Source organism: Notolepis coatsorum (assembly GCF_963971535.1).
Source record: "Notolepis coatsorum genome assembly, chromosome: 13".
Taxonomy (NCBI): Eukaryota; Metazoa; Chordata; class Actinopteri; order Aulopiformes; family Paralepididae; genus Notolepis; species Notolepis coatsorum.
The window spans coordinates 22,854,693-22,926,781 of NC_140177.1; the positions used below are offsets into that span (position 1 = coordinate 22,854,693).

At 42.8% G+C, this 72,089-nt stretch overlaps 2 protein-coding genes across 2 annotated transcripts in view; one reads left to right on the forward strand and one right to left on the reverse strand.

Annotated features, from left to right (window-relative positions):
- Window positions 1-3,671, forward strand: part of LOC311238691 (chromodomain Y-like protein) — a 4,057-nt gene extending 386 nt beyond the window's left edge. Inside the window, exons 2-4 of the mRNA XM_084326849.1 lie at window positions 1,380-1,636; window positions 3,171-3,279; window positions 3,553-3,671. Of these exons, the coding sequence (XP_084182975.1) occupies window positions 1,380-1,636; window positions 3,171-3,279; window positions 3,553-3,647 (461 nt within the window). The 3' untranslated portion in view covers window positions 3,648-3,671. The remainder of the gene's footprint in view (window positions 1-1,379; window positions 1,637-3,170; window positions 3,280-3,552) is intronic.
- An 11,303-nt stretch (window positions 3,672-14,974) lies between these two features.
- LOC311239294 (uncharacterized protein) lies at window positions 14,975-51,271 on the reverse strand (the record flags this gene model as incomplete). Its single annotated transcript, XM_084327601.1, has 16 exons — window positions 14,975-15,129; window positions 17,987-18,012; window positions 18,165-18,253; window positions 18,601-18,810; window positions 19,950-20,173; window positions 20,285-20,335; window positions 22,497-22,572; window positions 22,658-22,718; window positions 23,491-23,570; window positions 26,107-26,186; window positions 30,201-30,347; window positions 30,534-31,971; window positions 32,199-32,271; window positions 34,282-34,814; window positions 38,676-38,908; window positions 51,253-51,271. The coding sequence occupies 16 exons, from the start codon at window positions 51,269-51,271 to the stop codon at window positions 15,101-15,103; spliced, it is 3,369 nt and encodes a 1,122-aa protein (XP_084183727.1). The 3' UTR covers window positions 14,975-15,100.
- Window positions 51,272-72,089: the final 20,818 nt, after the last annotated feature.

Here is a 72,089-nt window from a genome sequence, read left to right on the forward strand (position 1 = left end):
GGTTGTTAGCAAGGATTTAAGCTTCCTCTCCTTGGCTGAAACCTCTGCCTGGTTTTCAACCATGAGTCTTGCCTGCATGAAGAGTAGCCGGGCTGCTGGTCAAATCAAAAGCACACTCTTGATTTGGAGGAAGGGCAGTATATCTCAGGAGTGAGTTTAAAAGACTTCTCCAACTCAGTTACTTTCTTCCCCTTAAACTCACTCCACACATTACAACAGCGACCGCACTTTGAGGGCAGGGCTCACTATGCGATCTGGGTCACGGCACCAATCTTACAGGTGTCATTCATGCTAGTAAGAAATTATGTTTGCTCCCTCTTCTTGGTTGAAACCTGTACTTGGTTTCAAACCACACGTCCCGTGCTTGCCAGCATGAAGGAAGCAGCGCTATCGATTTGAGCAAGAGCGAGGAGTGAGTTTCACAGACGTCTCGAACTCCGTTACACTCGGTCATGTTTCATTATCTAAATTAACTGGCTTCCGCCATGTTTTCAACTGGATTGATGAAGGAGTAATTGGTACCTTGCAAGCTAACCTACCTACATGTGCCAAAGAGGATGTTGTCTGTAGTGCATTTGAAGCATGATGATGACATGTACATTATGGGGACTTGCATATCAATTGCAATGTAGTTTATTTTAATTAAATTGAATTAGGTTCTAATATTTCTGCTGTATGGTAGTGTAGGACGAGCCTATTGCATGTATGGAATAGTAAGGTTCTCTGTTATAGCCCCCCACCCCCTTGAATACCATTTTCAACATAATTTGTGGCATTAATCTGAAAATATATTTTGCAACCTTGCTGTGGTCTGGTTCGAAATCTAGCTACAGGGGCGGCTAAGTGGCGCAGTGGGCAAGGCGCTCGCCACTAGTGCAGCAGATGCTGGGTTCGAGCCCAGCTCTCGGCATTGCTACCAGCTTGGCTGGTCGTTCATACTAACACAATTGGCAGTGTTAGGGGTGGGAAAGCTGGTGGGTGGGTCCTGGTTGTTGTAAACAGCGACTCCTACAGTTCGGTCGGGGCACCTGCTCAGCGAGGAAAAGGATCTAAGGGGGGTAGTGTGATCCTTCCACACGTTACACCCTCTCAGTGAGAGTCCGCGCTGCCAGGTGAAAATAAGCGGTTGATTGGCTACACATGTGTCGGAGGAAGCATGTGATAGCCTCCACTCTCCCAGACCGACCGTAGGGGGTAGGTGTGCAGCGACCAGGAAGGGGATTGGGAATTGGCATAACGACTAACATTGGGATGGGAGAAAAACTGAGGAAAAAGGAGGAGGGAAAAGATTAAAAAAAAAAAAATCTAGCTACAATTAATTTCATTTATGCATCACCGTAATCGGTTCTATTGGTTTGTCTGTCATCTTTCTCACTCAGGTACCTCGAAGCTGATGGAGGCTCTTGCTGCCAACAGGATGGTCAGACTGCATGGTGCCGTGAGGTCAGAGGTCATTGCCTCACGGGGAGCTGGCAAAAGGCATCTGGAGGAGCGTTCTGCCTGCAACCAGCAACTCTGCTTCAGCGTCCGGCAGACGGAGAGCGCCTATCGCTCCCGGGACGCCGTCGTGAAGAAGCAGGGCTTTACACACATTCTGCTCTCTCCTAAGATCACACAGAACAACCTCAATTCTGATGTGAGTATGTAGGGGCCAACAGTGATAAGTGAGTCATGATGTGAGTATGTAGGGGCCAACAGTGATAAGTGAGTCATGATGTTAGTATGAAGGGGCCAACAGTGATAAGTGAGTCATGATGTTAGTATGAAGGGGCCAACAGTGATAAGTGAGTCATGATGTCAGTATGTAGGGGCCAACAGTGATAAGTGAGTCATGATGTTAGTATGAAGGAGCTAACGGTGATATGTGAGTCATGATGTCAGTATGTAGGGGCCAACAGTGATAAGTGAGTCATGATGTTAGTATGAAGGAGCTAACGGTGATAAGTGAGTCATGATGTTAGTATGAAGGGGCCAACAGTGATAAGTGAGTCATGATGTTAGTATGAAAGAGCTAACGGTGATAAGTGAGTCATGATGTTAGTATGAAGGAGCTAACGGTGATATGCGAGTCATGATGTTAGTATGTAGGGGCCAACAGTGATAAGTGAGTCATGATGTTAGTATGAAAGAGCTAACGGTGATAAGTGAGTCATGATGTTAGTATGAAGGAGCTAACGGTGATATGCGAGTCATGATGTTAGTATGTAGGGGCCAACAGTCATAAGTGAGTCATGATGTTAGTATGAAGGAGCTAACGGTGATAAGTGAGTCATGATGTTAGTATGAAGGAGCTAACAGTGATATGTGAGTCATGATGTTAGTATGAAGGAGCTAACAGTGATAAGTGAGTCATGATGTCAGTATGAAGGAGCTAACAGTGATATGTGAGTCATGATGTTAGTATGAAGGAGCTAACAGTGATAAGTGAGTCATGATGTTAGTATGAAGGGGCCAACACTGATAAGTGAGTCATGATGTCAGTATGAAGGAGCTAACAGTGATATGTGAGTCATGATGTTATTATGAAGGAGCTAACAGTGATATATGAGTCATGATGTTAGTATGAAGGGGCCAACAGTGACATGTGAGTCATGATGTCAGTATGTAGGGGCCAACAGTGATATGTGAGTCATGATGTCAGTATGAAGGGGCCAACAGTGATATGTGAGTCATGATGTCAGTATGTAGGGCGCAACAGTGATAAGTGAGTCATGATGTCAGTATGTAGGGCGCAACAGTGATAAGTGAGTCATGTCAGTATGTAGGGCGCAATAGTGATAAGTGAGTCATGATGTTAGTATATGAAGTAGCTAACAGTGAGTCGACTACCCCCCGAATGCAAACAAAAAGAAATATATATTTTTTTGTATCATTCCATGTGGGCTGTGGGGGGTGCTTAATGTCTGAAGGAGTCGACTGAAGGCTTCTTGTCCTCTGCAAAAGCATGCAATTGGTCCACTGATGGATACATCTTGATATTTGTCTAGTCTAGTGTGTTCATTAGATGGGTGAAATCCTCTTTCAGTGCCTCTGTGCCCGTTTTCTTAGGCAGTTAGCCTCGCTGGTATGCCCGCTATTAGCGTTAGCCACGCTTCTAGGCCTCTTTGCTTTTGGAAAGAATGATAAAAAAAAATTATACCAACCAGCAGGCCACACTTCCTGATTCTCAGGGGATACAGACCAATGGAGATGCAGCACCTGAGGACAGCCTGATGGATGCTGAGCAGTCAGATTCTACAGACTCAGAAATGGACAATGATGATGTTCCTATAGCAGATGGTGAGGTGTGTGTGTGTGTGTGTGTGTGTGTGTGTGTGTGTGTGTGTGTGTGTGTGTGTGTGTGTGTGTGTGTGTGTGTGTGTGTGTGTGTGTGTGTGTGTGTGTGTGTGTGTGTGTGTGTGTGTGTGTGTGTGTGTGTGTGTGTGTGTGTGTGTGTGTGTGTGTGTGTGTGTGTGTGTGTGTGTGTGTGTGTGTGTGTGTGTGTGTGTGTGTGTGTGTGTGTCGAATGTCTGTGTTTGTGCGTGTATAACAGCTGGGCCTCTAATGTTGCAGACATGCTGGAGTGTGAGTTCTGTGGGGAGATGGGTTACGCTCACACCTTCCTCGGCTCCAAACGCTTCTGCTCTATGACCTCCGTCAGAAGGTAAGAAGCTCACCAGCTACATCCCAGTATACAGCACACGTGGCTATCGATGATGGTAGTCTACACTTGTGTGAAGGACCAGGGTAAGAATACAACTGGGAGAGCAGGTGAAGGTGGAAAAGTGTTTTATTCACCCAAGTATTTACACAATTTAAGATGGGTAATAAAATCTAGCAAAAGTGGGGGGGAAAGTATAACTGCATATAAATTCTGCAGAACTGCACTAGCGTCTAAATATAGATAAACTAAACAGAACAAAACATGGTTAAAGTAACCGTGAGCTCCTCTGACCAAGAGACACTTCCTCTATCTCTTCTATGCTGGCCAATCCATAGTAAATGGCAGGGGAGAGAAGACATTCCTCCCCTTTTTAAAAAGGTGTGGCGTAGATGAAGCAGCTCCTGAGAACACCCCTCTGGCTGTAGCAGAATGGCACAGTCCGATCACCCGGCCCCATCTACTTAGGCTGGTGTGATGCAGCAGCTCAAGTCTTTGCCAGTTTGCCAGGAGGATGTTTGGCTACAAGACACTGACAGGGAAGTTGTTTATATAGCACTTCATATTAACATCTGACTGAATCTAACTCGATTGTTTTTCACCCAATCCAGAAAAATAAAGTGGGCCTAGAAAAGTGTTTGTCGTCTTGTATCCTGGTGTTAACCAAGGACACTATAAAAGAAGGATGGGTCATCACGTCAGAACACGCTCTATGCTCTGCTTGGTGTCGGACTTTGGTGCCAGTTCTATTGAAGCCTGTTGTAAAAATAGCAAATGGCGTAAAAACTGAAAGTTTCCACACTTGAAACCAATGTGTGTTCACGCTCTACACGGTGACATGATGACCCTTCCTTCTTTTATAGTTTCCTTGGTGTTAACAAAGGAAGTGGGAAAATATCACCTTCTTGATGCCTGGTTGGCTGGTAGTTGCAACCGCCACACACTCTCCTCCTCCTTCTGGTATCACACCGTGAGAGTGTGATTAAAAAGTCGTCTGTGGCGTTGCCTCTTCCTGGAATGTGCTGGACGGTGAGGTGATACGGCTGCACCGCCGGGTACCTACCAGCAGGTGATGCGGCCGTCAGCATCTTTCATCCCTTCCGTCGGTTTCCAGGATGAACTCTCTTCCTAGAAGGGAATACCAGAGGGTGTCCAGGGCCCATTCCGCTGCCAGGCATTCTCCCTCCACAGTGGAATAACGAGTCTCCCCTGGGAACAACTTCCTGCTGATGTAAGCCACTGGTGTGACGATCATTGGACTCTCCCTGCAAAAGCACAGCTCTCAAACCTCGCTCTGAGGCACCAGTTTGCAACATCATCATCGATTTACGTCCCTATTTTCCCACTACAGTGAGGTTGGACGGCAACAGGAAGTCTTTAGTCTTAGGATAGTCAAGTCAGGACTACACAGAACAGAGTTCTTACTCGGCGCATCCTAGAGGTCCTTGAAAGCATGCTGCCCCCTCACTCCACTACAACTGAGTAGGGAAAAACTTTTGGTTCCTCCATCACATTCTGCTGAGCCAGTGCAGCCATTTTCTCCAGTTTCTCCCCCACATGGAGAACATAGGCAATGACACTCTGTGGCTCAGCCGTTTGATGATGGTTTGGTTTAACCTCTGAAAGCATCAGTCTGAGGATGATATGGGGTAGTGTTGACAGTGACACTACAACAACTTTTACACATATCTCGAACTTCACACTTGGTGGTTGTATTGCTGAGGACCCAGGGGAGTGCAGTGTTCTTGAACGCTACGAGCAGCCATACCACAGGTCAAGCAGCCATTCCACGGGTCAAGCAGCCATACCACAGGTCAAGCAGCCATACCACGGGTCAAGCAGCCATACCACAGGTCAAGCAGCCATACCACGGGTCAAGCAGCCATACCACGGGTCAAGCAGCCATACCACGGGTCAAGCAGCCATACCACGGGTCAAGCAGCCATACCACGGGTCAAGCAGTCATACCACGGGTCTCCACAACGCTGCAAGCAGTCATACCACGGGTCTCCACAACGCTGCAAGCAGTCATACCACGGGTCTCCACAACGCTGCAAGCAGTCATACCACGGGTCTCCACAACGCTGCAAGCAGTCATACCACGGGTCTCCACAACGCTGCAAGCAGTCATACCACGGGTCTCCACAATGCTGCAAGCAGTCATACCACGGGTCTCCACAACGCTGCAAGCAGTCATACCACGGGTCTCCACAACGCTGCAAGCAGTCAGACCACGGGTCTCCACAACGCTGCAAGCAGTCATACCACGGGTCTCCACAACGCTGCAAGCAGTCATACCACGGGTCTCCACAATGCTGCAAGCAGTATACCACGGGTCTCCACAATGCTGCAAGCAGTCATACCACGGGTCTCCACAACGCTGCAAGAAGCACTTCCGAGGGCCAATCAATCCATTCCAAATGGCCACACACTCCAAACGGGCATGCCCGACAACGCTGCAAGCGGCAATACTGGTAGCCAAGCAATCAGCCCTTTATGAACAGGCACACATTCCAAACAGGCACTGCAATAATTTACACCAATGAGTAAAACCTTTACTTTGACCTGTGCAGTCAATCTTTGAGAAAAAAGAAAAGAAAAAATTTTCATTGACTGTCCAAGTTTGACCCCTGACCCTTCCCTTGAATTACATGCAATGCTTTATAGTTCCATTGCTTGTTACAAAACACACACTTATGTTTATTTTATGTATTTATTTATCTTCATGCACAATAAGTGTTTTTCCTGGAAAACAACATCTGGATCCCATAAAGTATCACTTGTGTCGCTAAGAGAACCTTTACATGTCTAATCACTCCCAGGTGCCCTTCCTCTGCCCACGATGCCATCAAAGGCATGGGGGCTTTGGAGCTCCAGATGTTGTCTATCAGTGGACTGCTCCACTGGCAAATACTCTGCCAACTGTCCTCATTCAGGACTGGATGATTGGTATCACATTTCTAGATTACACTCGCATAATTTATTGGTCAATGTCATGATAAACAATCACGATAGGACATAAGACAACGGTCAAGAAGCATTTCAGTCATGAGTAAAGTAAAGCACATTCTGGATAGAAAATCACTCTACATTCTCTACTGTTCACTAGTTTTACCATATTTAAATTACTGTGCTGAAGTCTGGGGAAACACTTATAATTCTACACTACAACCACTTTTTATACTCCAAAAAAGGGCCATAAGGATAGTTCACATTGCAGGTTATCACACAAACATATTCATATGTCCAAACATGAGACAATTCAAACTGATGTATAAGGAAATGATGTTCACGAGGTACAGGGATGAGGAAGGGACTTGATATTCACGGGTGTTTACATTTTTCTTTTTTTTCTTTCATGTTTTACATATATAGTTTGTTTTTTTGTTTTGCATAGATTTTTTTAATGTTTTAAAATAGTACACTCATTTGAGTAGTGGAAAAGGGGTAGGATTAAATAAGTATACTTCTTCCTACTCCTTTTCAAACATGTAAATTGAGTTATGTTTTGATTTTGTTTATTTATTTTGTTTAATTTACATGTTCCAAATAAAGATTTCAAATCAAATCAAAGGTTTTTATTGTGGTTTGATGAAGGTTTTTATTTGTAGTGCTTTTATAATCCCCTTGGGGGGCAAGGACACACTATTTCACCTGATGGGTCAGAAGCACAGAGTCTGCCATTTTACGGCACCCCTGGAGCAGGAAGGGAGCATTTCTCAAGGACACTTCCAGTCGGGATCATGGGTACATTGGGTGTCACGGGGGGATCGAACGTGTCACCTTCCCGGTCAGTCTCTCCAACCACCAAGCTACCCTGCCGCTCCAAGATCAGTGGGGCGACAGTGGATCAGGAGGGAGAGCAGTCGTCTGGTAATCCAGAGGTTCCCGGGTTCGATTCCCTCTCCTCCCGGGCAGCGTGTCGAAGTGTCCTTGAGCAAGACGCGTTACCCCTAACTGGCAGCTTGAATGGTTGCCTCTGCTGTCGGTGTGTGAATGTGAGTGAGTGGGTCAAATGTGAAGAACAAATCTCCCCCCTCCCCTCTGATCAGGTTCAATGTGAGCTGCACCAAGCGTCTCAGCATGTTGCGGGCAGACAGAGCACAGGGCCGCGGGGCCCACAGACCCGTGGGCAGGAGGGGTCGACCACCGTCCAGAAAACTCCTCCTCAGACAGGTCAGACTGCACCACCCCACAGTTGGCATTCACACTGCACATTGTCGAGCCGCACACCAAACCTTCTAAACAAAGCCATGTGATCGCACGGGTCAGCCTTTTATTGGACATCGTTTTGAATCCCATCCCATACCTGCCGACATTAGTGGGCTGTGAAAAAGGGGCTTACATTTTTCAGGAATATTTCTTTCATTTTTGTAGATGTACGTTTACAACCCAGGATGTGCAGGAATTATTAAATGTAGTGTATAAGACTCAATTTAATCTGGCAACACATACAAAGCCCGATTTCATTCATGTCACTACAACTTAATCAAAAACGTTTTGGTAAACGGGAGATAATATAATCTGATGTGCCAGGTGGTTTGTTATACAGAATCTTATGATCTCCCGAATCCAGCTGCATCACAAGATAAGAGATTATATATTTTCTGTATGTACACCCGACGTGACTGTAAATTAGGGAAACCTCAGTTGCCTTTAGAGTTTAGATAAAGGTTTGAAATAAAATGTACAAAAGAATGTGCACAAATGTTATGAAATACAATAGGTTTTCCAATTCACTGTCCGTATTTAATTATGCGGCACTGTCTAGACTACTGTGACCTGAATCATGCATGCAAGGTGTTTGTTTAATCAGTTTGTTATAGATTTTAAAGTAGGGATGTCTGATATTATCGGCCTACCGATATTGGCATTAAAATGTAATGTCGGAAATTATCGGTATCTGTTTAAAAAAAATCTTTTTAACCTTTATTTACCCAGGCAAGCAAGAACATCTTTTATTTATTGTCAAAAGTATGCATAATGTTGTGTTAATTCCACGACAAGAGATATGTAATGGTAATTACCTAAAATTATTCCGTTTTTTGGGGGGGGAAACCCTGCATATCGGTATCGGTTGATATCGGTATCGGAAATTAAGAGTTGGACAATATCGGTAAAAAAAAAATGCCAATATCGAACATCCCTATTTTAAAGCGGACCAAAGAGGTGTGAAAGTGACGAGGAACTTTCTGGATGTTTTGTTTTGAAGAGAGGACCAAGACGGGGCTGCCCAATTTCCCCTCTCCTCTTGATTTATTGAACCCTTAGGGCTTAGGCCAATTAATAAATGGAGTGAAGCTGTGAAAGGCATTAAGGTGGCAGGGACCAAACGCGTCTTGTTCTTTTACCAACGGATTTCCAGTTCCGGGTTCACCTGCTCGCGCCTGCATTATCCAATTCATATCAATCGAAATAACGTATTGTTTTCATCTCTCTCTATTAACGTGATTCCACACAACTCTACTAACAGCCTGCAGCCTGCTCAAATGTTCAAAACACGACCTCATTATTGCGCGAACGGCAGCGACATCAGACGACTGGTGTTGAAACATGCCAGTTATTAGGCTACCTTCTAACGCCGGAGTGAGCATGGCATAAGAATAGCCTAAAAACCGCATGAGCATTCTATTTGTAGGTAATATGCTCTTTAGATCACAGGCTGGTCATGCATAATCTCGCCCACCACTCTTCTACCGAATTGACTAAGTCATGCAAGTCAATCAATAGATTACACTTTCTGTAGGCCTAACACTCGCCTACTCATTCTGTTGTGACACAACATGACATGTTAGGGTTGTCACGCGTCCGTGATCATGTTTGAACCAATGTGTAAAAAAATCTGTTTTAGATTAGGCTGTAAAAATCTGTGCTATAGGCTATATTTAATCTAGTTTATTAGACAAAGCATTTAAAGTAGGGATGTCCGATATTATCGGCCTACCGATATTATCGGCCGATAGGCATTCAAATGTGATATCATATCAGTTTAATTTTTTTTTACATTTCTATAACCTTTATTTACCCAGACAAGCAAGTAAGAACAAATTCTGACTTTATTTATTGTCAAAAGTATGCATAATGTTGTGTGGGGGAAACCCTGCATATATCGGTATCGGAAATTAAGAGTTGGACAATATCGGTATAGGTAAAAAAGCCAATATCGAGCATCCCTAATTTAAAGTCATAGGCGGAAACACGGAAACAGCTGTTTACCGCAGAGTTGGCACTGGCGTAGATAACTTACCGGGGGGCAGAACTAGCGTACGTCAGTGGCCAATCAGATCGCAGAACGCGAACCCGGAACTGGAAATCCGTTGGTAAAAGAAGAATAGACGCGGACCAAACAGATTCCAGCCAGAAACAAATAAACCAGGGAACAATAAGGGCAAATAACTGCCAAGCTAGTGAGTGGAACAAAATGGTGAAGAGCAGATTAATAACGGTGGAATGAATGAAAACGTTTATTTTGTAACATGTATTCTCCACATTCCTCCAATCACAATATCAAGCTCCGTCAAACAGAACAATCATAATGAAAAAGAAATTATAAACAAAAAGTCAAGAGCAATGTACTTAAGTTAGTTGACATGTAGATGGAAGCTAAGCCAATTGATCCCTACCCCCTTACATTTACATTTGTTCTTCCATTAATTTGACTTGATATAACATAATTTAGTATAATACATTATATAATGTACTTTTACTTATAGTACAAAAAGAAAAACCTTGAGTCGCTTGACGGCAGTAAATACAATACAACACTGCATAACACAATATAACCTAACTTTGTTTATCCGCATTACTCATTTCTATATTGTGTATTTTTTAGTGCTGTCAGGCGATTTTTTTTTAATTACAGGATTTGTAATTAATTAATCTCATAACCATTTTATGCCCGATATTCTATAATCATATTTCAAATTGCATGTGTCCAGATGGCAGAATTCAGTACTGTATCTACAAAACCTTCCGTTTAATCATCTTCCATCTATTAATTTGCTTAGATTTTTCAGGTCTGGTCAATTTGAGCATAGTGTTATTCAGTCAAAGAAAAGAAATGTAATTGATATTCTCATTTGGTTCATTACAATTTACTCAAGCCTAGTAACAGACACAGTATTTCTGACACTGGGAATACATTCCCTGAGATCCATAGATGTCCCTAGAATCAGATACCAAGAACATGCAAATGGACCATATAAAAAAAGTCTGTAAATGTGTATTCTACGTTCTTGAATGAGATAAAAAAATTAAAATTAAAAAAGATTTGAATTTTTTGTAATTCATTTTGAGTTAATTTTCATAACGCGATAATCTGCTGTGTAATTAATTAATCTAATTAACGCGATAAACTGAAAGCCCTAGTATTTTTTTAAGCTGCTTCACTGGAAATATCCTCCCCCACCGAGCTGAACTCTGGCTGAGAGATGTGATGCAGCATCTCAACTTAAGAAACTCACAATACGAGGCTCCTCAGATAAGTTTAATAAAATAAAACGACCCCGAGTGTCTCAGCTAAACATAGTTTCATTTGATGATTAGGTTACAACATGTTACTATAATGCAGCATTTAGTTTACAATTTAAGAAAAGGAAATAGGGAAAATTACATATTTTATGCTTATGAAATAGAATCTTAAATCGGAAAAAGGCTTTGTTTGCAGTACATAATGGCCCCATCTCAAACCCGCCCTCTTTAGTCTTGATCCTCCAATCACAACTGGCAAGTCCACGATAGCCTTTATTCTTATAGCTTGTGTGACGTGCAGATACAAAATCTTCGTTTTTATGTACATTTTCCTTAATCCAACTATGAATTTAAGAAAACATGTAGATCTTTCCCCCCCCATGTTTTACCTTTTATTAGAATTGTATCTACAATAACCGATATACAATAACTGATACAAAAGGGACATTTTTATTTTGAATGTGAAGAGTTGCATCAGGTACACTAGGAGAGTACTGTGTATTGTACATGGTGTACAAGTCTACTGCTTTTGGCTCTTTGTAGAATTCATTGAGGATTAACAAATATATACACTACTGTTCAAAAGTTTGGGGTCAGACAATTTCGTGTTTCCATGAAAACTCACTTATTTATCAAATTTGTTTGGAAAATTAATAGAAAATATAGTCAAGACATTGACAAGGTTAGAAAAGGTTTTTTCCTTCAAACTTTGCTTTCGTTAAAGAATGCTCCCTTTGCAGCAATTACAGCATTGCAGACCTTTGGCATTCTAGCTGTTCATTTGTTGAGGGAATCTGAAGAGATTTCACCCCACGCTTCCTGAAGCACCTCCCACAAATTGGATTGGCTTGATGGGAACTTCTTGCGTACCATACGGTCAAGCTGCTCCCACAACAGCTCAATGGGGTTGAGATCTGGTGACTGCGCTGGCCACTCCATTACAGACAGAACACCAGCTGCCTGCTTCTTCCCTAAATAGTTCTTGCATAATTTGGAGGTGTGCTTTGGGTCATTGTCCTGTTGTAGGAGGAAATTGGCTCCAACCAAGCACTGTCCACAGGCATGGTGTTGCAAAATCTAGTGATACCTTCCTTGTTCAAAATCCCTTTTATCTTGTACAAATCTCCCACTTTACCAGCACCAAAGCAGCCCCAGACCATCACAGGCGTCAGGCACTCTTCCAGCATCTTTTCACTTGTTCTGCATCTCACAAATGTTCTTGTGATCCAAACACCTCAAACTTCGATTTGTCTGTCCATAACACTTTTTTTCCAATCTTCCTCTGTCCAATGTCTGTTCTTTTGCCCATATTAATCTTTTCCTTTTATTGGCCAGTCTCAGATATGGCTTTTTCTTTGGGATGCTAGTCGCCTCTTCACTGTAGACGTTGACACTGGCGTTTTGCGGGTACAATTTAACCTCTTAACACTTTGATTGCCAGCAGGGGGTGCGCTATTTATCGCTTGAGTGCCAGCGCTTTAGTCAATGAGCGGACGGGGATATTTGCGAACTATGTCTAATACAGAAACACATAATCCACGCTGTTTCCAGTCCCCTCAATGAATGTAATAGTCTCAGGTTACATGCCTGAGTAGTAAAATGTGGAATCCGGAGTTTTTTTCCCCCCATGCATTTCCATTGAGTCCATTCCAATGGGTGCAATACCATCCGGGAGACGATAGGGGGCGGTATTTGCCATTTTCGAGCTCAGACAGTCCCAATGATAACGTGAGGCTGGATGGATGAAAATGTTATGGATATCGCTAATAAAAGAAATAACGATTAAATAGCGATTTCTCATCATTGGCACTCAACGCATAGCGGCCAACAACGAGATTTCTCGTTGCTGGCCTGGCACCCAATGTGTTAAGCCCGGAGCCCTATTTTCAGAAAATCCGCCTAAAATACATACCGGTATGTAAATAGAATATTGCTCCACTTCTACAAGGTCCATTTGCATGTTCTTGGTATCTAGGGACATCTATGGACATCAGTGAATGTATTCCCAGTGTCAGAAATATTGTGTCTATTACTAGGCTTGCTTAAATTGTGATGAAACAAAGGAGAATATGAATGATTTTTCTTTGCATCTTTGACAGTGAATAACACCATGCTAAAAATGACCAGACATGAAAAACTGCCAATGAACTCATTCAGTACCTTCTTGAGATCACGTGTACAAGACATCTAAGGAAATGAATAAAGGGAAGATGATTAAACAGAAGGTTTTGTAGATACAGTACTGAATTCTCCCATCCGGACCAATGCTATTTGAAATAGTATTATAGAATAGCAAGCAAGCCTATAAATTACTTTATTATAGCCAATTCGCACATTTATGGATTGGGCCAAATCTTATCTTTCAAATGGCCGAGTTCAATTTGGATTTAGTATCACCAGGCGTGCATAAGAACAGAATGAAATCTACTGTATGTAAGTAGGTTTCTTATTCTTGCCAGAGCTCTGCCATTTTGAAACCGATTTCAAATCGTATGGTTGCTAAATGATCAAAATAGGGTAGACAAACTAACTGCACTCCCAATATATGCCAATGAAGTTCAGTTTTGTGGTATATAATCCAGAGTAATAATAATAAAAAAAATAAAAAAATAAATTATCAGGAAGTAATTTGCTTGCCGATAGCTAGAGGCCTTTGGGAAGTGTCGTTTTGAAAAATTGAAAGCTCTGGATGTCCTCTTCTCAAAATTACTACATTTTCCATCATTCAACTAAAATCTCACTAATAACACGTTAACCTATTGGTATGGTAAACAAACGTATTGATGAAAATATACATTATAACTGCTGTTCTGACATGGTTATGTTTATTCTTGAATACGTTTGGGGGGAAAGAACGATAATTATGTCAAGACAGTCTGCAGAGCTTGATTTATGACGCAATGTCATTTGCGGTCCGGCCCCGGACTGTACGGGCGTTAGAGGTTAATGAAGCTGCCAGTTCAGGACCTGTGAGGAGTCTATTTCTCAAACTAAAAACTATGTATTTGTCTTCTTGCTTAGTTGTGCACTGGGGCCTCCCACTTCTCTTTCTACTGATTAGAGCCCGTTTGTGCTGTTCTCTGAAAGGAGTAGTACACAGTTGTAGGAAATGTTCAGTTTCTTGGCAATTTCTCACATGGGATAGCCTTCATTTCTAATAACAAGAATAGACTGTCGTGTCGAGTTTCATATGAAAGTCCTCTTTTTCTGGCCATTTTGAGAGTATAATCGAACCCACAAATGTGATGCTCCAGATACTCAACTAGCTCAAAGGAAGGGCAGTTTTATAGATTATCTAACCAGCAAACCCGTTTTCAGCTGTGCTAACGTAATTGCACAAGGGTTTAAGGTTTTTCTAATCATCCATTAGCTTTCTAACGCGATTAGCAAACACAATGTACCAACACTGGAGTGATGGTTGCTGGAAATGGGCCTCTATACACCTATGTAGATATTACATTAAAAACCAAACGTTTGCAGTTAGAATAGTCATTTACCACATTAACAATGTATAGAGTGTATTTCTGATTAATTTAATGTTACCTTCATTGGGAAAAAACAACTTTCTTTTTAAAAAAATAAATACATTTCAAGTGACCCAAAAAAAAAACGTTGTCCAACAACTTACCGGGCTGCACTGTACTACTTTGAATCTTAACTGAACCATTCAGACAAGGAGCGATGCGAGTCCGTTAGGCTTCAGTCGATCACAAGGTAAACAAGCCCTCATTTACACATGATACCAGACGTCTCACACGAGTGTTCTTTTTCTTCATCGGTCCAGGAGGAGAACCAGAGAGGCTCACTGAGGGGCGGGGAGGAGTTGGAGGAGGACGACGAACCCCATGTCCCCATGATCACACGGCTCCGGAGGCGAGAGAGGGAGGGCGAGGAGGAGGAGCAGAGGGTGACTGAAACACACAGCAGCTCTGACGGGGAGAAGGGAGACCTCCCCAATCCATCGCAGTGGAGTGTGGAGCAAGTCTACTCCTACATCAACTCTCTACGAGGTAATGTCACTGAAACAACAGACAAATGACCACATTAGGTTGGAAACCCTATTCCTAACTTACCAATGATGTTCGGTCGAATCCTTCCTCAGCACAATCCATGCTGTTCTTCATACTAGCTGTGGCTAGTTAGCCACAAACAAATTACATTTTGTCATTAGCTGATGCTTTTTATCCAAGGCGACTTACAAGTTCTGTACAACAGGTCAGCAGGAAGGGTACAACTCTTACAGCTGAGTAACAATGTTCATCGAACAGTGCTGAAACTTGGGTGCTGCAGTGTTGAGTGCATAGTAGTAGAGAGTAGAGACATATTTAGTATAGTAGGAAGAGTGCATGATAGTAGGGGTGGACGGTATAAACAGTATTAATTTGCTCTACGGTATGGATTTTGACTATACCGTGTAACCGGTAGAGTAGCTCTAAAATAGCAATGACGTCATGTAACCACAGCGCGACTATTTCAATCGCATTTGCCCCTAAAAATAGATAGAATTAGTCATAGATAATAGATATGTGCAAACTGGAAAAAGTTATTTAGGAGGCTTCGCGCAGTGGGCGTGTCAACACGCAATTGTCATTTCATAATAAACGCATATCACAGCAGCGCACAGCAAGTTTCAATTTCAGTTCCTGGTATTTTTAACCAGTGGAGAAAGGTAAGAGATGTCCCTATCGTTTTTCTTATATGAATTATTCTACGTTAATAAAACATACCTGGTGATCAACTACAGTTTGCTGTAAACATTATGATATGCATGTAGTGTTATGATAACGACGGCTGCAGCGGGAGGACGGCGGCAGCAGTGGATTTGCGAATAGCATGCAGCTGCAGAGCCGCAGAGCCAGCGGCGCTTTCAGGTCAGGTCCGCTCAACAGCGCCCCCCCACCCAACGGCTGAAAGCTGTGACCAGACCTGAAAGCGCCGCTGGCTCTGCGGCTCTGCAGCTACATATGCTTCTAGCAAAATCCAGCATCCAGCCCGGCTGTTTGCAATGGGAGCAGCACGGACTCGGGACTTATTTTATTTGGAATATAATGACTTTATACGCAAAAGTAGCCTAGTTTTAAGTTAAAATATTATAAATCTACATGCCTTGAGGATGTCATTCTTTATATAGCCTGCCTATCAGGCAAAAAAAATTATTCTAACGGAAACACTGATACCGTGATATATACCGTTACCGTCTATGCTTCAAATTATACCGTGATATAAATTTTAGACCATACAGTCCACCCCTACATGATAGTATAAGACGGTAAGAAGGTTAGTGTTTTTTTTTGGTCAAACCAATGCAAGGTCAATGGAGTTGAGCTCCAGAGTGCACACAAAGGAGATTTCAGTCAGCATGTACAGACTTTGCATTGGCTAGTGGCTAACTAGCCAACTGTATGAGGAGAAATTACTCTATATCAATCAACATCGGTAAATAAGAAACATGGCTATATGGTTAAAAATAAATGCAGACCTATCCCTTTAAGTAAATACAATATGGTGAGATGAAGTTGTGACAACATACATCAGAATACAGTAATAAGCTTTCTTTCATAAATGCATTGCTACAGTGCACAGACATAAGGGACCCTGGATCAACTTCTAGACCCAGAATTACAAATTTAGCCAGATAACAGAAATTATTGTAAATTATTAACTTTGTACTGTTCAAAATGAGAAGAATTTGGTTGGTATGAGTGTGAGGCATCCATATGAAAAAAGTTCACTTTAATTTGACAAATAACTGAAAAAGTATTCTCTCTCTCTCTCTCTCCAGGGTGTGAGCAGGTAGCGGAGGAGTTCCGCTCCCAGGAGATCGATGGACAGGCTTTGCTCTTACTCACAGAGGACCACCTTGTCAGCACCATGAGCCTCAAACTGGGGCCCGCCCTCATACTCTGTGCCTACATCAACTCTCTGAAGGAGTCATAGGCTGTTCTACATTCCTACTGGACTGTGCTTGTGCCAATCATAAGCTGTTCTACATTCCTACTGGACTGTGCGTTGTGCCAATCATAGGCTCTTCTACATTCCTACTGGACTGTGCGTTGTGCCAATCATAGGCTCTTCTACATTCCTACTGGACTGTGCGTTGTGCCAATCATAAGCTGTTCTACATTCCTACTGGACTGTGCTTGTGCCAATCTGGACCAGGACAAAATACTTGATTGTCTAATTTGTGACTTTTTTGGGGGAACCTCTCTTTACCTTGTAGAAGACGAGCACTCTTTATGAGGACGACAACACTGTTGGTTTCACATGGACCAAACTCATGATTAAACAGACTACATTTTCACTAAGACTGCTGTCCAGAATGTTGCACACATACGTTGATTGGTTTATATATTTTATATTGTAAAAAACAAAGCCTGCAAAGTGAACTAAGCATTACAAGTAAGTAGAAGGAAGACTATTTTGAGTGCAGAGTTTTATACTGACATTTGACAGCAAGCAAATTGTTATCATGATCCGTCAATTCTTTTTTTATTTATTACGTCCATAATTAATAAACAAATAACCATCATCATAATGTCATGTTTTGGAATAGCCTTCATGTAGAGTCAGAGTGATAGAATTCCACATTTAGAATGTGCCGATACTGGTCAAGAAATACCATACTGGCTTGTTAGATCAGGTACTCTATTTTGAATGATTCTCTATTTTGAATGATTCTCCCATGAAGCCCCCCCCCCCCCCCCCCCACATTTAAATTTAAGTCCAAAATAGCCAAATTCTTGGCCCTACCATTTTGAAGTGCCTGAACAATGGCAATAATAATACAGAACAGTAATAAGCATAATGATCATCACCACAATCATGATAAAAGTAAAAATAGTGTAACTTCAAATAGTAAATAAATCGTGTACTTACTCAATTTGTCAAAATCTCTTCTTTCTCTGCAATAAAACACAAATCCAACATCAATATTCTGGAACACAGGGTTCATTTAACATCTAGGAGACTCAATGAGCTGAATAGGACACACCCTAAATAAGACCTACAATCAACATCACTCAGCAGAAGAGAGGTCCACTCAGAACGAACTTACCTTTTGCTTATAGGCGGACCTTTCAGGTACTTTTCCTCTGCCTTTTTTATAGACAACGCGTCCACTCCAGCTATGGCGTAGATAACGGCCTGCAAGACAACGAGCAACTCTCACCACACTGACGAGAGTAATGACGGCATGTACTGTAAGCAACGGTTCTCTCTCCATCGGTCGTTAACCCTTTCACTGTCGCACTACCAAAACGGTTAACCCTTTCACTGCCACACAACAGCCGGTTAACCCTTTCACTGTCACACGACAGAAGGTTAACCCTTTACTATCACACAACCGACTGCGATTTCAATTAAAAAAAATACGTCGGTTAACCCTTTCACTGTCACACGACAGAAGGTTAACCCTTTACTATCACACAACCAACGGCGATTTCAATAAAAAAATAAATAAAATACGTTTATTAAAAAACCATAGAGTTCACCTCGGGCAGCAGCACCTCCAGGACGAAGCGGATGTGGTCCACCGTGGCCAGGGAGGGCGCGGTGGCGGGCGCCGTGTTGTACAGCCCCTGCAGGTAGTAGTAGACCTGGTCCAGCTGGCCGTTGTCCTCCAGGTACACGTTCACCATCCTGCGGCTGGCCTGGAGGAAGGAGCGCAGCCACCTGGACTGCTGCTGACCGCTGATCACAGCCTGAGAGAGAGAGAGACAGAGACAAGAATAGAGCGAGAGGAAAGGAGGGAGAAGAAGATCCCTATAACTGAGGACAGTTTGTGAATATAGTAACTAGAGACAGCACTGCCCTACAGCTAGTCTGAAGGACAAGGTCTTTAGTAAAAAGCACGGTCTAAAGCGAGGAGTCGTTCTCAACCTGGGAGGCTAGTAGGTAGGAGGCAAAAGATGCATACCTTCATAACCTATTATGATTTCTTACGATTGATGCTAGGGCTGCATGATTCTTGCTAAAATGTGAATCATGATTTTTCTCTCTTAAGAATTGAGATCACGATTCTCTCACGATTCTAATTTTTTGTCATCATTTAAAAAAGTTAAGTAAAAAGTTAAAAAAAATATTTTCGAAGTAATTATTTTTTATAGTCATAATTTAGAAATGAGATTGCATAGGTCTATGAATCGTTTTTTTATTTTTTATTAATCGTGCATCCCTTTACTTCCGCCAATCATGGGATGTCTAACCACATCAAACACGTGCAACAGTGGCTCAGGAGGTAGAGCAGTCATCTGGTAATCAGAAGGTTTGATTCTGGCTCCTCCCGGCAGCGCGTCAAAGTGTCCTTGAGCAAGACACTTATTTTATTTTACCAGGTAGTCGCTTGAGATCAAATATCTCTTTTTCGAGCAAGACCTGGCCAAAAGCACTTTGGATAAAAACGCTATATAAAATGCAGTTCATTTACCATTTGTTTTAGTGTGGCACCATGCATTTCTAAGAGCTACCACTAGAGGGCATGTGTCATATCACAAATGTATTCTTTGCAACAGTCTGTGCAGAGTCCATGCCAGCATGTGCAAATAGCTAGGGATGTGTCAATAACAATGAGATCAGATATCAGGCTGCTACCAGGCTCAAAACTGAATATCCATGATTTCCCCAACACCAATGATCCAACAGTAAATACGATCTGTGCATCATATCACAAATCAAAGCAATGTTCCTCTGCATTTCTGGCCCACAGATAGATGCTTCTCAAATTGTGAAAACTGGATTAGATAATCATTTCTGTCCAGTGACCGTCTATGTGGAACACGTGTTCTATGTGGAGCACTATATAGTATTGGGTAGCAGTCGAGAGCATCCGTGTCGTTCATACCAGGAGGTGAGTCTCCACCATGCGCCGCCTGACGATGTGCTGCACCAGCTTCTCGTTGAAGCGCGTGCGGACGGCGTGCGTGCGGTCGGGCAGACACTTGATTGGGCTAAACTTCGTGACGCGCTCCCTCTCCTGGAGCTCAAGCTGGTCCTCCATCATCAGCTTGCAGGGGAAGGCGTGCTCCTCGGAGGTGCCCCGGGGGTACATCCTCCTCACGGGATAGCCTGGAGGAGAGGAGGTGGAGAGAGTATAAGGTGTGATGGTCGTCAGGAGGAGCTCTCGGGGAGGTTGGGAAAATAACGATACTGGTTAGAATTCTACTATTTTGAACTTACTGATGTCGTCGGCAAAGTATTGGATGAAGGAGCCGGTGAACGAGCCGCATCCTGCAAAGTTGATACAAAACACCAATATGTTACTCCAAGCTTTCCTCAACCTAATTTTCAACGGTCCGCCACAATAATCAGCCACGTCCACCATGAGCATGTTATCCAAACTGACACTACATCCTCCTCACGGGATAGCCTGGAGGAGAGGAGGTGGAGAGAGTATACTTGGTCCCCAAGTTGTCAAGCTCATAGCCTCAGCCAAAGCCTCCACCTGCTCACTTGACCCCATGCCTACCACCCTGGTCAAGATCTGCCTCCCTGCTCTCTGCCCCACCATGGTCAACATCATCAACTCCTCATTTGAATCTGGTCTCGTCCCCCCCTGCTTCAAAACAGCCTCCGTCACCCCCATCATTAAGAAACCCGGCCTCGACCCAGACGAGCTAAACAACTTCCGTCCGATCTCCAACCTTCCTTTCCTTAGCAAAATCTTGGAAAGAGCAGTGGCCGCCCAACTCCAACAATACATGTCCAACCATGAGCTCTATGAGCCTTTTCAATCCGGCTTCAGAACTCAACACAGCACAGAGACCGCCCTCATCAAAATTACCAACGACCTCCTCCTTGCAGCTGACTCTGGCCACATAAGCATCCTCATCCTCCTTGACCTTTCTGCAGCATTCGACACAGTCTCCCACTCCATCCTCCTCAACCGCCTATCCAACAACCTCGGCATCACTGGCTCAGCACTCTCCTGGTTTCAATCCTACCTCACCACCCGGACACAGTTCATCACCATCGGCGACTCCAGTTCCACCCCGGCCCCAGTCAACCAAGGCGTCCCACAAGGCTCCGTACTTGGCCCAATCCTATTCACCATCTACATGCTCCCCCTTGGTCAGATCATCCGCCGCCACGGCCTCAACTTCCACTCCTATGCCGACGACACTCAACTCTACCTCTCCACCAAACCATCCACCCATCTCCCCCCACACTCCCTTATCAACTGCCTGCACGAAATAAAAACCTGGATGTCATCAAATTTCCTCAAGCTCAACAACAATAAAACCGAGCTCATGGTTGTGGCACCCAAGGCCCTGCTCCGGAAGGTTGGGGATCTCACCCTCAACATTGACGGCTGCTCCATCTCCCCATCCCCTAAGGTCCGCAACCTGGGCGTTATCCTGGACTCCACCCTTTCCTATCAATCCCATGTAAATTCCCTCACCAAATCCGCCTTCTTTCACCTCCGAAACATTTCCAGACTCCGACCATCACTTTCCGACACCACAGCTGAGACCCTCATCCACGCCTTCGTCACCTCCCGCCTGGACTACTGCAACGGGGTCCTGTCCGGGGTCCCAAGCAAAACCCTGGACAGGCTCCAGTATGTTCAAAATTCAGCTGCCAGGGTTCTAACCCGCACCAAACCCTGGCAGCACATCACCCCCATCCTCATCCAGCTCCACTGGCTCCCCATCAAATCCCGCATCACCTACAAAACCCTCCTGCTCACCTACAAATCCCTTCACGCCCTGGCACCTCAGTACCTCACTGACCTCCTCCACCCCTACACTCAGTCACGGTCCCTGCGATCCACGGACACTGGTCAGCTCTCCATCCCCCGAACCAGACTGCGGACGTTCGGGGACAGAGCTTTCAGTGTGGCAGCTCCCACCCTCTGGAACTCCCTCCCCGCAGAACTCCGCACCACCCCAACTCTGGACTCATTTAAAAAACTGCTCAAAACCCACCTCTTCAACCTGGCCTTCAACCCCTAACTTTCTCACTTTATATGTATGTGTTGTGTCTGTCCACTATGTTTGTTGACTTGTTATCTCCCCCCTCCCCCCCCCCTTATGTAAAGCGACCTTGGGTCCTTTGAAAGGCGCTATATAAAACGAAGTATTATTATTATTATTATTAATAACACCATTTGCTCTGAACAGGGTAAATCTGCATTTTGCCATGATGCCCCTCTAGCTCAGCCAACAGCCCTTAAAAAAGGTTCAGATTCTCCCCAACCTTTTGTCAATCAAGTTGTACATGTTTTCATTTAATAATGCTCAGTTTGAGTTTAAATAAAGGTTTGAAATTAAATGAAACTATAGGTTGTATAATACAGCATAATATCCCATATATATATATACACACCCATGAATTAATTAAAAATTAAATAATGGTGTATGGAGTCCCTCTGTAGGAAGGCAGTGCTCACCAATACGGATCCTGTAGTCTGCTATGAGCTCCAGACACCAGCTGATGGCAGCGTTATACTTCAATTTGGCTTCACTCTGCAACATGACAAACACGTCCATGAGTACAGTATGGAAGAGTAGTGTATACTTAAAGAAGCAATCTTTTTTTTTTGTTTCTTACCACTAACTGATCTGCGTCTTCACAGTTGAAAGGCTTCAATGTTTTTAAAGCCACAGTCAAGCTTCAACAAAACATAGGAAAGAGGTCGTTAGTAGTCGTTATTACATGGCGTTTTCACATTCGCCGAAATGCTTGCTTGTGATTGGTCAATAGCGCTCGTCAGAGGTCCGATATTACTCGATAACGGACCTCTGTGGAACAATAATGACCGCTGTGCGCAGCTGTTCGCAATCAAGGCCACTGACACACTGCATCAGTGCAGCCAATCAGACACACCTGCTGGCTGCACTGACAGCAGAGTGTCTGACGATGACGGTGTGTGTGTGCGCGCTGGACTGCTTCGCAGAATAATGTGGTGTGTATATGTGTGTGCACTGTAGAGTTGTCCCCGAAGCCTGTTTTTGGGGTTCTATATATCCAATAGACGAGCGCCCTTTTCGATCGTGTGACATTGTTCAGAAAGTTTGGTGCACTTGACAAATTGCAGTGTGAAAGCAAACCGAACCAAATGAAGAATGCAAAAATGTTGCAACTTCACCCCCCCCGAATCGCACAGAGTCCACCAAACTATATGTGAAAGCGACCTAAGGCTGTACTAGATTGAGATTTATGTTGTTTTATGATGGTGGCTTCCTTTGAGGAGGAACACAGTACATGGCTCCAAGTCTGAGTGAACAAGATCATTGGTGTGGGCATAAAAAGATGAGGGGGAGGAGCAGTTCACCAACTTCCAATATAGAGGGTGACCTACAGCAGCCCCTCGTCTCACATGTGACAAGGTGCAGGTGATTCATTTAACTAAAGACAAGGAGAGAGAAACAAAGCTTGCATACCCGTTTCTGCTCTGGTTGGAGAGCAGGTCTTCCATGAACAGAATGCTGGCTTTCTTCTGCTTGCGGTTCACACGTTTGACCTGCAGAGCGCCACAGTAACATATTTAAAGGAATAGTTCACACGTTTGACCTGCAGAGCGCCACAGTAACATATTTAAAGGAATAGTTCACACGTTTGACCTGCAGAGCGCCACAGTAACATATTTGAAGGAATAGTTCACACGTTTGACCTGCAGAGCACCACAGTAACATATTTAAAGGAATAGTTCACACGTTTGACCTGCAGAGCACCACAGTAACATATTTAAAGGAATAGTTCACACGTTTGACCTGCAGAGCACCACAGTAACATATTTAAAGGAATAGTTCACACTTTCGACCTGCAGAGCGCCACAGTAACATATTTAAAGGAATAGTTCACACTTTCGACCTGCAGAGCGCCACAGTAACATATTTAAAGGAATAGTTCACATGTTTCACCTGCAGAGAACCACAGTAACATATTTAAAGGAATAGTTCACACATTTCACCTGCAGAGCGCCACAGTAACATATTTAAAGGAATAGTTCACACGTTTGACCTGCAGAGCACCACAGTAACATATTTAAAGGAATAGTTCACACGTTTGACCTGCAGAGCACCACAGTAACATATTTAAAGGAATAGTTCACACTTTTGACCTGCAGAGCGCCACAGTAACATATTTAAAGGAATAGTTCACACTTTCGACCTGCAGAGCGCCACAGTAACATATTTAAAGGAATAGTTCACACTTTCGACCTGCAGAGCGCCACAGTAACATATTTAAAGGAATAGTTCACATGTTTCACCTGCAGAGAACCACAGTAACATATTTAAAGGAATAGTTCACACATTTCACCTGCAGAGCGCCACAGTAACATATTTAAAGGAATAGTTCACACTTTCGACCTGCAGAGCGCCACAGTAACATATTTAAAGGAATAGTTCACATGTTTCACCTGCAGAGCACCACAGTAACATATTTAAAGGAATAGTTCACACATTTCACCTGCAGAGCGCCACAGTAACATATTTAAAGGAATAGTTCACACTTTCAACCTGCAGAGCACCACAGTAACATATTTAAAGGAATAGTTCACACTTTCAACCTGCAGAGCGCCACAGTAACAATTGTATTTCCTACTCACCAGTGATGTTGTCCACAGATAAAGAGTCCTTTCTCAGCACGATCCATGATGTTCTTCATACTAGACACTCGCAGCTCAACTTAGCTAGCCACTAAACTAATGCAGTCAATGGGGGGAAACTCCAGTAAGCTGACCAAAACTAACTGAAATGTGGTTTGTGTGCAGTGGAGCAGGTTTCATTTAGTTTCAGTCAACTTGTACAGACAGGAGCCTGTCACCATTGACTTTGCATTAGTTTGTGGCTAACCAATATACCCATCTATCGATATCTGTCCAAATATACCTGCATATAATTATTCTATATAACTACTTATACACCTGCATATAACTCTATATGATAGCATGTACAATAATTCTGTATATATTTATTCTTACTATATCCACATCTGTCTGTACATACCTGCATATAATCATTTTTGTATGATACTATATCTGTAGTTATACATATCCCACAAAATACAACAACTCTGTACATACATCTGATTAGCACCATGATTACTCAGTAGTCCTAATTAATATCCAGTTTAATCACCTGTACATTGTATATTGCTATTTCACTTTACTGTTTTGCACTTTGGTTAGATGCCAAACTTATTTGAATTGTACTGTAGTGTTGTGCTGTATGATGACAATACAATTGAATCTAATCTAAGCTAAACGGAGCTGCACGTATCCAGTATGAAAAACGGCATGGATTGTGCTTTGAAAGGATTTGATTAGATAAAAAAAAAAGTATCTTTAATTCGAACATGTAAATACAAACTAGGGATGTCCGATATTATCGGCCTACCGATATTATCGGCCGATATCTGCATTAAAATGTGATATCGGAAAATATTGGTATTTCTTTTTTACATAATAACCTTTATTTACCCAGGCAAGCAAGTAAGAACAAATTCTGATTTTATTTATTGTCAAAAGTATGCATACTGTTGTGTTAATTCCACAACAAGAGATATGTAATGTTAATAATTACCTGAAATTATTCCGTTTTTTGGGGGGGGTAAACCCTGCATATATCGGTATCGGTTGATATCGGTATCGGAAATTAAGAGTTGGACAATATCGGTATAGGTAAAAAAGCCAATATCGAGCATCCCTAATACAAACAATATAAAACAAAAACAAATCATTGATCTCTAGCAATGAAATGGAAAAAAGATTATAATAAAACAAAACAAAAAAAGAGAACATAAGGATTGGACAAAGGATTCTTACCAATCGACAAAGTCCTTGGTAAGTAGGAAATAGTCAGAGATGTATGTGTAAGTTACAGTATGAGACACACACTCAGTCAACATGTATGTGTAAGTTACAGTATGAGACCGACACGCTCAGTCAACATGTATGTGTAAGTTACAGTATGAGACCGACACACTCAGTCAACATGTTTGTGTAAGTTACAGTATGAGACCGACACTCAGTCAACCAAAATATCTCCACTTACCACTGCAGGCCAAAAGGGATACATTCTAAACTTGCACCAGACACACATCCCTTCTGTAATGGAGGGCGGCTCTGAAAGACCTAAAAGAAATAAGAAATACATTCTCAAATATAACTCTCAAATCTGCAGGTTTCAACAAGTTAATTAAAAGATACCTTTTAAGACCTTTTTAATCAAATAAAAACCTAAGACACTGAACTAGCGGCTGGATCTAATAACACCGTTGATTGTCAGTGAGTTGCTTCTGGTCAACGTGCAAAAAACTGATTCTTTTTTCATCCGTACATTTCCGTTTTGAATATAAATATAGTTTGGGTGCTTCCGAGTTAGTGGAATCCACTTATCAGGTTGTCATTTTTCACCTGATTATCGAATCTTCCTGAAATCAACGCTAGATTATCATTATTATGTCTCCTCGTGCATACATGAAATGGTCCCCGGAGCGCGGCGCTCCCCCCCCCCCCCCCCTCCTGCACCCAACGGTAAACAGCCACACACAGTCAGCTTCAATCGCGGGAGAGAAAAATATCAGATAAACGCAAGATTGGATATATAGAGTCCTTACCTGGTCTCTGATGTAATGCAAAAAATCCAATTATCTGATCACCATTCCAGTTATCCACAGCGATATACATTATACATACGTTTAAGCAGCAAAATCCTGTATTAGCTACTACAGACAGACCAACAGATCAATGCAATTTTTTAACAAAGTGCAGCAATTTTAGGAATAATATATATATAGTAGGGCTGTCTTAAATACTTCGAAGCTTCTTTATTTTTTTTGCCTCCAATCTTGCGCCTCCATTCCAATTAAACGAAAGTAAGCGGCGCCTCAACTCCACCTCTCTACAACAAGCACATGGAGATTATCTGTTGAAAACAACAAGGACATGTGCAGCAGACATGTCGACGAAGAAATCATCAGACGTGTGGTTACACTTTAAAATATGCAAAGACAATGCCCAAAAAGCAGAGTGCCAGATATGCCAGAAGAAAATGGCATATCACAACTCTACAACAACTTTGTCAAATCACCTAAAAAACGTAAGTATCGTTGTACACGACGGCGACGCCACACAAAAGATTAATAAGGCTATGCCTATGCTGCTATGACTAATGTGTTACCAAGTTGGCTAATTTAATTGTAATCATCTGCTTTTGTAGGTGCATTGTCTGATATAATTATAAATTATAAATTAAATATAATATAATTGTTTGCTTGATAGACGAAGGTTGCAACATAATTATGTAATGTCATTAGGGATGGGTACCGAATTCGGTACTTTTGAGGCACCGAACCGAAACACGTCGGTACTACCGAGTATCGAATCAAGTGAGAAACCAAAAGAAAAATTAAAAAAAAAAAATTATTTTTTTCCTTTTTTCTTTTCATGTCAACGTTCACACGCACAATATATGCTTACCTAGGATTTGACTTGATTCAACAACAAAGCAGTCGGAGGAGCAATGACAAGCCGAAAACTGTCGAAATTGTAGTTATTTGAAGTTTGGATTTTTTTTTTACGACTGAGGTAGGTAAATTAAATTTCTTGAGACTAAAGTACCGAAAAAAGGTACCGTTGGGTACCGGTATCGATTCACAGGTACCGGTATCGGTTCAAATGTGAAAGGTACCCATCCCTAAATGTCATGTCGTTGGCTGTGAGAGCAGCCCCACTGCACCCAGGCAGCGCAGCCGAGTGAAACCTTGTTGGCTGCGTCACAGTCACGAAAGGGGCTACTTAATTAATTAATCCAATCCACTTTATTTATAGAGCACATTTAAAAACAACAAAGTTTACCAAAGTGCTGTACAAGTGCCACAACATAAGATAAAAAAAATATTATAATTTAAAAAAAATATATATATATCTAAGCTTCGAATTAAAATCTAAGCTTGGCCCTGAAGCTTCGATTGCCAAAAAAAGCTTTGAAGGTCAGCCCTAATATATAGCGCAAAGGACCTTTTGTAAACTCAAACACTTGAGGTAAAAGTAAAACGCAGTACTTTCAACAACAGTTGACCATTGAAAAAATAAAAATCTTGATTGATCTCAATTTCTCTTATTTAATTTTTTTTATGAACAAACCAGACTAAGAAAAAAGTCATTAGCGATTTATTATACTTTATACTTATAGCACATGCATGAGTCTGGTCTCCTTTGAAAGGTAAAATTTCTTTTTTTTTTTACTTTTATTTATAGCATTTTCAGCTTTTTCTGGCCACGCAGGGCCGATAGAGGGAGAACGGGAGGAGAGGCAGGGAAGACATGCTGCAAATGGTCGCCGGGACTGGGAAATTAACCCGACCGCTTCGCGACTCAGCGCTCTATGTGGTGTGCTACTGGAGCGCCCGAAAGGTAACATTCTTACACAATAAAGAAAAATCATCATGCGATTAAATGCATAATTTTTTTTTACTTTTAATTCTTTCTGTAGTTAATTAATCTAAATGAATGCGATAAAGTCCCAGCCCTAGTATTAAAACATTCTGCGCCAGGGACTAGTCTGGGCCCGTGGTAGCTAGGCCAAGCATTAAAACATAGGACTTCGTCACCTTGTTTGCAGGGCTATATTATATTCTATATTATAGCTATGGATACAATACTATGGCCCATTTGACATCAAATATCGATCGTTCAATATGTGAAAAAGAATAAATGTGTCCATCCATACGTGTTATACCGTGGTAAATATAAGTATAGTTATAGCGTGGTCTGGGGTAATTCCCGAAAGGCTGAGTAATAGCCGTATGCGTGTATTCTACTAAAAGCGTTACCATTTCTTGCCTGGACTAGCTACTATTCTCAAATAAAAAATGTTGATGCTTTGATCACCAATGGAATACGTTGTGGACTAACGTTACACACATACGCTCAGATCGCAATGAAGACATGCTTGGATCAACGCAAGATTGATATCATATAGCCCTTACCTTGACTAGGATGTACCCAGTGATGCCACAGATGACTTGTAAAAAATTATCTGATTACTGATTACTCCTTTAAAAAGTAATCTAGTTACTTTACTGATTACTTGATTATCAAAGTAACTTAGTTACTTTCAAAGTAACTGTGTTACGAAGTGGTCGTCGTCCCCCCTGCTGCTGCCACAACATAAGAATGAGAATAGTTTTGTTGCTCTCTCTCTACCAAATCCATTCTGAGACAACGTACTCAGTGCGTACTCCACTCTGCAAGTCGCACATAACATCTCTCACTCTCTCTCAAGTAGCCAAATTACACTATAAAATGAACTGGATAGTTGATTTAACTTCATGCTGAAGCCATTCTAAAATCATGTGGCTGTGTGCCTGCGTGCACGAGCACACGTCCCATCTCCGGTCTAGCTGTCTGTACCCGTGGCTCTCTTATCAGCATTATGAGATAGTAACTAAATAGTAATGCACAGCCACTTAGAAAAGTAACTGTAATCAGATTACTGGCTTGTAAAAAGTAAGTAAATTAGATTACTATTTACTGAAAAAGTAATCAGATTAGAGTAACTAGTTACTTAGTAACTAGTTACTGGCATCACTGGATGTACCACAAAAATAATATTCCAATTATCTGATCGCCATTCCAAGTATTGATGTCCATCGTGTCGCAAACATAATCCACCACACAACATGCATCGGGAGCATTTGATTCTTCTCAATCCGCTCGTCTTGCCCGGAGGAAAATAGCCGACCCGGACCCATATAGTCGACGCAGAGCCCAAGACACAAGGTTTCAAAGGGTGCTCGATACCGCCACCTGGTAGGATGCGGCCGGTATTGCACTTTTGTGATCTCAGACTCATTCCCTATGATAACATTAGGGCCCTCATTTATCAATGGTGCGTACGCACAGATATGTGCGTAAACCGTGCGTACGATCATTTCTAAGCAAAGTGTGGGACTTATCAACTTGAACGTGTGCTTGAGATTGTGTGAATGTGCGTATATCTACGCACGGCTCAAACCGTGCGTACATGGCGCCCAGCGGTAGAATAATAAGACTGCACCACGAGAATAACCCACAGAAACCAAGCAAATCCACGTCTATTCTGTACAGGCTAATTTGCATTCAGTTAACTTGAGTATTTCTCACCTTTGTCCATCTGTATTAGGAAACTGGGTAGTTCCTCATCTTCCTCATCCCCTCCTTCCTGTGTGGTGAGGGAGGTCAGGTCATCCTGGCGGCTGAGATCAATCGACAGGTCTGATGACAGTGAGGTCTCGTCTATATGTAGCCTGCCTGGAAGACACAGACACAGATAGATACAGTGCAACACAGACAAGTGGAACTAGCAACACTAGGAAAATATGAAGGAAATCACCATCAATTAAAAAATTGTTTAGTTTATAATATTTTTTCTTTTTAATAAATAAATGTTAAAATAATAGCTCTAGGGGGGGCAGGTGGCGCACAGAGATTACGTACGTTCGAAGATACCTTGCTCCGGTGAGATGGACTCCAGCGACTCAAACCTGGGTCTGACACGTGAGGTCCCTGGACCCCCTTCCTCTGCCACTGGTCCCTTCCTGCCTCTGCAGTGCTTGGCCAGTGGGCCACCATTTGGTCCCTGCAATTGTCTCTTTGGTGCTCTCTTGCTGTCCAGAGTCTTGGCTGCTGCTGTCTGTCTCTGTGGCATCTTGCTGTCCAGAGTCTTGGCTGCTGCTGCTGCCTTTCTCTGTGGCATCTTGCTGTCCAGAGTCTTGGCTGCTGCTGTCTGTCTCTGTGGCATCTTGCTGTCCAGAGTCTTGGCTGCTGCTGCTGCCTTTCTCTGTGGCATCTTGCTGTCCAGAGTCTTGGCTGCTGCTGCTGCCTTTCTCTGTGGCATCTTGCTGTCCAGAGTCTTGGCTGCTGCTGCCTTTCTCTGTGGCATCTTGCTGTCCAGAGTCTTGGCTGCTGCCTTTCTCTGTGGCATCTTGCTGCCCAGAGTCTTGGCTGCTGCTGCTGTCTTTCTCTGTGGCATCTTGCTGCCCAGAGTCTTGGCTGCTGCTGCCTTTCTCTGTGGCATCTTGCTGCCCAGAGTCTTGGCTGTTGCTGCCTTTCTCTGTGGCATCTTGCTGCCCAGAGTCTTGGCTGCTGCTGCCTTTCTCTGTGGCATCTTGCTGCCCAGAGTCTTGGCTGCTGCTGCTGTCTTTCTCTGTGGCATCTTGCTGCCCAGAGTCTTGGCTGCTGCTGCTGTCTTTCTCTGTGGCATCTTGCTGCCCAGAGTCTTGGCTGCTGCTGCCTTTCTCTGTGGCATCTTGCTGCCCAGAGTCTTGGCTGCTGCTGCCTTTCTCTGTGGCATCTTGCTGCCCAGAGTCTTGGCTGCTGCTGCCTTTCTCTGTGGCATCTTGCTGCCCAGAGTCTTGGCTGCTGCTGCCTTTCTCTGTGGCATCTTGCTGCCCAGAGTCTTGGCTGCTGCTGCCTTTCTCTGTGGCATCTTGCTGCCCAGAGTCTTGGCTGCTGCTGCCGTCTTTCTCTGTGGCATCTTGCTGCCCAGAGTCTTGGCTGCTGCTGTCTTTCTCTGTGGCATCTTGCTGCCCAGAGTCTTGGCTGCTGCTGCCGTCCGTCTCTGTGGCATCTTGCTGCCCAGAGACTTGGCTGCCTTTCTCTGTGGCATCTTGCTGCCCAGAGTCTTGGCTGCTGCTGCCTTTCTCTGTGGCATCTTGCTGCCCAGAGTCTTGGCTGCTGCTGCTGCCTTTCTCTGTGGCATCTTGCTGCCCAGAGTCTTGGCTGCTGCTGCTGCCTTTCTCTGTGGCATCTCACTGCCCAGAGTCTTGGCTTCTGCTGCCCGTCTCTTGCTGGCCCTAGTCTTGGCTTCTGCAGTCTGAAGATTCCCAGGTCGGCACCGAGCCTTGGGTTTACTGCACGGTGAAGCTACTTCCGTCTAAAAAAGAACAAATTCCGTTATTAAAGATCCCCTCCAGATGTATTTTAAAACCCTTAAATAAATGGCAATTTGTATAAATGTTTTTTTCCACCAAATTGTTTAATAAACTATTGGAATAGCAGCATCTCAGAATGCACAAATCTATGAATATGAGACTGAAGTGAGAGACTGAGACTAGAGTGAGACGAAAGTGTGAGAGACTGCGAGAGGCAGGTGCCCTTTACCGTTACTTGGCATTTGAAGGGCCTCTCCGAGACATTAAGCTGATTGACGTAACAGTCGAGGTGGTCATCAAGCCTGCAGGGTGGAAGACACGCATCAAAGATCAAACACAAAACATGCAAACGTCATAACTTTGGTTATTACATGGTGTTTTAACATTCGCCAAAATGCTTGATTGTGATTGGTCAATAGCGCTCTGTTACCCGTATCGGCGGTCATTATTGCGCGTTGCCCATGGCAGCGGTCAGTTATCGAGAAATAATTCACCGCTGTCAGGGGCAACCGAGCGCTATTGACCAATCACAATCAAGCATTTTGGCGAATGTTAAAACGCCATGTAATAATGTATAGCTATACTTGGTCAACACAGTGTCGGTCAATTATTTTGCGACAATGACCTCGTAGCTATACATTATCCCTTACATAATAGCACACAATTAAAAACAGAATTATAGTTTCACACAAGTCACACACCAGATCAAACATTTTATTTCTTCTGCAAGCTCGAGGGGGGGTTATGGAGGGAAAACTTAACAGATCCGATTTCATAACAAATATACGTTTTCCAGTTATGACACCATACTCAATTGTGCGACTCTGATCAACAGCTGGTGTTAAATGTAATCACATTTTTTGTGAGTGGGCCATGTGTTAATTTTCATTCATATTAAAAAGGTAAGGAAATGGTATTGAGAATGCACAGGAGACATGGTTCCAATATCACAGTCGTCTGCAGATGTACCTCTAAAAGTCTAAATGAAGGGGCCAGTTAAGTGGGGCCTTTTCAAGTGTAATTCAATATTTGTTATGTGTTCTAGAACCTGAACCTGAACAGCTAAAGCCCAACAGCATCACAGAAAGACCCCAAATAAAACAAGCACTTAGTTCACACTGCAAGCTTTAGTTCTCAATTCTGATCCAGTGCTCAGGTCAGATTTTTTTAGTTTGGCTGTTCACATTTTTTTTTTTTAATGTGGCCAATATCAGATTCTGGTCACGCTCCTGAACTGACCTGTATGCACAAATGAACAATAAAGAATAAATATAATATATCAAAGTGTCAGGATGATAAAGATCTATTTGGTAGCTGCACTTAAATGCAGCATTAGCTAAACCTGAGGCTCTAACTTCCACCAGAAAAAAAAACATCTAAAAGGCTTAAAACGATTGCTATAGAGTTGCCAGCAAAGCTTTAAAAAGCAGAGGCCACTCTGTGCTCGAGTAGGAATATGCAGCATAGTTTGTTCACTAATTCATCTAGTTTATTATCCGTTATAAATAGGGATGCACCAATATGACTAGAATAGCTAGATCGGGTATAGGAGACAATTGAATTATTATTTATATATATATATTATTTTTTTATTTTTTTTTTTTATAAATAACAATACAGTACATTTATATCTATGTGTTATAATGTGTATAGTATTTGTTACACCAAGTTAGGAAAGTAATGTTTCAAGTCAAGCCAGATGTTGCATTGCACAAAATAATTATCCCAGTCTCTTCCACACAGTGAGGCATACAGTTTATTAATTGAACAATGGGTATCGTATCGGTACTCGGTATCGGCCGATACCCAAAGCCCAGGTATCGGTATCGGGACTGAAAAAGTCGGAACGGTGCATCCCTAGTTATGAACGATCATTTCGGGGTCCGTTGAGATGAAAGCAGTGATGAAAAGCCACCACCATGCAGTGTCCTTCAGAAACTCACCTTACAAAACGTAAAGGAGGAAAATAAAGGAACCTCACCTTACATGCTAGAAGATATATTATAATATTATTTTCAATTTCTATAACTTATGAATAATAATAACATAACTATTATTCAGAGTTAATCACATTGTTAACTTTTTCTCGTATTTTTATATTCATATAAAATTGTATTGCCTATGCCTTTCTACCATTGCCCTGCCTGCCCATACCTGTACCCCCCCCCCCCAAGGGGATCAATAAAGGAATATCTTATCTCATTATTATTGGAAAAACAGTAGGCTATTTAAGGCATGCGAGGACACTCAACAACACTAGAGATATTAGAGTACAACAGTTAAAAAAAAGAATAATAATAAAGTCTCCACACCTGGAGAAGCCCTTCCCACAGACAGAGCAGACGAGCGGCTTGAGAGTGTTGCCGTGGTCCACCATGCAGTCCCTCGTCTTGAACCTCTGCTGGCAGACGGGGTACTCCAGCGGCTTCCCGTCGCAGCCCTGGTTCTTTTTCACAGGCTCAGGGAGCCTCTCTGGGACGCTCTGCTGCTGCATGGGGGTCAGGATGCTAGTGTCTCTGGACGTGGTGGCCGTGGTCAGGATAGGTGCCGCCTGCGTGCTCTTGGGCCGCAGCGGCACCTTATGGCAGGTTTGGCAGGCCTCGTGCCGTCGCAGGTGGCAGCTGTACCTGAAGGCCCTGTCGCAGTAGCCGCAGTTGAAGGGCTTCTCGGATTTGGGCCCCTGCTCGACTACAGCGAGGGGTCCGTCACCTCCACCAGCGCTTCCCCCCGCCGTCACGCTGGCCATATTGTCCTTAAGGAGTTCGCCGGCTGTGGGCTTCCGGTACGGGGAGACGGGCGGTGCCAGCTTATACCCGGCCACTTGGTGCCGCAGACGCAGGGCTTCCTGTAGGAACAGAGCCAAGCAGAAGCACATCAGGACGGACGGACACACACACACACACAAGAGAGATACTGAAAGAGGAAGAGAGGTTTCTGCTCTAGAGAGAGTTGTAATGGGCTGTTTGTCAGCAGAGCTGCTGCATCAGAGGTGTGCCGACAAGTGTAATTTGGCAAAGGGAATGAAAGTAGAGTAGGATCAAATGAGCCCCCCTCCCCCCCCCCCCCCCCCTAATAAATCGCAATATAGCAAAACCGTCGTCTCTCCATGTCTCCATCCTCGATTTACTCACTCCCTGTCGTATCTAATAAAGCAGAAATGCCCAAAGAATACATCTTTAAGTATTGTGATAATATGATATTGTGAGGTATGGCGATTATTCCTACCCCTACTATTTGGTAGTCTGATTGTGTTTTTGCCTGTATAATTCGAAACAAATCAAACTTGTTGGGGCGACAGTGGCTCAAGAGGTAGAGCAGTCGTCTGGTATTCGGGAGGTTCCCGGTTCAAGCAGCGTGTCGAAGTGTCCTTGAGCAAGCATTCACACTTAACCCCTAATTGCTCCTGATGAGCAGGTTGGCACCTTGCATGGTTGCCTCCGCCATCAGTGTGTGAATGTGTGAGTGAATGGGTCAAATGTGAGGAACAAATTGTAAAGTGCTTTGGATAAAAGCGCTATATAAATGTACCATTCACCATTTTGTTGGTGGCTTGAACCACTGCATCCCGCAGAGCTACTGAATGCCATTCAGGGGGCGAAATTAACTTTTTGACTCACCGGCCAGTGGCGGGTAGATGGGAAGAATCTACCCGCCAAGCATATTTCTTACCTGCCAACTTTCTTTTGATTAACACTTTAATCGCCATGGGTTAAATTCATAATTTACCATCCCTCGCCAGCTCTATTTGTCTATGGAGAAGTTCCCCTTCTTTGCAGGGCTATAACTTTTTAAATTCTATTGCTAAATTGCCATTATTATGGCCCATTCAATGTCCTATATGTATTGTTCAGGGTGTAGCAACGTTAAACTTTTTCATTCACATATTCTTGTATTTAATTTTTTTATTATTTTTTAAACACACATAAACAAACATGACAACACACGATAAGATACACAAGCATTAATACACAGTGTATATCCAACAAAATTACCATTTATACCAATGTCTTATACAGGATATACCCCTAATACCTGTTATCTAAAAACCTACACACATATGCTCCAGCTCGAACCCCCCCCTCCCGGACCCCTCTTTGGATAGTACCTCCATTATCCCTCGCTCCTAACCAGACACTACCATTATAAGCTAGCTTTTATTCTCTCCACCACTTCTAACCACATTGTCATTTTAGATTCATTGAGACCCAGAATTCTTGCTGTAGATATTTCTTGATAATCACATCGAGATATGTAAGAAACCAAACTTTCCGGCACATTTTTTCCGGTTGAAACCAGCGTGATGCGATCAGCTTTTTAGCTACTGTGATACCCGATAAAACCAATCTCTTTAGCTGTGGATGTACTGCAAACTCAAAAACATCATTCAATAGTAATACAGAGGGGTGTACAGGTATATTCCAAGATAAGAGTTTTGATCATTGTTGAGTCACATCTTTCCAGAATATCTTAACTGGTGGGCAGTCCCAGTACATGTGCATAAATGTCCCTTCATCCCCATTTGTACATTGGGAGCATTTGGAGTCTTGTTTAAGACCCATTCTGTTCAGTCTTATAGGAGTCAAGTATGTCCTGTGAATATAGTTAAGATTGATTTGTTGATGGTCCGGGTTCCTTGATGTAAGTCGGACATTTGCCCAGGCTCCTTGCCAATCAAAGTCACTTTCCAGGTCTGGTATATCCCTCCTCCAGACAGAGTCTAGTTGGAGGGTTTCATATGAGGACGTTAGTAATTGATGATAAAAATCTGAAACAAAACCTCTTGATGTCTCTCTTTCATAGAAGAATTTGTGGTATCTGTGGTGTTCAATTGGTATGTCTAATGGAACACTGTGAGACTTCAAACATAGCCGTAACTGTATGTAAAAAAGCCATGTGGACTTAGTGAGATTAAATTTTTTGTATATTTCTCCATAACTACAAAAACCCTGTTTGTTAAAGACATCCCCTAATGAGTGTATGCCTTGCTCTTCCCATATAGGGAATCTTATAGGTCGTTTTTCAATTAAGAGTGCATTGTTATTGAATAAGGGAGTAACTTTTTCATTCACATATTCATACTAAAATATGGTCTAAAGTATAAGTATGTTTTTATCGTTTTCTGCAGCTTTCTTCAGAACGTGATTTATAGCCCTAAATGCATTATATTGATGATCAAATACAGTTTGGTAGGAATCTGTGCGAGATAAAAAAATTCAACTGGACGTGGTTCTAGAAGTTTCTACGCATCATCTGATGATGACCGGATGGGCGGGGGATCGTTTATAATTCCGTGGGCAGCGTTAGATTATTCATCCAGAGTGGGTCATATGTTCATCAGATCAGTTAGTATAGAAGACGTTAGAAAATAACGCTGAATCTTACCGTGGCTTCCTCGCGCCGCTGGCAGATGAGCGTGAAACAGATTTTTTTCTATTATGGGATGGAGAAATGCCCGATCCATTTCCAGGTTGTATAATAGTATATACGTCCAAATCATGTTGTTTTTTCGAGTTATTTGCACCGATCGATGTTCACTGTGTCAATACGGAGTCTCTCTAACGATAGCGAGTGCCCGGACGACATATGGATGAGCACTTCCGGTTCGACGAGTCATTTCCTGTTGGCGATCTGCCGATCGGCCACCAGATGGCGCTCTTGAACCGCTAGAGAGTTGAGTGAATCTTTGCAGTGTGTCTCAGGGCTCCGGAAAAGAAATATGATTTCGATGACAGATTTTTTAAATATTGACATCAAAGACGAGTTACGGCGTCTTCGGCAGAATGAGCATGGCTAGGAATGACGTGTAAACTCGTTCACGGCGATCATGGTGTTAAAAAAAAATATTATTATTATTTTATATAAAAAAATTAATAAAATATATATATTATATAATCATACTTGTAGTTGTATTATCTGCGAGACATCGCCACCTCACTGTCTGCAAACACCTCCACTGTCTGTGTGTATACTCGAGTGGCCTCCAGCTCCAGCAAGGATTCTCCGGCGCTGCAGCTAGACCCTATTCAGCAGCCCTCATGCGATGTAAGCCAGGGGCTCGAATACGCATGTTGTAGGACATTGATGTCAGGAGCTATCTGTAGCTACTGCTGGATGGCGTTGGGACAACGCCTCTGAACTATTTAGTTTACTGGGACATTTCGTAGTGACTAGTGAGCTAACGTGGGCTAACATGAGCTACCTAGCCAACGGAGGTATTATGCACTGGACACTTGCTGGAGCAGTTGTTGATGTCGGGAGCTATCAGTAGCTAGCCGGCTGGATAACGTTACACAATGCCTCATGTATTAAACTAAAAGTGAATAGTTGACTGGGTCATTTTGTAACAGTAGCTAAGATTAGCTCACGGAGGTCCCTCTGACTAGACTAACGTCACGATGACTGTCCTCCGTTTGCATGCAGCATACAGAAACAGGTGCGGGAGGGGTAGGAGCAGCAGTGCGCGGTGCGCTGCATGTCTGTGCTGAGACAGCGAGTGAGAACTCCGCTCAGAATTGGATCATGATTTTCGGTTTTCACATGACTATTATTGCCCGCCACACGGCGGGCAGACCTCTCAGTGGGAGGCGCCAAACGTAAAAACTGATCGCCAATGGCGCTTGGCGGGCTCTAGTTTCGCCCCCTGATGCCATTTCTATATAAGCGGTGCGGACTGGACAAGAGCTGGGCTGAAACACACAAGCAATACCTCGTCAAACACCTGTGAATGGTTGAGTGCAGCACCACCTTCCTCCTCCTCGCGATTGACTCCGAGAGGGGACACCGAGATGGAGAAGAGGTTGTTGTTAGCGAAGGAGCTGCGGTCTGGCGTGGAACTCTGGTGACCGGGTCCCTGAAGCTTCTGCAGACGTCCCCCGCCTCTCTTTGGCATACTGGACAAGGGGCCTACAGAGGACGAGAGGCCTTCAGAGGATGAGGGGTCTGAAGAAGATAACAGAGAACAGAGACTAAGGCTCAGCTTCTTCCCCCAGGCCATAAAAAAGTGAGGCATAAAAAAAAATATTGTTTGGTTCCTGTTGGTTGTCAGTTAACACTTTCAGAGCCTTTGATTAACCTTGATTTACCCCGTTGAATGCCACCATCCACTTCAATGTTAGCGTTAAAAACGCCTAATCTATGTTTTAAATTATGGCTATGTGTCTAATCTGCCCGTCGCTTATCAATGACTCGTTTGCAGTCAACAGTCTAAACAGATTTTTTTTTATTTATTTATTTTTATAAATCGGTTCATATCCTTTTTATAGCATTTCGAAAAGCTATCGTTCTCTCGAAAATTTCCGGGAAGATAGAAAGATTCCCTCATAAACGGCATTTATTGGAATATTCTCGAATACACTAGACACGTCGTCATTTGTCGGCCTATTTATGAATCGTTTTCAAATAAACGCTAGATTATCGATAGTATATGTGTACGTATGCACGCTATAGACGCGAGCTGAAAAATCTATTCTCTCGTTCCCGCAAGATCACACACACACACGGCACATAGGGGACACGCCGTTATCTCAGCGAAAACAGCTCCGATTACCCCAAGACTGGTAACATAGACGCCTTACCTTAGATCAGATGTTCTCCAAAAAGATTATTCAAATTCCTGATCACCATTCCAAATATCGATCGCGTTGATTGATTGATTATTGGCTGCTGTGAATATATAATCCAGGCTGCTTTCCGTCCTGCGATGACTTCCATGTTGATCAGACTTCTTGCCAGCACAAGGAGCCAGCTGGCTCCGCCTCTACATATCTACAGATCCCAGGTCAGTCTAAGCGACTGACCTGCAGTTACACAGGGATAGACGATAGGGGGCGCTTTTTTTCATTCTGAGCTCCTGTAGGGGCTGGTGTACCAGCGGGAGACTCGGTTGATGAAATATGAATTCAGATCGCTAATAAAAAAATAAAGCGATATTTGTCGTTGTGGGCACTCAATGGGAGGGCTGATAAAACGAGATATGTCGTCCGTGGCACTGAAAGGGTTACCACGGGTAGGTAGGGTAGGGAATTTTTTTTTCCCAAGGCGACTATGGATAGGGAATTTCTTTATTTAATTAAAATGTTCACAACAACATGGATGCATGTACTCTGCCAGCATGTTTAATATCCATAATACTAAAGGTTTGACTAAGATTTTTATGAAACTTTATTGCAAAAAAAAATATAATAATAATTGGGTCGCACCTAAATCGGCAGGGTCGGTCGGCAACCGGAACCAAACCATTATTTTTTTTAGGCCTCAGCTTCTTCCCCCAGGCCATCAGAACATTGAACACTGATCACTCCACTAGGGATGGGCGTGAGTAATCGAAACTCGATCTTCTAATTTCATAATTTTTTATTTTTTTTTTAACTTTGACCAGTCAGCTGGTTCTTTTCGCGTTTATCGCTTTTTCTGGTCAAGTATGACCGACAGAAACAGGTTGAATGGGGGTATAGATGGGGGGAAAGACACTGAGAAAATACGGCTAGTCCGGGAGTCGAACTCGCTACCCCAGATCCGTGACGCGCACGGTTGTCCCCGACGCCGAAATAGCGTTCGAGGTACGCGGTGAGCTACTGGAGCTCCCCTTTCATAAAATTTTTACATATTTGTAATAACTGTTTGTTGGTTGCATTAACACTTTGATCGCCATGGGTTAAATTCATAATTTACCATCCCTCGCCAGCTCTATTTGTCTATGGAGAAGTTCCCCTTCTTTGCAGGGCTATAACTTTTTTAATTCTATTGCTACATTGCCATTATTATGGCCCATTCAATGTCCTATATGTATTGTTCAGGGTGTAGCAACGTTAAACTTTTTCATTCACATATTCATACTAAAATATGGTCTAAAGTAGGGCTGGGCGATATGGAAAAAAATCATATCGCGATAACGATATGATAATTTTATTTTATTTTTCGATATCGATAATTATCGAATTGTTATAAGTATAAAAAGAATAAAAAAAAAAAAAAAAATTTAACAACAGATGTATGTTTATTTTGCAGCAATTCTTTGTCATTGCCGCCATTTTTAGTGTTACATCCCCTCACACTCCAGTTCTCAGGCTGCAGCTGGTTTAAAAGCTAAAGTAAACCGGCTTCTCTGCTGGCTGTGGCTCCAGAGGAGTTGAACAGTTCTGGCTCTGCTAGTTTATTTTCAATCTTTTGGCGCTTTTTTGGTGGACAAACCACCGCACATGTGCACTGTGACTCGTGACTGGAGTCTAGTTCTGCTAGCACACATAGCCTACTGTGTACTGACGGTTTCAAAATGTATTTTAAATTAGAAAGCAAACAAAATAAATGGACAAGAGAAAAAGAAATCTGAATTTGGTCAGTATTGTCATTTGGACAAGCAAAGCCATTACTTTAAGTTGCAGGCAAGAAAGACAAGTCTGTCCACTGTCTCTGGTTTTAAAACTGCCCTGTTGCAGGTAAAAAAAAAAAAAAAAAAAAAAAAACGATTTTTCGATTTTTTTTTAATTTCGATATTCGATATCGATTATTAAAATATATCGCGATATTTATCGTTATCGTTATATCGCCCAGCCCTAGTCTAAAGTATAAGTATGTTTTTATCGTTTTCTGCAGCTTTATTCAGAACGTGATTTATAGCCCTAAATGCATTATATTTAGGGATGCCCCGATCGATCGGCCACCGATCATTATCGGCCGATAATTAGTATAAATATGCGATCGGGGAATTCCGATAATTAGTCATATTCGCCGATCACGGAAACTGATCAAGTGGATATCTCACTCGCTTGTCTCAGACGCACAGGACCTGCAAACTGCTCCTCCTCCCTAGCCCCGCCCGTACCCGTGTAGAGTTTGTAAACACAGAGGAGGTCCGCTGAGTCTAGATAGTGCATTCGACCTGAGCTAACGTTAGCTACCTAGCTATTGTTACTGTTTAAACAAAATTACCCAGTCAACTATTCACTTTTAGTAGGCATTGTCTAACGGTATTTAGCCGGCTAGCTACCGATAGCTCCTGATATCAACAAATGCTCCAGCAAGTCTTGTAGTGCATGTTGATACCTCCGTTAGCTCGCGTTAGCTGACGTTAATTCACTGTTCAAAACGAAATGTCCGATTGAACTAAATAGTTGTCTTAACGTCATCTAGCCGGCTAGCAGTAGCTACAGATAGCTCCTGATATCAATGTCTTATAACATTGATTGAATGCGTATTCGAGCTGAGGGCTTGCTGAATGTGAAATGACCAAAGCACTTAACGTTACCAATGGGGTCCCGCTGCAGCGCCGGAGAATCCTTTTGCTCGCTATCTGCAAACAGCTCCACTGTCTGTGTGTACAGTGGAGCTGTTTGCAGATAGCGAGCAAAAGGATTCTCCGGCGCTGCAGCGGGACCCCATTGGTAACGTTAAGTGCTTTGGTCATTTCACATTCAGCAAGCCCTCAGCTCGAATACGCATTCAATCAATGTTATAAGACATTGATATCAGGAGCTATCTGTAGCTACTGCTAGCCGGCTAGATGACGTTAAGACAACTATTTAGTTCAATCGGACATTTCGTTTTGAACAGTGAATTAACGTCAGCTAACGCGAGCTAACGGAGGTATCAACATGCACTACAAGACTTGCTGGAGCATTTGTTGATATCAGGAGGAGCTACTAGAGTACACACACAGTGGAGCTGTTTGCAGATAGCGAGCATTTTGACTTGTTGCGTGGTGGCGATGTCTCGCAGATAATACAAGTACAAGTCTAATTATATAATATATATATTTTATTAAAAAAAAAAAAAAATTATATAAAATCATTTTTAATTTCTTTTTAATCAAAAACGATCGGTATCGGATCGGTATCGGCCGATATGGCTCACGACGATCGGTGATCGGTATCGGTGGCAAAAAACGTGATCGGGGCATCCCTAATTATATTGATGATGAAATACAGTTTGGTAGCAATCGGCGCGAGATGAAAAATTTCAACTGGACGTACTTCTAGAATGATCTACGTATGATCTGATGATGACCGGATGGGCGGGGGATCGTTTATAATTCCGTGGGCAACGTTAGATGATTCATCCAGAGTGGGTCATATGTTCATCATAGCAGTTTATATTGAACACGTTAGAATATAACGCTGAATCTTACCGTATGTTCCTCGCGCCGTTGGACGATCAGCGTGGAGTAGACCGTTTTCGATTATGGGATGTAGAAATGCCCGATCCATTTCCAGGTTGTATAATAGTATATACGTCCAAATAACGTTGTTTATTGAGTTAGGGCGAGCGATCTATTATCCAGTGTTTCAAGATGGAGTCACGGGAGCTATAGAGAGTGGCCGGACCACATTTGCATGAGTACTACTGGTTCAAAGGTTAATATCCGGTTGGCGATCTGCCGATCGGCCACCAGATGGCGCTCTTGAACCGCTAGAGAGTTGAGAGGAGATCACACTTGTGTCTCAGGGCCCCGGAAAGGAAATATGATTTCGATGACAGATTTTTGAAATATTGACATCAAAGACGAGTTAAGGCGTCCTCGGCGGAATGAGCATGGCGGGGAATGACGAGTTCCGGTGTTTTCGGCGGTTAAAGTGATACGTGAATTAACTAAATGAAGTTTTAATACATTTTTTTTTAAAGTTTCATTAAAAATATTTTTTTTTTGTAATTTTTTCCCTCCACAAGTAATACACGATTAATCGAGTATATCATGCGATCAATCGATCTGCATTTCTCTTTAAAATGCCCATCCCTACACTCCACACACAAGCACACACGCACACCAACACACATTCTGCACTCGCTGACACACAAACGCACCACAGGTCACTAGTTTAAACACATGAAAAGGACACTTTAAAGGAAGGGGAAAAAAGGTCACTTTAACACTTTGAGTGCCAGCGACGAGATTTCTCGTTAGTTCATGCCGACCATTGAGTGCCAGCCAGGGTTTCAGTTATTTGTGCCGGTCTCAGTGTCCTTGAAGATTTCAATCTCCCGGACAAATGGGAAAAATTCCGGTCAGAGTTTATTGAGCTTAAAAACAATTGATAACGCAAATAACGTTCTGATTAACAAAGGCATTCGTTTTGTGGCATTAACGTTAGGGCTGGGCGATTTATTAAAATATATCGCGATATATTTTAATAAGCGATATCGAATATCGAAATAAAAAAAACGATCGGTTTCTTTTACTTTTTTTTTTTCTTTTTACCTGCAACAGGGCAGTTTTAAAACAGTGGACAGACTTGTCTTTCTTGCCTGCAAGTTAAAGTAATGGCTTTGCTTGTCCAAATGACAATACTGACCAAATTGAGATTTATTTCTCTCTCATTTATTTTGTTTGCTTTCTAATTTACAGTAGGCTATGTGTGCTAGCAGAACTAGACTCCAGTCACGAGTCACGGTGCACATGTGCTGTGGTTTGTCCACCAAAAAAGGGCCAAAAGATCGAAAATAAACTAGCAGAGCCAGAACTGTTCAACTCCCCTGGAGCCACAGCCAGCAGAGAAGCCGGTTTACTTTCGCTTTTAAACCAGCTGCAGCCTGAGAACTGGAGTGCGAGGGGATGTAACACTAAAGATGGCGGCAATGACAAAGAATTGCTGCAAAATAAACATACATCTGTCATTTAAAAAAAAAATTAAAAAAAATTATACTTATAACAATTTAGATAATTATCGATAGAGAAATATGATAACATTATCATATCGTTATCGCGATATGATTTTTTCCATATCGCCCAGCCCTAATTAACGTTACCTAGATTTATCAACATTCATATGTACATTTATCATACACGGAAAGCGAGCGGTGCAAGCACACACACACGCACACGCACACACACTGGTTGTGGCGTAAATAACGTTCTGATTATCAAAAGGCATTCGTTTTGTGGCATTCACATAACTAGATTTATCAATTTCTTTAGACTAGAATAAGCAAAATGTACTTACTTAAGTTAACTTAAAAGTTGCCGCATGTCAGTGTTGTTGAGTCAAGTTTACTCTCGAGTAGAGCTAAAGCAATGGCTGACTTTCAGAAACTCAAAAAGCAAATAGTCGCTTCCCATTGGTGCTGAGCACAGCAGAGGCGGGTGAAAGCGCTGTAAACTCAGAACAATCTCGCCTTCTGGTTGGTTGCATTTGCCTGAGAATTTGCCTTTCCATTCTGGCCTGAATGCGCACAGAACATTATGACTTGAGAGATCTAAATATGTCGGACTTCAACAGATTTTCCCGGTCAAAAAACTGTAATTACCAGATAACGGAAACCCTGGTGCCAGCGACGAGATATCTCGCTTTTTTTTAATTAGCGATTTGAATTCATATTTCATCAATCTAGTCTCACGTTAGTGCTGCAAACTCTCTCTGAGCTCCATTGGGAAAATACCACCCCCTATCATCTCTCCCTGTGGTACTGCACCCCTTTGGAATGGATTGAATTAAACACATGGGGGGGGGGGGGGGATCCTGCTTCCTCATTTTACTTCTCGGGAAAGTCACCAAAACAGCGTGGAATACATATTTCCAGTACCCAGCGTTGGATCAATAAACACGATCGATATTAGGGGTGGGACAATACATCGATCCAGATCGATATATCGATCCATTATCAATTATCAAATAGGATCGATGCAACGTAAAAAGATCGATTCATATTGCGATACTCTTATTTTGAAAATCCCCTCGTGAGCATATCCACCCGGCTGGCTGGAACAACAGTAGCTCAGCGCAGCTCAGCGTGTGTAGACGTTAGACAACATTGCTTCAGAGTCCGCCTAATTTGCCCGAAATAAGTGCCTGTTGTTTTTTTTCCCCACAAGGGGTCAAATGCATCTAACATGCTTTCCATCCTCGCCATTCCTTTATGCCCAGTGCCCACGTCGCGTTAAATACCGAAATTAACGTTGCGTTAGTGTGAGCTAACTAAGCTAAGCTGATAGAGAGAGCAGCAGAAGTCCACTAGGGACTGGGAAGGAGGGGGGGGTTACTGCATTCTCGAGATAGCCCCACTAACAGGATCTGGCCGGTACTGCACCTTCTGACTCCCAATATGCCTTTTCCAGCCAAAATACAGCGCTGTGATAGGATATTAATATCGGGGAAAAAAGAAAAACGAACCAAAAACAGTGATCAGGAGGTCTATTTGTATTAAAAACAATAGATTGTCATTTTAAATGTCTGGAAGAGATCAAAAATAAAAATGTCATGATATTTCCATTGCCTTTTTTTTGTTTATTTAAATGTTACTGATTGTGTTAAATGGGCATATAATATCGTCTCATATCGATCGCAGGCACCTGAATCGAATCGTATCGTATCGTGGCAGACTGTGATATCGGAAAATATCGTATCGTTGTCCAAAGAATCGATATCGTATCGTGATGAAACTGGTGATTCCCACCCCTAAATCGATATTTGGAATGGCGATCAGGAATTGGAATAATCTTTTTGGAGAACATCTGATCTGAGGTAAGGAATCTATTTGACCAGTCTTAGGACAATCAGAGCTTTTTTCACAGAGATATCAACGTGTGCCCTATGTGTGTGTGTGTGCTGCTGATCAGGAAATGAGAATAGATTTTTCAGCTCGCTTCTATAGCATGCATAAGTACACATATACTATCGATAATCTAGCGTTTATTTGAAAACGATTCATAAATAGGCCGAAAAATGACGTTTTTTGTGTATTCCAGAATATTCCAGTAAAGGGCGATTATCACAGAATCTTTATATTTTCCTGAAACTTAAAAAAAAACTAGCGTTTTTCAAAATGGTATAAAACGGAAATGAACAGATTAAAAAACAATCAGTTTCGACAATGTTGACTGCAAACAAGTCATTGATAAGCGACGGCCAGATTAGACGCATCATTTAAGACAGTGGTCACCAACCTTTTTAAGCCCAAGATCACTTTTTTTTTTGGTGAAGGCAAGATCTACCTATTGAAGCGTTGAGAGAAAAAGACAGCCAAGATTGTACTTTAAACTAAATGACTTTTATTTGCCTGTATTCTAATTACATGCAATGCTTTGGTCCAACATTAAAACGTCAAAGTAGAACTATTATGTACTTTCTCAGTCAGTGCTAAGTGCAGTCATCTTATGCAGCATCACTTTTCACATCAAAACAAAAGTAGAACTGTAATGTGGACTCTCATATTATTAACATTGACAAACATATTTACAATTAGCATTTTATAAAGTAGAACTGTAATGTGTACTTTCTCAGTCAGTGCTAAGTGCAGTCAGTGCTAAGTGCAGCATCACTTTTCACATCAGAACAAAAGTAGAACTGTAATGTGGACTCTCATATTATTAACATTGACAAACATATTTACAATTAGCATTTTATAAAGTAGAACTGTAATGTGTACTTTCTCAGTCAGTGCTAAGTGCAGCATCACTTTTCACATCAAAACAAAAGTAGAACTGTAATGTGTACTTTCTCAGTCAGTGCTAAGTGCAGTCAGTGCTAAGTGCAGTATCATTTTCACATCAAAACAAAAGTAGAACTGTATGTGTACTTTCTCAGTCAGTGCTAAGTGCAGCATCACTTTTCACATCAAAACAAAGGTAGAACTGTAATGTGGACTCTCAGGGTAAGATCTAAAAAAAAAAAAAAAAAAACGTTTTTTTTTTTTTTTTTTTTTTCATTGAAAGATCTACAGCATAGGTGTCAAACTCACGGCCCGCGGGCCAAATCCGGCCCGCCACGTCATTTGATGTGGCCCCCCAAGAGCTCAGGTAAAAAAAAAGAAAAAAGATTTTTTTTTTTTTTTTTTTTTTTTTTTTTTAACATTAATATTGGGTTAAAAAATAGCAGTGTTAATATAATTGTGGGTTAATGCGTTAATAAAGCTTTAACTTTGACAGCCTTAGTTATTACACATTCTTACACATACATGTATGTTGAACATCTGAGGTAACAAAGGAAAAAAGCCAAAAGCACTTACTCCTCAGACATTCTTTGACAATTTTACAGCCCAAAATACAAAAAAGATCCAGGCGGAATAGGTAACAAAGGGTTGAAGAAATATTGTCTGAACTGTCAGATGCAAACTGGCTGTGTGACATAACCGAGCATCTCGCTCAATTGAATAAGAAGCTGTAGGGACGCAAACAAGTCCCACCCAAAACTTGACCAATATAGTTGTGAACTGAGACAACCCTTATTTTGTTATTTTTGAGTACAGTTACAGTTGTGTGTTCATGCAGACACATAATAGCAATTTCATTACGAATTGAAAATGGGGGACCCTGATGTAAACAAGTCGAAAGTCTTTCTCTGGTCTGCATCCCCTTAACAATTGTGTGTATTGAGCTGTACTGTACTGTACCCATTCTGCAATCTGTTAATTAAAGTTAATTAAACTATCTTCCATTAGTTGGATGTATGGCCTCTGCAAGGTTGTGTGCAGCCATTTGTTTTTGTAACATCTGCTACATCTGTCCCACGTGTTCTTTGCAGCTCACAGTTGTTAGTTCTGCCCCTCTTGACTGTGACAAAAAGGTTTTGAACAAACTTAATGTCATAGCTTGTATTTGATGATATTCTTCTTTGTTATTTACTTGAATGGTTTGATCATTGATTGGTGGAGTAATATGGGGTTCTGATAAACTAAAATTATTTGTTAAAATAACATAAGCTAACATATATGTTTACATTTATGCAAATGAATATGCAATATGTATAACTTGAATAAGTAATAAATACAGAAACACCATGTTTAACAATATGTAAATGTGTAGCTACATTTATTTTACATTACATTAACATTTATACGGTCTTTGGCCCTTTGAGGGCAACCATAATGCTGATGTGGCCCTCTGTGAAAATGAGTTTGACACCCCTGATCTACAGGGACAGTCTCAAAGATCGACCAGTCGATCAAGATCGACGGGTTGGTGACCACTGATTTAAGACATAGTTTATGCGTTTGCAAATATGAGAGCTCTATCATTGAAGTGGGTGGTGGCATTCAAGGGGGGTAAGGTGCACCGCATGGCTGGCACTGAGTGTGTTAGGAAAGAACTTGTTGTGATTATTCTATAGTAAAGTTAGTACTAGCAAGTATAGCATAGGGATATAGAGTAAAACTGTATATTGTATAGTAGTGTACATAGGATCCAGTGCCTTTAATTCGTAGCTCAACACTATATTGCTTTTATCTCAGGATTTATTACATGTCTATTTTATAATGTCTATTTTATGTCTACTTTAACATATTCTACTTATTTTATTTATTCTTGCACAATCTAAGCGGGCATGGCCAACCGCATTTCACTGTATGCCCTGGTATGTAATGTGATAAATAAACCTCTTGAATCTTGAATCTCTTAGTCAATTGATCTCTCAAGCCCACCAAAATAAAGCCACATAACATGTACATTAAAACTAAAAGTAGGGGAGCTCCCGTAGCTCACCGCATATCTCTGCGCTATTTCTGCGTCGGGGAAAACCGTGCTCGTCACGGATCTGGGGTACACGAGTTCGATTCCCGGACCCACCGTATTTTCTCAGAGTGTCTTCCCCTGCTCTACATCCCATTTTCAACCTGTTTCTGTCGGTCATGCTTGACCAGAAAAGCGATAAACGCTAAAAAATAAAGTAAAAAAAAAAAAAAAAAAGGTACAGAGAAAAAAATATTACACAAGGGCAAGGCACACAAACGCACACCGCCATGACCTCCTCTACACTGTGACTGCATCCTGCTCTAGACCCCCGCTTCAACACATTGCCATTCGTGAGCCGGCCATGAGAGTATATTGCGTTGCGGGCAAGACCACCCGCATTTCATTGTATACCTGTATGCCGTGACAATTAAAACTCTTGACTTGACTTGACTTGACTTGACTATATTCACAAGTGCTATGTCAACTGAAACTGCAGCCCTGCATACCAAACTAACTAACCCCCAGCATACCCAACTAACTAACCCCCAGCATACCAAACTAACTAGTCTAACTCTAACCCCCAGCTCTAACTAACCCCCAGCTCTAACTAACCCCCAGCATACCAAACTAACTAACCCCCAGCATACCAAACTAACTAACCCCCAGCATACCCAACTAACTAACCCCCAGCTCTAACTAACCCCCAGCTCTAACTAACCCCCAGCATACCAAACTAACCCCAAGCATACCAAACTAACCCCCTGCATACCAAACTAACTAACCCCCAGCATACCGAACTAACCCCCTGCATACCAAACTAACTAACCCCCAGCATACCAAACTAACCCCCTGCATACCAATACCAATGTTCAATCAATAAATCACTAGCTGTTGTAATACTATTTAGTGACTGCTGTTACTGCACACCGTCTACTGAGTGATGGCATGAAACTGAATTGAATCATACTGTGCAGAACATGTACTAGTTAATGCAACTTTTAAGTTTGTTATCAATGGCAAATGGAAAATGAATGTCTACATTGAACACTATAACTGTATTAGATTGCATCAATGTACAGTTTTGCTTGTACAGTTGTAGTTCCCGCCCCCCGCCTACCCACCTCCCCCACGCCACCTCCTCCAAATGTACAGTTTCTATGTCAAATGTATATACTCCCTTTTCTGGACTATTTTTGTATCACAAACAGTACTGTATTTGCAAATCTGGTATGTCATAAATGTATAGATGTAGCAGTACTGTCTATCTGTATGTTGTGTATGTCATATATGTTATGATGAATTGAAAGTGGGGGACCCTGATGTAAACTAGATGAAAGTCTCTCTGGTCTGCATCCGTGTATTGAGCTGTACTAGTCTGTACCCATTCTGCAATCTGTTAAATAAAGTTTTCAATCAATCAGATACATATTATGTGTAAGACCCATGCACACGCGTTTAAGTGAATAATACCACATGTTTTTGACCAAACCGTGTGGGGCGATTTGTATTATTTACCTGGTGATGATGTTACACAGAACTGGTCTCATGATCTCGTGACTCTACAGCTGCATCGCACATATTAAACGAGTTGGGGCGATTTACCTAAATTGTTTCGCAGTGATCCACGACGTTACCGTTTGACCTATGTTTGCTGGGCACTTCGCCATGCCTCATTTGAAGGAGTTTACGTCGGTTCACGTTTTATACTATTACATTTAAATGAACGACGAGTTGTAGCAGACGGCCGTTAGTCCACTAACCAGAAGTCGTTAGCTAGTTAGCAGCAGACGATAATGGGTAGCAGCACACGGGTGCGGTAGATACACAACTGATATTCATCATAATAACACATTTAAATGCATTGACTTACATTAATATCAGTGGACTGGGTTTCCGACTAGTTACTCACCAAGATTATTGTTTTTCATAACAACACCACAATTTTCGTCGCCCAGAACTTTTATTTCCGGTTTCGATATTCTTCTTCTTATTGGGGGTTTACGGCGGTCGGCCACCAACTGTTTGGGGCATTACCGCCACCTACCGACCATCGGGCCAGTCTCCAGGCTGCGTGTATATTTTCCCTAACGCTCTTTCACTTCCGCGTTCGGGATGCGCGATCTGATTGGCCACTGACGTTTCTCTTAGCGCCAATCGCGTTACTTCTGATTGATTGATTGATTGAAAAGTTTATTAACAGATTGCAGAATGGGTACAGTACAGTACAGCTCAATACATACAATTGTTAAGGGGATGCAGACCAGAGAAAGACTTTCGTCTGGTTTACATCAGGGTCCCCCATTTTCAATTCATCATAACATATATGACATACACAACATACAGATAGACAGTACTGCTACATCTATACATTTATGACATACCAGATTTGCAAATACAGTACTGTTTGTGATACAAAAGTGTCCAGAAAAAGAGTGTATATACATTTGACGTAGAAACTGTACATTGGAGGAGGTTGGGTAGGTGGGGTGGGGGTGGGGGGGGGGGGGGGGGTTGGTAGGGGGTGGGTGGGGGACACTGTACACTGTACAAGCAAAACTGTACATTGGAATATTGACAAAGCCATACTTGGTCATTTACTGTACATTGGAGGGGGTTGGGTTAGGACATTTGCAGGGGCCAGTTTCGAATTGCAGTCTCCCGTAGGTGTTCTTTGAGAGTGGTTTTGAAAGTGGGTAGTGATTCACATTCCTTTACTACCTAACCTAAAAAACAACTTCCTACAACCACACTATTCCCCATCCCCGTCAACCTCCATCTACACTATACTATATATACCCCACACTCATCATGCATCATGTGTATTTCAGCTTTTCTATCTAAATTCCAACTCTGACCCTGTCCCTCACACCCTATCATACACCCCACACTTCTCAAAAACCCCATCACCACCTTCGCCTTATCTCCCCCTCCCCCACTCAGTATTTCCGTCATCCCCAACCCCCTGACCCCCATCTCCCTCAACCTTCCCTCCATCTCCCTCCTCTGCACAGCATAAGCCCTATTGTTAGGACAGGCCTAAAGAGCTCAGTCTGCAATCACACACACGCACACAAAAAGCTGCTAAAGTTAGTTGCTAAATTATTATGCTTTTAAATGCTAAATGATCTGGTCTATATGAATTGCAAATGGGGGACCCTGATGGAAACAAGACAAACGTCTTTCTCAGGTCTGCATCCCCTTAACAATTGTGTGTATTTATTGAGCTGTACTGTATTGTACCCATTCTACAATCTGTTAAATAAAGTTTTCAATCAATCAATCAGTCTCCTGAAACGGTTTCCAGTTCAACTCTATTCAATTGTGTTGTAGCAGTAGCAGCACAAATATTAAACTTGCCTTTCGTAGAAAATGTCTAAATATAATCTAAGTCGCGTTGACGATGTTATCTTGGTGGTTGTTAGTGTAGCTTGTAACTTTTTACAAGTTCTCCGTTTAACCAGCAGAGGGCACACTCACCATGTTGGTCAAGTATCTAAATATCTGATAAAATATAGTTTAATCTAATCCTAGGTTTGGGGATTTCAATTTGTGAGAATAATACAATTATAATAATAATACAAAATTCTAAAAAGGTCTAAGAAAGACGGCCGGTGTAGAGTGGTCCACCACATTCCTCCCTGCGTCGAATCTGGCCACGACAGTATCTGGGACAAGCTCAGTTACCAACCAGCCAAGGTCAGGGGGACATTAATAATGTAAAATAAATACATTTTATTTTAGAATTCTTCAAATTATATTAAAATTTGTACTATGCCGTTTCGGAGGACATTGACTGTGATCCTTAGTTATTATATCTTTCTTTTAATTTTATTCATATATAAATTAAAACAAAATATTATTTAGGCATTGTGAACCAAATCTAAGCCTAGAATATATTTAACAAAATAGCAGGCCCTGCCTTTGTAAATGAAATAGTAACTTTTCAGTTCAAACTGAGGATCCAATTTTCCTCTGAGAAAAGTTGGTTTATTCAGTTATGAAAACATACCTTCTCTGACTCACTAAACTACATAGTGCACCTTTATTAGCCAATCAATAAGACAGATGTATGACGATTTGATAAGAAAACATTCTACTCAGTAAAAGTGAGACATATTGCTTGTTTTGACAATACATTTTATTACAGGGAGCGGAAGAATGAACAATTTCACGCATATTCAAGTAAACTTTCAGCAAACAATATAAATGTGTTCCTTCTGGCATCATCAGGTCCAGAAGACATTTTGGACACATTTTCTGACGATTTTATAAACCAGTTGTGGGATGGCATTTTGAGGAAATTATATATATGTAACGGTTGTGACAACGTCACCTCAAACTTCGAGGCTTCAGAAACTGGCTGAGCGCTGACATTTGGGTTTTCAGGTGGAGGTCACGGGGTCCTCAGTGGGGGGGGGGTCCTGAGAGGAGGCCGGCGGGGGGGCCGCCTCCTCGCTGAACACGACTCGCCGGAGGACCCCCGAGTAGAAGGGTCCGTAGACCTGCTTGTTGTGGTTGACCAGGCCGGTAAAGACGGTGGAGGACCCCCGAGTAGAAGGGTCCGTAGACCTGCTTGTTGTGGTTGACCAGGCCGGTGAAGACGGTGGAGGACCCCCGAGTAGAAGGGTCCGTAGACCCGCTTGTTGTGGTTGACCAGGCCGGTGAAGACGGTGGAGGACCCCCGAGTAGAAGGGTCCGTAGACCCGCTTGTTGTGGTTGACCAGGCCGGTGAAGACGGTGGAGGACCCCCGAGTAGAAGGGTCCGTAGACCTGCTTGTTGTGGTTGACCAGGCCGGTGAAGACGGTGGAGGACCCCCGAGTAGAAGGGTCCGTAGACCTGCTTGTTGTGGTTGACCAGGCCGGTGAAGACGGTGGAGGACCCCCGAGTAGAAGGGTCCGTAGACCCGCTTGTTGTGGTTGACCAGGCCGGTGAAGACGGTGGCCAGAGCGGTCAGCTCGGGCTTGATGGCGCTCAGGCCGGCGGGGACCTGGGGAAGGACGGTCAGGTGGTTCTGTGCGGAGAGGAGGGCCATGAAGTTCTGCTGGACGCGCTCCTCTGGGGGGGAGAAACCAGACAGAAGAGGAGGTCAGGATAGTTCCACAAATCATGTCCCAACCCAGATTCGGCTCAAACAAGGGACTAAACACGTTTCGCAATTATGCCACATGTGGATGTGGAACGCCCTACCCACAGCCGTAAAATAGTGTGAATATCTACCCTCCTTCAAAACCGCGCTAAAAAAAAAAAAGCACCTACGGGAGGCCGCAATTCGAAACTGTGTTTCCAATGTGTATTGAGCCATACTGTATTGTACCCATTGTGCAATCTGTTAATAAAATGTTCAATCAATCAGTTCCGTCCTGGTAGAACACCTTCGTAGTTGAATCAGTGTTGGTTTTTCTCCCAACTCGGTTTGTTTGTGTGAAGACAGGTTTAGTAGTTTGGGACTCAAAGCGCGTACGAACACGAACACACACACACACACACACACACACACACACACACACACACACACACACCAGTGCTTACATTTCTCCAGCTCTTGTGTTTTTGTAAAGTAGGCTTAAAGGTGCTATATATATATATATACACACACATCCACAGAGATTTTAGAAAGGTGTGGAGTAAAAGTAAAAGTATTGCCCCCCCCCCCCCCCCCCCCCCCCCGCAAAAATGATTGATTCATGAATTTAGCATTTAAAAAATGTTTATGGGTCCAAAATAAATGTTGTTGTTTACATGTTGCGTGCATGTATCCACTCCCTAGTTCCCATGTAGAATACACCCGATTAGATACATGACATGCTAGTGCCACATGTAGTGGCTGAATGGCAGGTGGCACGGTGGTGTAGTGGTTAACACTGTCGCCTCACAGCTAGAAGGTCCAGGGTTCGATTCCCGCTTGGGGACCAGGTTGCCAGGTACCCAGGTGGGGTATCTCCCAGGCCTTTCTGTGTGGAGTTTGCATGTTCTCCACGTGCTCGCAAGGGTTTCCCCTCCTGATAAGATAAACCCAATGGAGAAACATGCACAACAGATCGCTTCCCTGACGAAGATGGACAGGAGCACTTGGATTCGTCCCCGGGGTGCGGCCCCTATCTGCTAACGACTTTTCTCGTGATTGGCGCTCAACCACCGGCGAGATAACCCTACTTTTTTCGTCATTGGCGCAGAATGAGTTAAGACATAATACCCGTAGCCTTATTCCAAAAACAAACTGGATTGGGCCCGAGCGTGTGAGTGTCAGGGACAGGTAGAGTGTCTTACCCACGAGAATGCGGATGGGGTTGTCCTTCCTGGTGATGTCACAGACCAGGCCTTTCAGAGTGGCCTGCAGTGCTGGGCTCAGCGCTGGGTAGTTCCTCTCGGTAAGAGACTTGTTGAGCTCACAGCAGATCTGGGTATTGGCGCCATCTAGTGCCTCGTCTAGGTTAAAGTCCCTGCAGATTGAGAGGAGAGTTCTTGGTTTCAAGACGAGGTTGTGTGTGTTGGTGTGTTCCGATTGTTGAATGTGTACATTTAGCGTATGAGGAAGCATGCACATATACAACAGGGTATGCATGAGCCTAAGTGTGTCTCAAAGCTCCTCTGTAATTTAAAAGATTAAAAAAATAATATTCATAGAACAATCATTTGGACATTCTCAGTATTAGAATCATCATCTTAGGTCATTGGGAATCAAAAGATACATCTTTTTGAGACAGTGTGAACTACACATGTAAGCCTAGAAGATACCTCTTTGTATAGTAAATATATGTATTAGAAACTAAAGTTGTAGGCCCAGCACATGTAAACAATACGGGAAACTGTAAGCAAACAATCAAACTTGAGATGAATATTTTCATCTCAGGGCAGCTAGTTTATTCAGTTGTGAAAAATTTGATCGATTAATTCGAATGAATGATTTAAGACATATTTAAAAAAAAAAATGGAAATCGGTTTAAAAGGTTAACCCTTTACCATCACCGTGAACCTTCTGTAGTGTGGTAGTGAAGGGTTTGAGCTGACGGGCTGTGCATCCCCTCCAGCAGCGCGCCGGTCATCCTCTTGGGGCGCGCGGCCAGGCAGGGCAGCCCCTGGATGGGGCCTCCGACGCTGCTGTACACCATCAGCAGCTCCTCGTTCACCACCTGCAGCAGCTGCAGCCGCCTCTGGATCTCCCGCAAGAGCACCTCGTCCGTCATCAGGGTCTGCGGGGAGGGGGAGGGGCGGAGCGGGGGGGGGGGGGGAAGGAGGGGCAGAAAAGGGGGGGGGGAGGGGGCAGAAAAGGGGGGGGCGGAGAAGGAGGGGCAGAAAAGGGGGGGGGGGGGGGGCGGAGAAGGAGGGGCAGAAAAGGGGGGGGGGGGGAGAAGGATGGGGCAGAAAAGGGGGGGGGCGAAGAAGGATGGGGAGGGGCGGGGGGGGAGGAAAGGTGGAAAAGGAGGCGGAGGGGTGGAAAAGACAAGTTGTTTAGAAACCAAACTCTAATCCTAACCTTAACCGACTAGAGAGATGAAAATAATGTTGTTTTAACCGAATGCGGACACATTCTAGACACCACAGAGTGATAGGAATAATAATAAATTCCAACTGTATAGACATTTTGTTTGTGGCGAGAGTGAAAGGCCTCTCCTCTGTCCTGATTCTCCTAGACCTATCTGCAGCCTTCGACACAGTCAACCATCAGATCCTCCTTGCGGCCCTCGCAGGAATGGGAGTGGCTGGCTCTGCGCTGACATGGCTGACATCATACCTCAATGACTGGCTCAATTGGCAGAGTCAGCGGGTGGAAGTCGATGGGTGGTAATCTGGACGTTGTGGACAGCGACTCCTACAGGTCGGTTGGGGGACGCCTGCACAGCAGAGACAGGAAATGGCGGGGGTAGTGTGAGCCTCCCACACGTTACACCTCGCCAATGAGTCCGCGCTGGCAGGTGAAAAGATGTGACAGGCTGCCTCCTCGTGTACCGGAGGGGACACGTGATGCAAGGCTTCTATCCTCCCTACGACCGACCTGTGGGGGGCATATGCGAGCAACATTCAAGACAGGGGAGGGGAGAATTGGAAACAGCGAAATTGGGATGGGAGAAAAAAAAAGAGATCCTGGAAGTCGTGGCTGTAGGCCCCCTGGTGGTCAGGTGGAAGTCGTGGCTGTAGGCCCCCTGGTGGTTAAGTGGTCTTGGTCCACCGTCTTCCCTCAGGTCCACGTCCTGGATGCACACAAACAAACAAACACACACACAGAAGCCAGGTGAGTGAGCGACAGTGGGTCAGGAGGTAGATCCGGAGGTTCACGGTTCGATTCCTGCACCTCCCGGGCAGTGTGTCGAAGTGTCCTTGAGCAAGACACTTAACCCCTAACCCGATGAGCAGGTTGGCACCTTGCATGGTCGCCTCCGCCATCGGTGTGTGAATGTGTGAGTGAATGGGTAAAATGTGGGTAAAATGTGAGGAACAAATCGTAACGCGCTTTGGATAAAAGCTGTTATATAAATGCAGCCATTTACCATTTTAGTAGACATGAAACAGGAAATGCCCTTTGAATGGTTAATAGGCTACATGTCATGCATATTAAAAGGAACACGCCAACATCATAGGAAATGCAATTACCGTCTTCTCCAGAGTCAGACAAGAAGATAGATATACATTTCCTCTCTGTGCGTTCGGTAGAAAGCTATCCGGCTGCAAGCTAGCCTAGCTTAGCACAAATGAATGGAAGCGGATATGGACAAACTAGCCCAGCTGTTGGCCAAAACACCTCTCACTGAGTTTTATGCTAGGCTAATGGTCAGTATCTGCTTCTATTCATTTGTGCTAAGCTAGGCTAGCTTGCAGCCGGATAGCTTTTAAGTTTTAACCCTTGTGCCTCCTTAGCAACTATTTCCTGTATTTAGCCTTTTTGTTGTGTGTGTGTGTGTGTGTGTACAACGGTGGCTGTGTTGATGATTATGTCATGAAATTGGGTCTGTTTGCTTATTTTGTATATATTTACAGAATTTGAGAAGATTATATTTTAAAAACTTCTACAAAAAAAAGTTACCAATATTAGAGGACAAAACGACCCCAGTGGTTTATTTCATGCATTAGGGGTTAGGGTTAAGGTTAGGGTTACCCTATCCCTAACACAAACGGGAATATAAGGGGTTACAATTCTGAAATCTTTGGAATCTTTTGATAGATATGTTGAGTTAGGTTCATAGTGGTATTCATAAAAAAATTATTGGAACGAAATATTACAAATGACGTTTGACCTTGAACGTGATGCAATCTTTTCATGCACTGATGTGCCAACTCTGTCAGTTACCTAACAAGGCAGAAGGGTTAAATCAATTCAAGGGCGGCTAGGTGGCGCAGTGGGCAAGGCGCTCACCACCAACGCCGGAGATGCTGTGTTCGAGCCCAGCTCTCGGCGTTGCTACCAGCTTGGCTGGTCGTTCATACTAGGGCTGGGCGATATATCGAGTATACTCGATGTATCGCGGCTTGTTCTACGTGAGATGTAGTAAATTACTATATCGTGAACATCGAGTATATGTTGTCACGTCGCGGCTGATATGAGACTTGCTTTAGTGCAGAGCGTTCCTCTCATTATAGACAGACCAGCGCGGACCTTAAATGACATGCAATTGTAATTTCATTACACAGACCAGCGCGGACCTTCAATGACATGCAATGGGCTAATGTTAGCTGCTAAGTTAAACCATAATAGGCTAAGCTAACTAGCATTAGCTCTTAGCTGCTAGCGTTAGCTCAAAGCGGACTCCACGACACTGCCTACGGCAGCTTATACACTCAAAACGCAAACGTCTCTCTCTCTCTATTCAATGATTTAAAGTGGCCAAACGTTACAGTATAGATACTAACTGGATAGTTGATGATATAAACATTTCATTTCATTATCTGAAATATTCTAAAATCATTAAGTCTGCTATAAGCCATTATCCCTTTGTAAGGCTTTGTGTGTGATTATTATTTTCTCACAGTAGTGTGTATATATATATGTGTGTGTGTTTGGCTAAAGTGGATAGAAAACACAGTACTGTGCAAAAGTCTTAGGCACCCAATAGTTTTTATATAAATTGTCTTAGATGTAAATAATTTTTTTTATTAGTGTGTCAGTAGACTACTCTTAGTACATTTTCATTTAATTATTTTTTAAAGCATCTTCATGGTTTAATAATGGAAACATATTTCGCAGGGACTTATTATAATCATCATATTGGCGTGACTGTATGCATCAAAGGGTTAAATCAAGCATTTTTAAGTGCTTTAGAGGAAATGTCAAAATATCGCGATATATATATATTGTGTATCGTGATATGGCCAAAAAAATATCGCAATATCATTTAGAGGCCATATCGCTATTAGGGGGTGGGAAGTTGTGGACAGCGACTCCTACAGGTCGGTAAATAAAATGTCTTGCATGGATGAACAAAACGTTCAATGCGAATGGTTGATTTGAATTTCAAGGACTTTTTAAGCACCTCGTTAAAAATGGGCTGTTCAAGGAATTCCAGGCCTTGACTTTTTTTTGTATCAAGCACTTTAAGCACTTCAAGGACCTTGTGCAAACCCTGCCTACCGTGCCTGCTGGCTGGGAAGACCGGGGCACATGACCACAGCACCATTCAAGACGGCACTAGTCAAATGGTTGGAACACGGCCTTTAGGAACGGCTTTTATGCAGGGTTTCTGCAGGGTCCTAAAGTCTTAAATTGAATCAGAATGTTAGGCCTTAAAAAGTATTTTAAAAAGTCTTAAATATGATTCTGATATATATATACACATACAAAACCTAGAGGTGTGAGAGCTCACCTTCACACTTGTGTTTCTTCAGATTGTTAGACCGGCTGAAGCTCTTCCCACACTGGAGACACTGGTGGGGCTTCTCTCCTGTGTGGATCCGGTGGTGGGCCTTGAGGTTAGACAACACACTGAAGCCCCTCCCACACTGCTCACACTGGTGGGGCTTCTCTCCTGTGTGGGTCCGGCGGTGTTTCTTCAGGTCAGGTAACAGACTGAAGCCCCTCCCACACTGCTCACACTGGTGGGGCTTCGCTCCTGTGTGGGTCAGCATGTGGACCTTCAGGTGACCTACCTGACTGAAGCCCCTCCCACACTGTTTACACTGGTGGGGCTTCTCTCCTGTGTGAGTCCTCCGGTGTTTCTTCAGGTCACCTGACTTACTGAAGCCCCTCCCACACTCTTCACACTGGTGGGGCTTCTCTCCACTGTGGGTCAGCTGGAACAGAAAACAAGGAGGGGTCAGATTAATAGGAGCAGAAAACAAGGAGGGGTCAGACTGCTTCTCCTCCAGGATCCACTGCAGCTCCTCCTCCTTCTCCTCCAGGATCCACTGCAGCTCCTCCTCCTCCTATATGAACATACATTAGAACAGGTTAGAGTAGTCAGATTCCTTGGTGTGTTATTTGATGAAAAGTTTACCTGGAAACAGCATATTGATCAAGTAAAAAATAAATGTAAAAAGGTCAATAATCTGTTAAGATGTCTGTCAGGGAGAGATTGGGGAGCAAACAGAGCATCATTGTTTAATGTGTATCAGGCATTGATGAGGGCCTCTTTAGATGATGGATGTTTAGTGTGTCAGCAGCAGTAAGTCACCTGAACAAGTTGGATGTGCAGCAAACACAAGGACTTATCTATTTAAGGCGAGACACTGCAGGTGAATAGGCAAATATACTTTTTTTGTTGATTTTGAGATTGTTATATTTTGCTTCCTAAACATGTCTTCTATGAAACTAGTGACAATAAAACGTCAATAACACACATTTAGTTGTTTATTTTACTTCATTTTGCCTTATTGCATCCATAAATGTGCACATATTTAATGGGGAAGTGCCTCATTTGCATATATAAACATAAATGTCAGAAAACTTGCAATATATTTTTTCTTAGTTTATATGTACATAACAAACTGGGAAAGTTTCATAGTGATATCTATTTAAATATGTTTTGCCTATTAGGGGGTACTACACTGTACTACACTGTTTGTAGCCTGTGTGTAGTTCTGTTCAGTTCAATAACATCATTATTATTATTATTATTATTATTATTATTATTATTATTATAATAATATTATTATTATTATTATTATTATTATTATTATTATTATTATTATTATTATTATTATTATTATTATTATTATTATTATTATTCAGTTATCAGGCATGTGTTTAGGTTGTCTATTACTAATGGTTTGATTAGGTATTGTGTTTGTAAATAGCTGTTTAAAAAAAAATATGGCATTTTACAATACAGAACTTTGAAGGCGTTTTCCCAAAAATGAGTTTTAAGAGTTTTTCCTCATACTCTGAGCCAGAAATCTCCACTTCAGTAGCACTCACATACACCAAACCTTCCAGTTCTATTCATATCTATGTTCTGAAGGTATTTACAGAAGGGTTTGTTGATATCGCATTCATACCCTGATTTATATCACATTTTATTCCTAAAAACATGGCGAAATATGGAATTTTACCATAAAAATTGACTGAATGGAGTATTTTCTGATTTATGGAGTGATAAAAAGAGATATCCAAAATCCCCTCTGTAATAACCTTTGGCTCTAATATGTCAACAAAATGAAACAATAATTTTGAAAATGGCTTTATCCAATGTTCAGATTTCTGTCCTGGAATTATATGCAAATTAGTGCATATTTAAGTAGATAATGTCTCATTTGCATATTTAAACATACAATTTCAGAAAACGTGTAATACAAAAAAGTCTTGTCTTAATATAAGTAATCAACTGGGGAAGTTTCATTGTGATATATATTAGTTAATCTTTTTACCCTATTCACCTGTAGTGTCTCCCCTGGCTTAACTGTATTAAACAATATAAAACGAATTGGCCATAATTGACTGAGCAAACTAATGCTTACTGCTGTAACCTACTAATAACACTTAAGTAAATCTGAAGATTATTATATAGTAGACAGATGCCTTGGAGGATAAGTCGTGGACAACTGTAGCGTGTGCTTGTTTATACATAACCCCTTTCATGACTGTGATGCTTGAATACAGGGGCAGGGCTTGCATCACAGTCATGAAAGGGGCTAGTTTATAGAGCTGGTGGTATGACTTGCTGGCTGAAATACGGACAGGGAACTAGGTAGCGGGGCTATATTACTTTTAACATGTGCTTAAACCCAGTGTTCTCGACAACGGAGTATGGTCGCAGATCTGCTGCTATAAAAACACCTATGGCGTTTGTTATTGCGTTGGCCCGGTCTGAATTAATAGCGAGATGCTTCTTGAATGCAACAGGGAGTCAATCATTCGGGTGATGCTGTTTCAAATGCGTGATCGCAATAAAGTTGAACAATGACATGGCTCTGGCTTGTCAGTTAGTATTGACTCGCCATACTAAAGCTAATATGCTATTGAATTACAGCTCTCGTTCAGTGTAGCTGCGCGCTGTAGTCAAAGGTTTTGTCAGAATAAGATCAAGTGGGGTGTTAAACTGTCGTGAACGATTCATCTCTTAGCTGGTGCTAATAAAGGATGATCGCTTCAGTCAGTGTCACGTGAACTACAATGCAGGTGTATCAGTCCGAGGCTCGAGTCTAGACCTGTGCTGCTCGTGGCTGCATACGATGAATTGGAAATGGGGGACCCTGGTGTAAACAAGTCGAAAGTCTTTCTCTGGTCTGCATCCCCTTAACAATTGTATGTATTGAGCTGTACTGCACTGTACCCATTCTGCAATCTGTTAATAAAGTTTTCATTCATTCATTCATTCATTCATTGGTAACGGGTTAGAAGATGTCAACTGAACTGATGACGTTAACTTTGTTTGCAAACGTTAACGGCCGTTAGCATAGTGACGTTAGCTCTTAGGCTAGCTCGTTATTAGCTATCTATAACATTAAACATTATCCAACATGTTTAAAATACCGCGACAGCCCTAAATTATAACGTATATTGTATTTAGCTCCCAAATGTAAAATAAATGTAACTCACTTTTCCACAGAAAAACGACATCTTGCTTGAGAAATAATCCAATCTGTTGTCAGTTCAGTTCTGTTGCCAAAAGCTGGTGTATATTCAGTTCCGTTAAGTTCTGAATACTAGATGAGTTAACGTTGACACTTATATACCTACACTTCGCAAAGCCACGCCCCTAAATTCCCGTCATATTCGATCACGTGACGTCATCCCTTACGTAAAGCATTTTAAAATTCATAGGAGGGCATCCGAACAGCCAATCACGACACGGCGTTCATGAAAATCCCCCTAACCTCGTTCACAGCTTTATCTCATCCGCGACGTCATCCCTTACGTAAAGCATTTTAAATTGGCATCCGAACAGCCAATCACGACACGGCGTTCATGAAAATCCCCCCAGAAACAAGCTCGTTATCGCCGCGTCGTCCAGCCTCGCGATACAATTGCTGCAAGAAATCTGCTATTTCTGGATTAATAAAGCATCCTATATGACAAGCATGTTCTTGAATAATTTGTGTTTTTTAAACTCAATGCCTCTTAACCAATGTTCTTCCCCCTAAGGTGCGCCCGTGCGCGCGCGCGCACATGGCCAAATGCTCCCGCGCACATCTGAAATCTGTCGCGCAGAGAAACGTTTGCGTAAATAAAAAGAAAAAAAATACGTTTGTTTGGATGCACGTAATTTACATGTTCTGGGTTGGCTAGCTCTTGGATACGATCCAACCTATTGCGTGGCACCACAGAGAGACGTTTTAGTATCGGCGTCTGTGATTTGCCTAAACGTTTGGCCCTTCCTGAATCTGCAGCAGCCGACGCGGAAGTGAAAGCGTTTTAGGGAAAATATACACGCGGACGGGCGAGACGCGACGACAGGAATAAGTTGCAAAAGAACAGATCTGACAGCCAGCAAGTGAAAGTGCTCATTGACAATGTACTACTCGGCATACAAATGAACGCATCGATGCTGTCTGTTCAACAGATCTATGATCATGTGGCAAAATATGTGAGTATCCCAGAACACTGGCGGAGCAAGAACTATGCCTTTGAGTTTGTGAAGTCAATCAGTGCAATTGTAAAGAATGAGACTATGTGCAATATTCGAAATGCCCCGTTTCATACTTTGATAGTAGATGAGAGCACAGACATCACAGTGTACAAAATGCTAGTTCTGTATATAAAATACAGGGAGGAAAATGATGTCAACTACAAAACTGAGTTTGGTGGCATGAATGAATGAATGAATGAAAACTTTATTAACAGATTGCAGAATGGGTACAGTGCAGTACAGCTCAATACATACAATTGTTAAGGGGATGCAGACCAGAGAAAGACTTTCGTCTTGTTTCCACCAGGGTCCCCCATTTCCAATTCATCGTAACATATATGACATACATGACATACAGATAGACAGTACTGCTACATCTATACATTTATGACATACCAGATTTGCAATTACAGTACTGTATTTGTGATACAAAAAGAGTCCAGAAAGAAAAGAGTATATACATTAGGCGTAGAAACTGTACATTGGATTGGGTAGGTGGGGGTGGGACTGTACATTGGAGGTGGTTGGGGGGGGGGGGGGGGGGGGGGGGGGGGGGTAGGAGTGGGGGGGGGGGGTGTTGGCGGGGGTTGTGTTCGGACATTTACAGGGGCCAGTTTCGAGTTGCAGTCTCCCTTAGGTGTTTTTTGAGAGTGTTTTTGAAAGTGGGTAGTGATTCACATTCCTTTACAGCTTTGGGTAGGGCGTTCCACATTGATGTGGCATAATTGCGAAACGTGTTTAGTCCCTTGTTTGAGCCGAATCTGGGTTTAACATGATTTGTGGAGCTCCCTGATGCATCATTCAGTTAATTAACGTCATGCACTGCTCCAGCTATTGTTGAGGCCATCACGCAGTTTTATTCCAAACATGAATTAGACATGCAGAGAATGGTGATGCTGACCTCTGATGGTGCCTCAGTAATGCACTTTAGGGAGTGCAATTAACACTCCCAAATAGTAAAAATGTTACTCTGAGCAGTGTTATTTGTCTAATCCCCTTAGTGTTAATTTAACTCTATTTTTGAGTTAAAGAAGGAACTGGCATAGTGTTAAATGTTTAACTATTTTACAAGTGGATTTTTATATTGGAGCTATATAAACCCTGAAAAAGAGTTGAAAGTAACTCTGGGAGTTAATTCAACACTGGTCTGTGTCACTGCTGCAGACAGTCATTCTAGTATGTAGTGGCCAGCATCCTCTTCTATGCTGGGGGGGCTACATCAACTCAAGGGACACCAACAAACTGAATAAGCTGAGCTCTGTGGTGGGAGTCGAGCTGGTCAGACTAGAGGTGATGGCAGAGAGGGGGATGAGAAGGAAGCTGGCTGCTATCCTGGAGAATCCCTCCCACCCCCTCTACGAGCTAGTCAAGAGGATAACCAGTAGGATAACATTGATGTGTGCAGTCACTGCAGTGAGTTTGGTGACACTACACTCTATAAGAGTGAAGATTAATGTTTTTTCCTATACAAAATCCCCAGATTTTGGAAAGAGGAGTAAACAAGTGACTCTTTTCTGATGAGCAGTGTTCTGATGTGCACTGTGCACTGTGCACACAGACTAACAGAAAGGACTAAGTAAGAGCTAAGACCAGACCAGAGGAGAAGAGCTGCCTTTGGATTATTTTATTTATTATTTTTTGAGGAACAGAGGAGTAAACAAGTGACTCTTTTCTGATGTGCAGTGTTCTGATGTGCAGTGTTCTGATGTGCAGGTGTTCTGATGTGCAGGTGTTCTGATGTGCAGTGTTCTGATGTGCAGTGTTCTGATGTGCAGTGTTCTGATGTGCAGTGTTCTCATGTGCAGTGTTCTCATGTGCAGTGTTCTCATGTGCAGTGTTCTCATGTGCAGTGTTCTCATGTGCAGTGTTCTCATGTGCAGTGTTCTGATGTGCAGTGTTCTCATGTGCAGTGTTCTGATGTGCAGTGTTCTGATGTGCAGGTGTTCTTATTTGCAGTGTGCACACAGACTAACAGAAAGGACTAAGTAAGAGCTAAGACCAGACCAGAGGAGTCTGGAAACAAGTGACTTTCTTTTAATGATGTGTATCTGAATAACAGAAAGGAGGAATGAAGCAGAGGGGAAGGTGAGAGGTTTAGAGGACGAGAGGGAGGGAGAGAGAGAAGAGGGAGGGAGGACGTTGCTCTGTATCGTCAATGGTCAAATACATATTTTGTGTATTTCTGTGTATCAGCAAAATGTGTAGATTTTTATGTTGGATATTAAGGTAAATTATTTTTTACAAACCGCCGCTTATCAACCAACCGGTTAATCGGAAGGTGACGTATGTTGCTCAGTAGTTGCTGATGTCTGCTCAGGAGGTTTGAGTGTTTGCTCAGACCGAAAAAAAATTAGAGGGAACATTAACACCTCTCTGTGGGGGGTGAGTGGGCTAATCAATTATATTGTGGTACAGGTATTATGCTAGCTAAACAAAACAGCGATAATGACACGTTTGAATGGTGTGAATTGAGTCATTGTTAGTATAAATAAGAATAATACATTTTGTAATGTTGGGCAATATGGCATAACAATAGAGCCTCTTGAGAGATATTTAGAGAAAGAATATAGATTTGGGGGGGGGTTAAGTTAATTCTACTTAAACTTAATGCAACATCTATAATATAGTAAATATAGAGTTCTATTCTATTCCTTTTATTACCCTGCCCATACCTGCACAGTAATTACAGGCCCATTTCCAAGCTTCCTTTTCTGTCAAAAATACTTGAAAAGGTTGTTCTGTGCCAATTGTCTCCCTACCTGCACCAGAACAGCATCCTGGAGACATTTCAGTCAGGGTTCAGGACTGGCCATAGCACAGAATCAGCCCTCCTTAAAGTGTCAAATGACCTACTCCTCGCCGCTGACAACCGTGACTGCTCTATTTTAATGCTGCTTGACCTCAGTGCAGCCTTCGACACTGTTGATCACACCATTTTATTAGATCGTCTCCAACATGGGGTTTGTGTCAGTGACACTGCATTAGCATGGTTTTCCTCCTATCTCACAAATAGAAGCTTTGCTGTCAACATCGCCAACTGCTCCTCCCCCTCAACCTCCCTCTCCTGTGGGGTCCCACAAGGGTCCATCCATGGCCCGATCCTGTTCTCCCTTTACATGCTACCCCTTGGTCCAATCATTCAGAAGCACAACATCTCTTTTCACTGTTATGCTGACGACACACAGCTTTATGTTTCCCTGAAACCCAACAACCAGTCTCTACTTAACAGTCTCATATCCTGCCTGGATGATGTTAAATGTTGGATGGCACAAAACTCTCTACAACTAAATCAAAACAAATCCGAAATAATCCTCTTCGGTCCCCCAGACGCTGTCACCACCCTTACCAACAGCCTTGGCAACCTGTCCTCCCTGGTCAAGCCGTATGTCAAGAACCTAGGTGTCATTTTTGATCCACAATTTAAATTTGACAGACAAGTAAACTCAGTGGTAAAGGCATGTTTTTTCCAACTACGCACCATTGCCAAACTCAAAGCCCTTCTCTCCCCTGCAGACCTTCAGAGAGTCATCCACGCCTTCATTTCATCTAGATTAGACTACTGCAACTCCCTCTATATAGGCATTAACCAGTCTTCCCTGTCCCGCTTACAACTGGTACAAAACGCTGCTGCCAGACTGTTGACCGGAACCTGCAAGAGAGACCACATCACCCCTGTCCTTGCCTCCCTTCATTGGCTCCCAGTACGCTACAGGATAGATTTTAAGGTTCTCCCATTTGTTTTTAAAGCCCTTAATGGTCACACACCCTCCTACATCTCAGACCTCCTATCCCCCTATTCCAACACCAGGTCCCTCAGGTCAGCCGATCAGAGGCTCCTGACAGTCCGGAGGTCTAACCTCAAGCTCAGGGGGGGCCGTGCCTTTGCTATCGCAGCCCCTGAACTGTGGAACAGCATCCCCACCTCCATTAGGCTCGCCCCCTCGATAGATGCCTTCAAATCGAGGCTCAAAACCCACTTCTACCTACTAGCCTTTCCCGTTCACTGACTCATGCCCTGTTTTTCTATGTGTTTGCCTGTGTGCCCTCCCATAAAACGGAGTGTGATTGTTGTCTATATGTATCTTGTGTATTTACCCTCTGTACAGCACTTTGGTTGACACGCGTCATGTGAAATGTGCTTTATAAATAAATTTGATTGATTGATTGATACCTGTACCTCCCCTCCCCCATGCTGCTATGACGCCTGCATTTCTCCAAGGGGATCAATAAAGGAATATCTTAGCATGTCCATCAGAATATGCAGGTAAACTGGGGAAGTAAAAGTGTCAGTCAGCAGTGAAGTCAGACGAGGGAGACTTCTGCCCCCAGTTCTCTGAAAGCCTGTAATACTGGGTGCATGACTGGTGATACTCTAGTGAACCATAGAATGTAGCAGATGATCTTGTGGTCTTTAGTCCAAGTAGCCACAGTGGTTCAGGAGGTAGAGCAGTCGTCTGGTAGTCGGAAGGGTTACCGGTTTGATTCCCGCTCCTCCCAGGCAGCGTGTCGAAGTGTCCCTGAGCAAGACACTTAACCCCTAACGGCTCCTGATGAGCAGGTTGGCACCTTGCGTGGTCGCCTCCGCCGTCGTTGTGTAAATGTGTGATTGAATGGGTGAATGTGAGGAACAGAAATTGTAAAGCGCTTTGGAGAAGAGATATATAAAATGTACCAGCAGCTCCTTACTATAATGTTCTGTGTCTGGTGTAGAACATGAAATCAAATACAGTGTTCTGTGTCTGGCGTAGAACATGAAATCAAATACAGTGTTCTGTGTCTGGCGTAGAACATGACATCAAATACAGTGTTCTGTGTCTGGTGTAGAACATGGCATAAAATACAGTGTTCTGTGTCTGGTGTAGAACATGACATCAAATACAGTGTTCTGTGTCTGGTGTAGAACATGACATCAAATAGTGTTCTGTGTCTGGCGTAGAACATGACATCAAATACAGTGTTCTGTGTCTGGTGTAGAACATGACATCAAATACAATGTTCTGTGTCTGGTGTAGAACATGACATCAAATAGTGTTCTGTGTCTGGCGTAGAACATGACATCAAATACAGTGTTCTGTGTCTGGTGTAGTGTTGTCAAAAATATCGAAGTATCGATAAATATCGATACTGAATATTTAAAACAGTTACGATACTCATTTCCCGAAATACCGATACTTTCTGTAGTATCGGTACCCGCTGGCAGTGTTCTACCGGAAGTTTGTTGACACGCTGTTCAGAGCACGCTTGCCCCTCCAGCTGTTCAGAGCACGCTTCCCCCTCCAGCCCTCCCCCTCACAGAGCGAGCCGTCGGCGTCTTCACTCTTCAGTAAACATTTTAGCTGAGTGAACTAAGATGGCAGATGCAGCGCCTCCACAACTTAAAGATAAAGAAAACAGCAGAAGTGCTGTTTGGAAGTACTTCGGTTTTGAAGTAAACACAGAAGGGAAAGTTAAAGATGTCACAATTCCCATTTGCAAGCGGTGTTACAGGGCAGTGCCAACGAAAGGTGCCAACACCTCAAATATGGCAAAACACCTGAAGGACCGGCACGCGGATCTCCACAAAGAAATGAAAAAGGTTTGTGACTGAAGCATTAAACCACTAACTCTAGTTTAATACAAGATACGTTGTCTACTGATGGCGCATCATATCAACAGCTGATTCGTTGTACGTTACAGCTATTAGCTAACGTTAGATAGCTACTGCTAGTCGTTCCTCTGTTAGCTTATGCTAGCTAGCCGGCTACCGCATGGAAACGGAGTAAAATTACGTTTAAACGTTATGTCGAGGTCATACAATACTACACTCGACACGAGGTTGGTTAACGTTACCAGCCCCGGAGAAATATCTCTCTCTCTCTCTCTCTCTCTCTCTCTCTCTCTCTCTCTCTCTCTCTCTCTCTCTCTCTCTCTCTCTCTCTCTCTCTCTCTCTCTCTCTCTCTCTCTCTCTCTGAGGTTAACGTTACCAGCCCTGGAGAAATCTCTCTCTCTAATGAAAATTGTTGTAGTCATATATTTTAGTCTTATTAACTAAAATATTTTAACCAAATAAAAAGCAGCAGCACTATTGCATAACTAAGTCATGTTTGCTATGTATTTCTTTCTTTAGAGAGAAACAACGGGTTTTAAAAGTCTTATATTTCTCTTTTCTTATAGTACCAGAGAGAAGCTGAGGAGAATCGACCAGCAACAGCACAGCAGCCTACCCTACCAGCATTACTTGAACAACAAAGGAAGTATCATGCAAACTCAAAGGAAGCCAAGAAACTTAACAGGGCTGTAGCAGAGTACATATGCATGGATCAGGTCCCTGTCTATACTGTTGAGAAACATGGGTTCAGACAACTGCTTGGACAGTTAAATAACAAGTATTCCCTTCCTTCACGGAACCACTTCATGTCAACTGAAATCCCTGCCCTATATAATGAAACAAAAGACAAAATCATGGAGAGCCTTAGGGGGAAACCCTTATTTTCATGCACCACTGACTTGTGGACCAGCAGGGCCACGTCCACATTCATGGCAGTAACTCTGCAGTTTATTACAGAATCCTGGGACATGCAGAGCTGGTGTTTGGGCTGTGTTGGGCTGCACTCAGCACACGGGGGACAGTTTGAGAGAGGCGTTGGAGGAGATGGTACATGAAACATGGAAGCTGGACATGTCAAATATGGCTGGCAGTGGCATCACCACTGATAATGCCTCAAATAACAAGAAAGCATTTAAGCAGGACTTCACATGGGTCCCCTGCTTTGGGCACAACCTTCACCTAGCCATTAGCAAGGGTCTGGATATAGGCCGTGTGTCTGCAGCACTGTCGAGGCTGAGAAAGACAGTGTCTGCCTTCAGCAGGTCACCAAAGATGTCCCGACAGCTGAAGCAGAAGCAAAAAGAGTTGCAACTGCCTGAACACAAACTGATCCATGATGAGCCGACACGCTGGGACTCAGCGTATCAAATGGTGGCGAGATTTCTGGAACAGCAGCAAGCGGTCTGTTCAGTTCTAGCCGACGATCGGAAGAAATGGCACCTCATGCCTAAAGATTCAGACATTACAATTCTTGAGACTGTAAAAGATATATTGAGCCCTGTCAGCTCTTTCACTGATGCCCTTAGTGGTGAAAAGCACACCACACTCTCCTCTGTCCTGCCCCTAATTTGGAAGTTATCTTCAACTTTGACCATTGAGGAAAATGACAGCCTCCTCAAATGTGAACTTAAAGAAAATATTGGTACAGATCTCAACGAACGATATAACGACGTCGACGGGGCTCTGCAGCTGGTGTTGAACACAGCCACGTTTCTCGACCCAAGGTTCAAGGACAGTTTTGTTATGTTAAGAGACGAGGTCAAACGAAATCTGATGGACACTCGCACTGAAACAGGAAGACAAACACCCGCTCCTCCTCCTCCATGTGCCACTGCCATGCAACCACTACCACTACCAGGCGTACCAGCGAAGAAAAGTAGAACGGATCTGAAGGGACTGTTAACCAGCATACAGGGGGAAAAGAAGGGTCAACATGGTGGTGGCGAGGATGCAGAGGACGCAGAGGCTGAACTAAAAAACGAGTTCACAATATATGAAAAGATGCCTGAACTCAGCGCAGGAGACGACCCACTCGCATGGTGGAGGACACATGAGAGAACTTTACCTCACCTTGCCCAGCTGGCGAAAAAGTATTTGTGCATCTCTGCTTCAAGCTCAGCTTCAGAACGTGTATTTAGTACGTCAGGGCTCATTTGCAGTCCAA